Source organism: Rhyacophila brunnea, unplaced genomic scaffold (assembly GCF_057557595.1).
Source record: "Rhyacophila brunnea isolate RB1 unplaced genomic scaffold, BYU_Rbru_1.0 scaffold_5, whole genome shotgun sequence".
In the NCBI taxonomy this organism is placed as follows: domain Eukaryota; kingdom Metazoa; phylum Arthropoda; class Insecta; order Trichoptera; family Rhyacophilidae; genus Rhyacophila; species Rhyacophila brunnea.
Genome location: NW_028233170.1, coordinates 3,175,400 through 3,247,488, shown reverse-complemented (window position 1 = coordinate 3,247,488; position 72,089 = coordinate 3,175,400). Strand labels below are relative to the sequence as shown.

The 72,089-nt window shown below is 34.9% G+C and overlaps 2 protein-coding genes across 2 annotated transcripts; one reads left to right on the top strand and one right to left on the bottom strand.

Moving 5' to 3' along the window:
* Nucleotides 1–32,376: 32,376 nt before the first annotated feature.
* On the bottom strand, nt 32,377–41,374 carry l(2)37Cd (general transcription factor IIIC subunit l(2)37Cd). Its single transcript, XM_085956116.1, has 8 exons — nt 41,006–41,374; nt 40,187–40,397; nt 38,695–38,818; nt 36,902–37,154; nt 35,963–36,173; nt 34,760–34,956; nt 33,337–33,525; nt 32,377–32,577 (listed from the first exon to the last, which is right to left on the bottom strand). Exons 1-8 carry the CDS (start codon nt 41,120–41,122, stop codon nt 32,446–32,448), a joined length of 1,434 nt encoding a protein of 477 aa, XP_085812242.1. The 5' UTR covers nt 41,123–41,374; the 3' UTR covers nt 32,377–32,445.
* Nucleotides 41,375–41,999: 625 nt separating this feature from the next.
* TM9SF2 (transmembrane 9 superfamily protein member 2) lies at nt 42,000–67,650 on the top strand. Its single transcript, XM_085956115.1, has 8 exons — nt 42,000–42,337; nt 49,765–50,157; nt 50,923–51,075; nt 55,441–55,779; nt 59,063–59,361; nt 61,836–61,995; nt 62,138–62,299; nt 66,551–67,650. The coding sequence occupies exons 1-8, from the start codon at nt 42,194–42,196 to the stop codon at nt 66,890–66,892; spliced, it is 1,992 nt and encodes a 663-aa protein (XP_085812241.1). The 5' UTR covers nt 42,000–42,193; the 3' UTR covers nt 66,893–67,650.
* The last annotated feature ends 4,439 nt before the right edge of the window (nt 67,651–72,089 follow it).

The following is a 72,089-nucleotide window of genomic DNA, read 5'->3' as shown; positions in this document are numbered from 1 at the left end:
GGGTTAACTGTCAAGCTGAGCTGTGATACTGTGCTAACCATTTGACATTTATGATCAGTATAGTCTGGCAAATCATAATGCATAGATTCACGCTTGAACAACGCTAACGAATTGTCAAAATTAACTTTGAAATTCAGTCGTCCATTCTTGCAACTTATAGTAGACGTTGTTTTAACGCAAAATTGCGTTCAATGACGAGACTCATTTTTGGCTTAACCTTAACAAAATTGCCGCATATGTAGTGAAACCAATCCATAATAGACGTATCACGAAGCACTACGTTTGATGTGAAGTATCAGCAGTTTTTTTTTTACGTTTGGTAATGTATCAGGAGCAGATACCCAAGACTGAGGTCACCACGCACCACAGTATGCTTTGACTGAGTTGACAGATTGGTACCTAATAAAAAATGCCCATGTGAGAGTGGAGCACGGTGGGCTAACAACAATAAATGATTATAATTAATAATCTACAAAATATAACTACAAAAAACAAAGATAAATACAGACCTACAAAACTATGTGAAGAGATCTTCACACCGTAATGAGACAGCGCATTTTTTTTTAAACGCAACAAAATTATTGGCCTTTGTGGCGACATGGGCAGCTGGTTGGACCGACTTCAGCATCTCTTCTCCTTCGGAGCACGTTCTCGGATATTTCTAGATGATGTGGTTTACATCCTGCACTTCTCCACTACATGGATGTGTTGGTCGGGTGACAAGTCCAAGCTCAAAGAGCTTGGCAGTGAATCCTCCGTGGCCATTCAAAAGATGAGTGATGTAGTGGTTAGGAGCCAAACCGGTTAACTCCAATCGCCATTAAACATTTGAAAAAAAAACAAATATGTGCACCTGCTCTTGGTGGAGACCCTACAAACTCTAATATATCCACAAAAATACACTGTTTGGTGTGGTTTTTACGATGGTGGCATCATCGGACCTTATTTCTTTGGAAATGAGGCCAGAGCTCGAGTCATCTACAATAGAGATCGTTCGCGGACAATGCAGTTTTTTTTTTAATATTGATGACATTGATCCGGGCGAGATATGGTTTCAACAGGATGGCGATATGTGCCATACGGCGACAAGTAAATAAGCTTACTTGGGACAGCCTTAATTCTGCCCTCAGAGATGCAGAAGACCATGGCCCCTACAAAGGGGGGCGACAGGGCTCTAGCCTGGGGGGCCGGCGTGTCGAGTCGATCAGATCCACTATTTTCAAGCGCTATTTTCTTTCAATAATGTTATTATTTTAAATAATGTGGTTGTATGATATAATTTTTAATTGTGTATCGATACTCGATACTCCATAATTCAAATGGATATAAATATACCAAAAAATACACTGAACATACACAAATTAATTTTACCGTGTATCATTTTACCATCTGGAAAATGCTACTGCAGATCGTCACACTGCCTTTATCTTAAGCGATAGGTAGGGAGGGCGCCAAAGATCCAAGCCCAAGGACATGGAGGCCATGCAGAAGACCTTGAGGGGTGGAGAGTTTTGGTCGCTCAGATCCTTTCAGCCATGAGAGAAGAACATATTATTATATGTACCTACTTTGTAAGATCTTTTAGTATCTTCTCAGACCTTTAAATATAAATGTTTACAAACTATTTACATGCTGCGATAGTAAAAACGTGACATTCGTTCTCCAAAGAGCACGCACAGAGAAGTATGTATTTTTCCTATACATAGTATTGTTTTTATTAAATAAATAAAATAATTACAAGATAAAAAGAACTTTTTATATACCACGTTTTTAAATTCTCTGTTGAATCATATAAACCTGACAATTCTATGTATTAATAAATACTTTTTTTTGTACTTGATAGAAATACTGAATAAAATATAGAATACTGAAATGTCATTTTTACATTTCATATTGATTTCCATAGTAACGCACGTATATATTAATAATTTAGTTAGGACCCCCTTATCAACCAATAATCGTGTTTTACTTTTTACGATTTTTTTCCGAAATAACTTTCCATACAAAACAGAATTAACTAAAAATGAATTCAATTCTGCTTACAGATGGCTAAAAGTATTAAAATAATGCATTGTCGTCGTGTTCTGGTATATTCTAAAAGTTTCAAATGTCTAGCTAGTCGGGAAGTTAGCTAAAAATCTTCAATCGTCTAATACAAATCTTGGACAAACAAGAAAAAAATTGTTCTGGACAAACAAGAATACGAGCTAATAAAAACGTGGTAAAATACAAATGTATGCGTGGCATTGGTTTTTATTTTGCATTCACAACATACCGACATAAAATGCATTTTTTTAGTCGATGGCACAACCGGATAATCTTCAATAAATCAATAATTGAGTAAATAATCACCTTACAAAAAGTATAATTTCTATAATACTTTAATTGGTATTAAAAAACATTACTTGTAAAAACGTTCTAATTAAATTTATTGTTTCCATCAGTTTTCAGATGTCACAATCACTACCGTATAATAATATTACCTATAAAAGACAAGGTATCAGCAAGTTCAACAACTCGGTGTTCATGGTCTTATTTCGCTGACCTTACAAGGGTCTCAATGATTTTAGTGTTATTACTTATTAGTATGCCACAACAGAACTTTTGAAAAAGAATACACCTATAATAATTATTTATCTATCATGATGTTACGTTGATGCTAAATCAATAACAATGTTTTTAAAAACTGTGATAGCTAATGGATTAGAAGATTTTTAAAATATGATTGTAATCTTGTTTAATTATTAATGATATGTAAAAAATACTAATCACTTACACCCATCTGATTCGGTAATCGATAATAATTATATTGTATTAATTATACATTATAATTAAATAATTAAGAAATATGAAATGGACCAAAAATCGCCTGGTCCGAGACTCTATTCTCCATCTTTGTTTTTAGTGTCCATCAAATGGCTATAGTTACCTATACATAAAATGGTCTAGGACGATTTGCCGCCGGGACAACTGGACGCCACGCAATTCGAAAATAAATAGATGTTAGGTACTTATAGGTAGGTACTTAAAAAATATTATTATTATTTATATTAAAATTATTATATTATGATTTAATAGTTGGTGAGAATTTAAATATTAACACGTAAATAATGATTTAATCGTGCATGTGTTTAAGTTCCAACGAAAAAAGATTTTTTTATTGTTATATAAAGCCTTAGGCATGGTCATTCTCAATTCGTAATAAAAAAACATTATGTAAAGAGTAAAATGAATTAAAACTTCTAAGTAGTAGTTAGAAACTGATTAAAATTCCTCGTCTACGTTCTGTATACGTGTCTACGATAGTGCGGCATCCAATTGTCCTGGCGTCCAGTTGTCCCATTCCCACATAAAATGGCCAGAAAACAAGCGAATACCTGATCTGTTCACTACAAGGTGTATAAAACTGGAGGGAAGTAGCTTTGGACAGATCTGGATGGAGGTGGATGCTAGATAAGGCAAACCCACATAGGGTTGTAGCAGTGGCGAAGGGTGGAGGTAGGCTGTTACTATCCGACATAAATAGTGCACATTAAACGTTGTCAGTTATTCGTATTTTTTTTTATTGAACTAAGACTATAATTTACAGATGATGTTGGTTAGTTTTTAAAAATCAATGAAACCTTGCCTAAACCAAACCATAATAATTTTGGTATGTTATGGGCGATTCGACAAAATAGTGCACACTTTTTCATTCATATTTATTTGCTTTCGTTGAATTAAGAATACATAATATTAATCGTCATGATGATTTTTTAAAGTTCATTAATTCGTGCCTAAACCAAACCATAGTAGATAAATATATTATTCTATCAAATATCCAAAATGATGCATGGTATTATAATGGTATAAATTAAGATATTTTATAGACAGACAAATATTTTTTGACTATTGTTTATTTTGGCTTGGCTTTGGCAGTATTTAATTGAAATTTTAAAAACTAACCAACACCGTCTGTAAATAATTGTAGACTTAGTTCAATGAAAACAAATATAATATTTATGACTGACAAAGTTTATTGTAGACTATTTATGTCGGATCTTAACAGCCTACCTCCACCCTTCATCACTGGGTTGTGTTATATATTTTACTGGTTCGTTTGTATACGTATACAGTGAAAAACATTACCGAAAAAATATACTTTTATGTCAACGCTGCTTTCGATTGAATGATGCTTCAAATTATAAGGCGATATCTGTAACTTCCACAACCGATATCCCGTGATTGGCTTCACACCCTAACATTAAAAGGTTGTGCAATTTCCGGTAAATTCTGAATTAAATACAAATGCTACATTCTCACAGCGGCGGTTTAAGTACGTGATGCCCGATGATCTGACAGGTTTGGAGGCCTCCTTACCAAAATGTTTCCAATGCGATAAACCATAATTGAGTATTAAAAAATAGCAACATTAGTTGTGTTGCCGAGATTTTTTTTTATGCTTAGATGATTTTTTAGGAAAATAATAGTAATATGCAACACTGAAGAACTGCATTTACCAAATTTCTTTCACATGAATCTTTATCTGAAATATTGTCTCAGTAGACCGTAAGGCCCGTTTCAGACGGGACACCGGTGTCGCGCCCGTATTAATAAAAGAGGCTTTTGTATTCGAAAAAGGGGCATGTGTGTTATGTTTATGAACGCCCCAAAGCTAATGAGTCACCGCGTGCCCGGTACACTTTTCCGTCGGCCGCTACATTCTCAAACCGTCGATACACTTGTTTTTTTACCGAAGCCAGTTTTATGTTCCAATTTGTAACGCGATATTATGCGTTGACTCGTTAGCTCTGAGGCGTTCATAAACATAAAAAGGGCCCTTTATTCGAATACAAAGGCCTCCTATATTGGGTCTGGGATAATTTGGCGGCGGGACAACTGGACGCCAAAATTAAATAGACGTTAGGTAATTATAGGTACTTTTAACAAAAATATTTAATAACATTACTTATATTTAAATTATTATAATATGATTAAATAGTTGGTGAGAATTTAAATATGCACACGTAAATAATGATTTAATCGTACATATGTTTAAATTCCAACGAAAAAAGAGTTTTTTTATTTTATATAAAGCCTGAGGCATGGTAATTCTCAATCCGCAATAATTAATAAGTTAATAATAATTAATTATGTTAAGAGTAAAATGAATTAAAATTACTAAGTAGTAGATAGAAACTGATTAAAATTCTTCGTCTACGTTCTGTATACGTGTCTACGACAGTGCGGCGTCCAGTTGTCCCATTCCCTCCTATATTATATCGAGCGCGACAGCGGTGTCCCGTCTGAAACGGGCCTTAGTAGAAGGATTTATTTTCCTGTGCAATTCTTAAAAATCATTTTAATATAAAATCATGCGCAAAACACCTAAATCATTTAAAATTAGAATGTTACAACTTTATCCCACCTAGGTACCTATATCGTAAAATAAACCTTTGTAGAATATTATAAACATCAATAAATGCTGTTATTAAAATTATAATAAGTACTATGCACATATAACTATTTATATCTTCATATCGCATATTAAACCATTTTGAATTTAGAACGAATATATTACTGTATGTAAATATTTCAAAATGGATGCCGATATTTGCAATCAAATACCTCGATTTATCTCAATACAATGTCCGCAATAATCACCTGAAATGACCGGTGTAATGTTTCACCTACCACATCAACGCGAATTGTCACGTTCTGATATTCCGATCAAAGTTGGTTCACACCGTGGGGTGCTGTAGGTAAACAAATCTAATTTGATCCCAACGTGTTTTATTTAGGTACCTTCCTATTTATGAGGACGAAAACAAATAGCTACAGTCGAACTTGGTTATTACGAGGAAGATGGGGCCGACTGAATTTGCTCATTATAAGCGTTACTCGTGATATCAGAGATCAGGTATTATTAAATGAGCGGTCAAATAACACAAAAAGTCTCAATTCAAACAAAAATACACAATTAGAATTTTTCCCCGAAACAAGCATGGCATTCATAAACTACAAAAGAAATTGTATATTGTAATTAACGCTGGTAGGTACACAAACCTTGAATTTTTTTTCAACTATATGCGTGGATACTTTTTTCAATCTTGTCGGCGAAAACACCAATTAGGTAGGTACTTAGACACACATAGATGTTTCTAAACGATCGATACATTAACAGTATATTAGCTCGGTATATCCGATAAGTTGCTCGTTATAACGGTGAATAAATGTATGGAGAAAATCATAAAACTAAAATATCAACGAATGTTTCCTCGTTACATCCGAGATGTCGCTATATCCGTGATCGTAATAGCCGAGCTCGACTGTAAATGTTTTTATAAGCTTATTAAAATTGTATTTTTTTGTATTATAATTAATGCACTAAAATGTGAAATTACATTATTGATATGCTTGTGTTGTATAGTTCATGTAGGTATCTTTCCCACCACATGAAATACTCGACACATTTGACGCTGACGACTGTGGATGGATCATGGCCCTCACATTTTAAAGTGGGTCCCCAGGCCAGGATATATGGCGGGCCCCCCTACCTATCGTTAAGATAAGGGCATTGTAATTTTTGACAGTAGTGTTCCTCAAATGGTTCTAAAATATTCTTTGTATTTTTAGCGATTTTTAAATAAATCCAGTTGATTTATTGACTTGTCGGCACTCATCGTCATATTATGAAGCACTGGGGCCCGATTTCCTAACTATCGTCTCGTGTGGCACCAGGCGATAGTTAGGAAATCGGGCCCCTGATCGTAACCTTCTCTTGTGGTACTAGCCAAATATCATGCAACTCTTCGCCGTATTAGATAAATAGCCATTTTGTAAGTCAAGAAATACACTTAAAATAATTGTAAAATAAAATTTTACATGTGTAATATCAGTTTATTCCTATATGAATCATAATATCACATCAAATTGCATCGCACAACCACATAATATTTTAAAATTTTAATAGTCTTTAAGGGCGGATGTGCTCAGCGTGGGTCAAAATGGAGCTTTTTTCTATTTTCAAAACATGATCCTGGACATACCTTAAACGTCGTAGATAATCTATTTATATAATTTTGAAGCCTTATTATCCTTTATATTTATTTTAAACATTTGATGACTGCATAAAGTATTTTTATTAAATAAAATAGTATTCTTTTAAACCTCTCGCTGGTCAAAGACATAGCTTATAATGAGTATCTTTAGAATTATTTTCAAATGTGTTAATCTTGCCCATTTTTTGAATAATAAAATGCCTAATTCTTGTCATATTTGGGATCACAGAGATTATTAATATAATTTTTTATCGTAAATATTTCACTATAATAATGTCGATATAAATTATACTGATGGTTTTATAAATGCGTTTAAAAATTAATAAATGTAAAAAATCTTAACACCACTGCACATTTATGTACTGAAATATGACTATATTCTAAAACATTAGAGCGAGAGGTTTAAAAGAATACTATTTTATGTAATAAAAATACTTTATGCAATCATCAAATGTTTAAAATAAATATAAAAGATAATAAGGCTTCAAAATTATGTAAATAGATTATCTACAACGTTTAAGATATGTCCAGGATCATGCTTTTAAAATAGAAAAAAGCTCGTTTTTGACCTACGCTGAGCATGTCCTCCCTTAAGGGAAACTTGTTTACCATTAAATGTGTGGTGTGTGTTGTTCTCAGTTAACTAGTCGAACCATCCAGGCCCCCTGAATCGAGCCCTGTCAGCCCCCATAGATCCATATCTTCTTCACCGGAGAGTGCGAAAGCCTAAAAATGGTGCGTTCTTTTCACAATCTGTGAGTAAAAAAACAAACAAAACGTAAATACTAGGTAAATGTAATTTTATACTATACACTTCCTGTAAAGTTGGTTTATCCAGTGACGTTCCTAGACAAGATACCGCCCTACTGCCGCCCCAATTTTTTAATCATCTTTTCATGACTACGGTATCTAAAAAATGTATGTATCGATACATTATCATCAATTTAATATAATATAATACTCTCTCAGTAATTCGCCACTCCAAAAACCAGACAAGTGTCCAATTTGTGAAAGCGGCGGATTATAGTGCATACATACAAAATATGGTAAAAATTAAAACAGGTATTTCGTAAAATAGTTTTTTTGAGATATTTGTACTAACAAATTACGCTTTTATTTACAATCAAAATCAAGAAAGTACCTATTTACTAAATTATACATATTTATAAACTAAGTTTACAAACCAAATATTAAACACTAAATCACTTGACATAACCAGTTATTCAGTGAGGCAGATATTCTTGAATGGCTTAGGTTTCCTGGCTTTCCCTATGACCAAAAGCTTCAGTTTGTGTTTCCCGGTTGAATTGAAGCACAGTATAATTGTGATGCGGTCCTTGGGCACTTCTCCCTGGTGCATTACTTTCTTCGCGATGAACGTACGTTTTACGAAGGAGAAGTTTCCTAAATAAACCCGTCTCTTCTGCGTTGTATACTTGTACGCGGCGAATTACTGAATTCGACTATCGAATACCGGCGAATTGTAGAGCTTGATTTTGTGCTTTGAACTAGTAAAAATAGTGGCGGATTATAGTAGTTGTCGGATAATCGAGCGGCGGATTACTGAGAGTGTAGGTACTGTCCCTCTAAAACATAACAAAATTAAATTTATAAATATTTTTTCCCAAAAGCGGGATTTTTTTTGAGATTGGTAATAGTTACAGTGGCTTCTTACATGTAAACTATGTAACTATATAAACATGTAACTTCTTACATTTGCGATACTTTAATTTTCTCTGTCTTGAGGAATTAAGGGCGGTCCGTGGTGATTTTCTTCTTCACAAAACGTATCAACATTTGTAGTCATATTTTTAGCCTGATATACTAAAGTTTTCGATATTATTAAATCGATAATTGATATACTTAATGACGGCGCGACTATTCGATACAGCCTAAAATCAGTAGCGGTAGGTGGGACGCTCTGTACCTAAGAGGGGGGTGAATCAGATGCAGATTCTGTAGTTTAGTCGGCAACTTCCGTGCGCACTGGTTAATCCAACTATTCGCAAATCTGCACGTGTCGTTTCTAGTCACCAAGGACGTTAAAAGGCAACGGAAGTAAACTAGACATCGCGAACCCGACAAAAAATACAAACCTGTCAAATCTTTTGTGCTAATTAATACATTCTGTTTCCAACCAGTGAGGTGAATTTTTAATTAAAGATATTTTCGTTATTATGTACTACGTTTAGGTAGCTATGTATATATACCAAATGAATCTCTTCATTTGCCGCCCTTCGACCTCCACGGGACGTCACTGGGTTTATCTAATAGGAAAATTTCTCGCATGAGGGTGAGAAACCGTTCAAAGCGTAGGTCTTCACGAACTTAAAACCACCGCTGGATATGCACTGACTCTCATGTTTTTCTTGATAAGGCCAAGCATTCAGATCAGTGCCTATAACGAGAGCGATGGGTAGGGGGGGCGCCAAGGATCCTGGCCTGGGGGCCCGCTTCAAGATGTGGGGACCATGTCTGTGATCCTATGAATTCGTCAACCTTCCCAAGTTAGTATGACTAAAGAAGCCTCATCAATAGGCATATAAATTTTGTCTTGACTTGAATCTCATTTCCTGTGCAGATCTTTCAGATAAATATTCCCTCATAAAAACTATATTTTACCCCATTAAGCTTATATTACTTACAGTTGTATACAGCCAGCCATAATTTAAAACGGATTATACAACATAATCGTATCTCACAAAAGATGGGAAAGAATTCTGCTAAAATACCAACTGATTTCAGTAGCTACCGTTTTTTTGCACGGTATGCAAATCGGTTGTTTATAAATTTTCTTTATCTATCGATACGTCGTTAGGTACTTATTGTTTGGATTTACGGTATAATAGCTAATGCGTGTTTTTTTCTTTGTTTTTCCCAGATAATTTTGACATGTTGACGTGGGTATCGCAATTCAATACTATGGCACCACGAGGCTAGTGAATTGCGAACATTATCAACAAAGATAATCTGTTATCTCTCCGATCGTAATAATTGCTAATATTATCAATATATTTAGATATAATTCTATAGTAAGTAGTGAATAGGATATTCTGAATTATTTCAACGTGATTACTATACAGGAAAGCCTAGTACCTAAGAGTTTTATAAGGGTTTATAATTACAATAGTTGAAGGTAATTCCTCATAATATGAACATATATAATTTTGAAAAACACTTTCTGGGAGAGTATATTATAACCAATAGAAAAAATCTTTTTTGAAAAAAAGTAAGTCATCCCGACGGGGAATCGAACCCTGTATCTCCCGAGTTAACGCCTCATCCGTCGCATTTATCCATTATGCTACGGCGTGACATACTAATAGCGACAAATTTAACTATTGGTCAATTTTAATACCTACTTATCAGCGTTCTTCCAAATCAAGCTACTTTGGCAATCGATTTTTGTTTCTTAAATCAAAGTAGGTATATTACTATTACTTTGATTACTAACCGACGTCGTGGAATTTCTCCAATATTTTTTAGATGTAACTACTTGCACTTGCTAATAATTTATAATTAACTATTTCTTTTATTCAACGAATAATTCACAAGATTTAAGAATATATCATTCTGATTATTGAACATATATAATTTTGAAAAACACTTTCTGAGAGAGTATATATTTTTATAACCAATAGAAAAAATCTTTTTTGAAAAAAAGTAAGTCACCCCGACGGGGAATCGAACCCTGTATCTCCCGAATGCTTTAGTATAGATCAGGCATGTCCAAGTAAGCTGTGATTAGGGCTATCAAAAATGTATCGATATTTTTCTTTTAATGTGACGTCCCTAGCTGTGATCAACTAACCATTATCAAAATTGGCAATGGCCTCCCACACTCTTCCATTGGCATTCTTCAACTTACTAGAATAAACGTATTATATTTGGCTGACGAGACTGAGGCATTAAAAATTAATCTATATTTCACCATCACAAAGAACTACTCATTCGTGGTGAAAATTATAGGTTTTTGACATCTTTTAGGCACTCATTGCACTCATCAACAAACTATTATCACACTGAGCGAAGAGCCTACTGCGCGACGGTAAGGGAAAACGATTCCCCAGTCTTACCCATTGAAGACAAAGTAGATTTTTCAGGATCACTTAAAAAGGCACATTGATTACTAAAATTGATATAACTCATTTAATATTCATTTAATTCAAATAAATCCTTTAAATATTTCTATTGAATTCTTATATTATTTATTTATATTTTAAGTTATTTTTTTTTTATCGTTGGAATCAAAAAACCGTGTCAAATAGTTTTTTGTGTTTTTTTGCCCTTTTTTATACAAAATGAAAAAGGTAAAAAAATGATGATAGGAATAAACAATAAAATAAATATATACCTACTAAAACTATATGCCGGTCTATAGTGTCGAGGTTCGAATCCTGGGTCTGGCAAGTACACATATTGTTTTTATATTTGTGTATGAGTCAGAGTATGTACCTAATAGGTTGAGCAAGTGGCTGACATCCATTTCTCGTAAAAATAAAATCTGTTGATACAAACCTCCACTCTGTGGGGGCCCATATGATCCTATTAGGATCGGACATGGTCGAAAGAAAGAAAACTATAGCTAAAATATAATAAAATACTCTTTTAATTTAAATAAAAATATATTTTATAAATCAAATAATTCTTAAAAAATATATCGGACTCTATATAACTAACACCATAAAAAGGTAGCTACATATTATATTATTAAGTAATTTCAACTTTCAAAAAAATCTAAATATGATTTTAAATGTTTGATTTGTACCGCATCTGGCATCCTGTAATTAGCGCTGATTTTCTTTTCTTTCTCTCTCACTCCCGCGGAGAGCCGTGAGTGGTGCAGTACGAATCAAGTGATATGATGAAATCACGTGGGCTTCCTCGTAATTAATTTATGCAAGGATGATATAAACAAAAAAAAAACTATTAAGTATATATAATCTTAAAACTATTAACACGGTTTGTATGAAAATGAACAGACTGATCCTTCTTTATGCAGTTTCACTATTACATATTTAGATTCCATCTATATAGAAGAAGATTTTGTTCAAAACCTTTTCATATTGGTATCTATTTTATATTTGCAAAGTCATCATAACATTTTACTTAGAATGTTATAAATAGCATTAGCATAGTTGACCAAAAAAAGTAAAATAAACATAGTTATCACCTCCAAAGGTTACAAACTATCTATCTTCATAATAATAATTAAGCAACCATACATGTACTTACCAGATTTTTAAAATACCTATTATTTTCTTTCAACAACTATCTCACCTTTAACACATAGTTTTTTTAAATATTTTTTAGAACTGTTTTTATGAATGAGGCTTTTTTTTTTAAAATGTTATTTAAATAATCGTTCTATTATCACGCGAACAATGCTAAACTTCCAGGTAGGTACTTCTCCAGTTGTGACGCTTTTCAGGATAATTTATTATACAGTCCTGCCTGGAATTTTTCATCCGCTCGTCGAGAAATAGGATGATCCCTGACAAGCGGTGAATATTTTTTTCACCGTCCAATTGGATACAGGAGTCCAATACCCACGCCGGATCGGTTCCATGACAAAACAGAACAACGATAAATATAACTATGATCTTTCAGGAAAAATATAAATTTAATATTGAAATTGTCCTATCTTTATTATGTTGATAGATTTTTAATAGCACAGATTTTCAATACACCATAATAAATCAAATTATATACTTACCTAATTTCTGCATTCCTAATCGCTAGAAAGCTTCAAATAAACGGGACTTAAGTCGGTGTTGCTGGCAAGCTTAGGATATCTCATCTTAATAAATATAATATCTTCAAAATGATTGGGTGACAAGGTACAACGAAATAATGACCTAACCCAACCTAACCTAAACAGATTCCACAAAAATTAATGTTTCATTTTATCCCCTGGCTTTTTTGTTTTGTCATGTTCTAGTTTGTTGTTCGGTTACCCACCGGATCATATACAAAATTAATACAATATTTAACGTACTTAAATGTTTATTGTGAATAGAACATAATCTGGAAAATATGGGCTATACTTTTTAAAACGAGGATGTCTCTTTGAAATTTCAAGAGACAAAAATTGTCTACTGCCCTAGCCGCCTTCGTCCTAAGCCTAGTTATCGACCATCTTTTCTTCTTTGTTTTGGAGTCCCAGATGTTTTTACTAACCTAAAAACAATCTTGAATAAAAATAATCAAATTCAAAAATATTAGTAAGATATTTATGGATGTTAAAGTATTGGAACTGGAAATTGGACAAGATTTCCGAGGAGCCAAAGTCAGTGGATTGCATTTTTATAGAGGATGCCAAATTCTGCTCTGGGATGTAGCACCGTGAAAGAAGAATGATACATTAATCTTCTTTATTTAATAGCCTACCAAGCAATGCCTATTTAATTTATAAGACTATTGACTTATTAATGCAGAGACTGTGCTGGATCGCCCACGTGAATGCTGGAGGAGTTACCACCAAGGCGAGCTATGTACGCATACCCTAAGGGCAAAAGAAGACCTGTGGGTCTATTCTATACTTATCGAACGCTAAAGTGATAAATAGTATCAAACTTAGGGTAGGTTTGTATCAAAGTATTTGCACTTATTGTAACAATTACAATAAAAATCAACTTATTGTAATTGTTACAATAAGTGCTAATATTTTGATACAAACCTACCCTAAGTTTGATAATATTAATCACTTTATCACTTTAGAGGTCGATAAAATATAGAAAAGAGTGAATAGACCCACTGTGGAGCTTAAACTGAGATGTTTGGACTGCGCCAGATGAGATTTAAGAATGCTCGGGAATAATTAGTATTGGCGCTGCATCGTCTAGAATAGAGAAAGTTTTTGAACGAAGTCAAGTCCCGCCAAGTGTTGTAATACAATTAATGATAATTGACTAATTAAAATAACTAATTTATTTTGATCAAGACATATATTAAATTAATAATTTTAAAAGTATTTAACCACTTGAACTATATCGTAATTCATAATCATAATTATCAACTTTTTAAATGATTGAAGACTTATAGGAGAAAGTACGTACCACATATAATTTTGAACAATATAATTAATACTAATATGAGGCTGCTCTCATGGTGCAGTGCGTAAGACGTTTATCTTCCACCCGAGAGTTCCTGGGTTCGATTCCCGGTCAGCACACACAATATTTATGTGTTTTTCTCAAAGCCTGGGTGTTTGTGATTGTTCAAAATTACTAACAACCACCTTGTACGAAAAAGCAAGGATATGGTTATTAATAATTCTAAAAAAAATTACTAACATGAACCTGCAAAAATGACTAACACACTTATAGAGGCTTTATTGAATAAAAGATTATTTAGAATAGAAATGAAACTACACCAAATTCTAATACAAAAAAAAACTCAACGTAGACCTCCACTTGGGGTGCCAAATATTATTTCCCCATGGCGCCAAAGAGCGCGATGCATAACCATACTTATAGGCGTAAGCCACTAAGAGACGCGCCTATCTTTAAGAGGCCAATATCGGCAACTTAGATTGCGTTGCCTACGGTATCCATACATAATAATCCGACCATGTCCAATCCTAATAGGATCATATGGGCCTCCACAGAGTAGAGGTTTGTATTAACAGATTTTGTTTTTTACGAGAAATGGATGTCAGCCACTTGATCAACCTATTAGGTCCATACCCTGTCTCTCACACAAATTGAAAAACAATATGTGTACTTGCCAGACCCAGGATTCGAACCTGGGACCCACGGCGTGATAGTCCAACGCTTAAGCCACGCGGCCACCGTGGGTGTCAATAATACGTCATAATATAGCAGGCATGGCCGCCACATTTTGAAGCGGGCCCCCCTCCCTACCCATAGCAAGGGTTAAAGGCAGTAGGACGCTCTACACAGAATCGTTTTCTAAATGTTTGAGGTAAAATTAAGGGTATTCGGTGTATTTTTAGCGATTTTTCTGTAATGAATAAATCCACTGGAATTATAGAGTTGTCGAATATCGATACACATTAATCAAAAAGTGGATCACACAACTAGATAATATATAAAAAAATATTTACTTTTTCTCATTAGGGCAATTTTGTTATGTGTGTTTATCTCACTTATTCAATTTCAATTTTCAATTCAATTTCAATTTATTTTACTTATTGTGGACATTACAAATTATAAGTTTAAGACGATCACAACATGACATTTAGAAACAAAGAAATATTATTAAAACAGTATTATGTAATACTGTAATTATGTAATATTAAGTTATTCTACAGTATAAATGTGTAAATACAAAAAATATTAAATATATAGGTACAAGGAAGTACACCGGATGAGTTAAGCAGACCCTATTTTAAGAATTTATAAAATAACGTCCAACTATACTCATCCTCACGTAGATGGAATATATCAACATCCGAAGCGATTTGGTTGAACAGAGTTATTGCCCTCCCAATTGGCATCACCAATGGCAGGTTAGTTCTGCTCCTCGGGTCTTATGTCACCTTATCAGGTCGACTCACCACGCCGGCCCCAACAGAGCCCGGGCCTCCAGGACAGAGCTCTTTCAGCCCCCTCCCCCTTGTGGGGGCTATGATAGAGGTAATAAATCTATGTAAAAAGCAGTGGCCCAGAACGAAACCATTTAAAATACAGTCAAGACTCGCCTAAGTCGAGCTAATGAGAAACTTTACTCTAGCTGATGGTGTTCATTGCCAAGTTAGAACAGATGATTCCAAGACTCAAGGACTCTACTAGAACACAGACCGTACCATATGACGTTACCATACTAAATATTCAGTGACGTCCCTAGACAAAATGCCGCTCCTAGGCAGAATCAAAATGCCTCCACATTTTTTTATTTAGTACTTTTTATCATCCTTTCGTGACTTCAATATCTAAGAATTAATGTGTTGTATGGATACATTACAAACAATATATATTTTATACGGTTTCAGATAGGTATGGTTAAAAATACACCTGACAACTTCCAAAACTCGCGAGTGACTGGCAAACATAATATTTGGACTATCACGCCTTGGGTCTCAGGTTCGAATCCTGGGTCTGGCAAGTACACATATTGTTTTTCAATTTGTGTGTGAGTCAGGGTATGGACCTAATAGGTTGAGCAAGTGGCTGACATCCATTTCTCGTAAAAAAACAAAATCTGTTAATACAAACCTCTACTCTGTGGAGGCCCATATGATCCTATTAGGATCGGACATGGTCGAAAAAAAAAAAAAAAAAATTAGGTATGCATGTGTCATTGCTTTTCACCAAGAACGTGATGTCCAAAGACAACGGAAGTAAACTAGACATCTCAAACCCGACAAAAAAAAGTTCAGTTAAAACTTTTATAGTACCTTCCTAATAAATACATTTTGTTTCCAACCAGTGAGCTGATTTTTTTAATGGAAAGATATTTCCGTTATTACTAAGATTAGGTAGGTAGCTATTGCTATATATACCTAATGATTCTCTTCGACTTGCCACCCTTTGGGTAACTACCGCCCCCCAAGCGACGCTCAATCTGCCTAACCCCACGGGACGTCACTGTAAATCTTAATAGATTGAGCCAAGAATCATTTTGAATACTTTATGAATATACCTACCGACATCAAAATTATACAATATGCCTAATGTTATGTCAATAATATCGTTATCATGCCTAGTAAAGTTGTTCTGTCGAAAATAGCTGATAATGTAACTGACTAAATACAATATCACAATAAGTTATTATTACTGTACCTAATAAGTAGAAATTAGAAGTGATAAAAGAGTTAGTTGTTGACATAAATTATAAAGTCGATAATAGTAAATGATAAACCAATATGTCAATGTTGTAAGGTCAACATCTTTAGGGTTGATTAAGTCTAAACTAATAACTACAAAATTCTTAGATAACAAATTGTACAGTTTATCATTCAATAACCTACATTTTGAACTAATATAACTAATATTATCATATTATGTAGATATAGGCGTAGGTAGCTATTTTAATTTAATACCTACTTAATGAATCGGTTTTGTTCAAGGGGCACAGGGCATTTTAAATGATAACTACTTTGTGTCCGGAAATTTGTACGTATGCATTTCGCCGTATCACACTTCACTGTGAAATATTGTATCAGAGATGTGAGAAAGAAGTGAGGTAACTACCTATTATAAAATTAGTCTCAATATTTTCAGACAGGTTTGCAAACAACCTTTTATAAGACTGTTTTTTATGTAGTTTATAACTAGCGGTTATAAACTATGCATTTGCAAACTGCAAACCTGTGGCTAAATTAATTCTGTGAAACTTTTCGCGCCTCCCTTTGCAATCCTCCACGCCTCCCAGTTTGGAAATCGCTGCTTTACAGAAAGCCAGCAGCAAAAAAAAATGAAAATAGCTGATATATTGGATTATTTGTTAGGTTAGGTTAGGTTTTCATTCTTGAATTCATGAATTTTGCCGAAATCAGCTATGAAAATTGAATTAATGTTCATATTGAATCTAATAAAATTGGAGACCGTATAGTATACGGTCATCTCTTTCCGATAAGAAAGCTCACGGCGAACTGTGCCACGGTGGAATGTTTTACCTACAATTTACAATATGTAACTAACCTACCTAATATATTAGGTTGTAACCTAACTAAATCAACCTAATCTGTGTTCGTCTGTTATTGGGAGCATGACATAATTCTATTATCTGAAGTCCTTATGAAGTTTCCTATAAGCTAATTTTGGAGAGCTTCCAGAAGAAATTACTAGAAAGAAGAAACTATTTTCCTTTCAATAATTCGTCACACGATTATTTTCCGACTGCCTTTCTACAAGGCATGCTCACTTGTCACTCTCTTGAATCTCGTAGGTCACTTCTGCTCTTTTGCCTGCTATCGCGAGAGATGGTTTCCAATCCTGGCGTCCTAAAGAATTTGAATTTATATGCGCCTACCAATTACCTACGTGGTTTACGTGGCCGTGATCGACGTGGCGATGATCTAATTCAGTGGCGAAGGCTCCATACTAAGCGATTATTTAAAGCTTACCTTCTATTTTCAAGTATTTAATTTATATAAATAAATATCTATATTGTAGGACATTGTAGGTTATAATAAAAATATTGATTGCCATCTATCGTCGTTATTTATAAGTAGAGCTTTTAATTTAGTCATGTTTCGAATCAAAAATAAATGACGGAACGTCCAACGTGAGTGCTATTTTTAGAATTATTTCAACGATAATCCAAGCCGAATTTTCTACCGAAATTCAGTTGCCAACTTCATGCATGTCTGGGTTTTTGTTCGAGACTCAGAAGCGTTAACAGACAAGCTTATTCGAAATTTTGATTTGTTTATTGTCTTTGCTTATCTTTAAAAGCAAATAATAAATAATAAGGATGATTAAAAAAAATAATAACTATTGTGTTCGATCACATATAATTTATAAATTGTTATTAAAAATAAATATTGTATTAATTCGCGATTATTATTTAGGTTACTTCAGTCATAGACAAACATAACATGCTATTCACAGTTTATGTCATTTTGACATTTCAAAGCAGTGGTAAAGGTTTATTTTATAATACAAAATTCATTGTGTTACTGTGAATGTGGATAAATTATCTCATATTGTACCGAAATCATTCGCCAGTGCTTTAAATATATAAGTATTTATTAAATTGTGTAGTGTCCCGGTAGAAAATGTGCGAACGATTGCATTTAAAAATTATCAAAGCTTGACCTTCCAAGGGTTCATTTAGATTTGAATACAGCAAAAAAACTTATATTAGACATTTTCACAACAATTTATAAATGATAAATATTTGTTTTTAACTGGCAGTTATACATTAAACAAACTTTTTTGTTGGCGATGCGTATTGTTTGGTAAAGAAAGTATGCGTGGAATTCTACTGCCATAAGTGATTTAAATAATTTGACAAATTCAGCGGTGAAACCTATGACCAGTGTGTCGTTGTCATTAGTGTGCACCTATTCATCAGTAGTAATATCGTAAGTATTATCTTCTTATTTCCCGTAAGTTACCTGACAAGTGTGCTCTTTTTCTCTGATCTCCACAGCTTACCTCGTTCCAAAAGTCACCCTTCGCCACTGTGATCTATTCTGGGTCGGAGCCGTTCCTCGTGTCAAGCCTATCAGGCACCATTAGCGAGGGGTGCAAGACTAGTCAATGCGCTCCCCAGAGCATAGACATTTTCAGTGATATGTTGTGTATTTTGTTTTTGAAACTTTATTTTACTGTTTAAAATTGTTTGTTTTTTATTTTTTCTTCTTGCTTGTGAGGGTAATATTTTTTGTTATATTATATTAGACAAGTAGTGTATATGTATTTATAACTTGTTTGATGAGAACCAGGTTGTTTTTTTTCAATGTTTGTTATGTCCGTATTGTTTCGTTTCTTTTAATAAATAAATATATATTTTTTATCCTATATTTATCACCATTGCACACTTACATTTATAAATAATTAAAAAATACTTGATCACTAATAGTGAAGTAGAGGCATAATATTGTCTTCCTCCAAAGCATTTATTCCAATGTGTTAGCTATATGGAAACTGGAGACTCATATGCTCCACTTTGTATCAAAATGATAATTTTACCGTTTTTAATACAAATTAAATATAAATACAATTTTGGCAGTTTAGATCAGAAATCTAAAAACTCACTCTGAAAAAATACTGATTTGGTATTTACATAATTAAAATTAATAAAAAGATTCAAGACGCAACGCGTTCAATTCGTGATTGTACCTTCTTCGCATACAGTGACGTGCCTAGACAAAATGCCGCCCCTAGGCAGTATTAAAATGCTGCCACATTTTTTTTTTTTTTTTTTTGATTTTACCGAGGCTTTGACTGCGACTCGCTGTCATATCGCCTCTTCTCTTCTAGAAGGGGATCCGTCGATCAGGTCCTCACTCCTATTCTGTTAAATAACTTTACAATTTTGCCTAGCTCTTCCGTCTTACCCACCGCCAGGACACCCTTCAATTCGTCGACATTCTCATAGATATCTGCAATTCGCAGCTGTACTCTGTGAATTTCATATTTGGGGCATTGCAGTGCTATATGTACAATGTCCTCTAAAACATGACATTCATCGCAGAGCTGCGATTCGCTTCTTCCCATGAGGACATCAAATCTTTTGCCCATGGTGTGCCCTGTTCTTAGCCTCAGAATTAACTTAAGCTCATTCCTCGTCAAAGAAGACTCTACAAACCAGGGCACCTCTCGTGGTGATGGTAGAATTGACTTACTCCATTTCCCCTTTTCTAATGATGCCCTATGGTGAAAATCTATCCACATACTATGGCACATTTTTTTTATAGCCTCATTCCAGTCCAGGTTTTCTGGTATCCACTGATGTGGTACCCCTGAATGGCCGGCTTCCTTTGCCAGATCATCTGCCCTTTCATTTCCCTCAATGCCCATGTGCGATGGGATCCATTGAAGGCATAGATCTCCTCCTCTATTTTTCTTGGCGTCGATCTGGTCAAGGATGTGGTATGCTATGGTTTTACTGTTATGTGAGCGAGTTGCTGCGGCAAGATGTTGTAAAGCGCTTTTGGAGTCTGTTAAAATGACAGCGGATTGCGCCGAGAAATCATCGCTTAAAGTATATTTAATTGCTTCGTTTATCGCGATGAGTTCCGCCGTCATTATTGGTATCGCTGGGTTTAGCTTCCAGCTCTTGTTTATACCTACTTCTGGTATCACAAGAGCTGCTCCTGCTCTATTCTGATCTTTGGATCCATCTGTATAAAGGTGGCTCCATCCTGCGTACCTCTCTGTCAGCATTTTTTCGACACGCTCTCTTGCTTTATCGGATACTATGCTCCGTTTTGGTTTGTCTATTCCTTTGACCTCTAGTTGGATAACAGAGCTGAGGTCGTAGGTACCAACTGGCCTCCTCAGCGAATACATACCTAGGCATTTTGTATTTAATACCTCCCAACTTTCTGTGGCTTTAAGGATTCCTACCAGTAGTGGGAGCTTTCTTTTCTCATAGTATGTATTGCTTTCAACGAGCTCGTATAGGAGTTTCACCTTTGCCAATATGGGGTTATCTATTATAGATTTCCACTTCATCCATGTCTTGGTAGCCAGTGCCCATCTCCTGACATTCAGTGGAGGTACGCTGAGTTCCGCTTGTAGCACGTGAATGGGCGTTGTCCTGATAAATCCTCCACATATTCTTAATGCTTTGGACTGGATGCGATCTAGCCTCACCGAATTAGTTTCTGCAGCGGAGTGGTAAAACATGCTCCCGTAATCTAATCGGCTTCTAATGAGTGCCGTGTATAACCTTCTCATATGAATGGGGTGTACGCCCCACCCACCTCCCGCCAGTACTTTGAGTATGTTCAGAGGTTGTGTCAGGCTATTCGCGCAATGACTAATATGATGCTTCCACGTTAGTCTATAGTCCAGGTTCATACCTAAAAATTTATAAGTGTCTACTCTTTCTATTATAGTGCCGTCGATTTTTAAGTTAAGCTGGTTTTGTCTCTTGCCTCTGGCAAAAAGTACCACCTTAGTTTTGCTGGGAGCTACTTTGAGGCCTCGCGTTTCCAATAATAATTTTATTTCGTCAAGACTCTTCTGCATTAACCTTTGACATTCATCTACTCTTTTTCCCGAACAAAAAAGTGCAAAATCATCTGCATATTGTACAATGTTGACCCTTGTTATTAACTTTAATATGTCAGTTGTAAGAATGTTGAATAGTAATGGGGATAGGGGGTCTCCTTGCGGAAGGCCTCTAGAGCATACCGTACTCTTCTTTTCATTATTAATGCACATGGTGATTTTTCTTTCATTTAAATACTGCTTAAGATATTTAGTGATCTTCCCACCGATTCCCCATTCATTCAACACCCTTGACACTTCTTTCACATGCACATTATTATACGCATCCTGGATGTCCAGGAATGTTGTCAGAGTTACTTCGTTTTTGACCTGTGCTGCATTGATGTCTAGTACTAGGTTGCCTATGTTCTCCAGAGTCGACTTTTGCCTTCTGAATCCCGTAGTATTGTGATGAAATAGTTGTTTTTTCTCTGCAAACCATTCGAGTCTTCTTGCAATCATCTGGTTGAACGTTTTGCACATGCATGATATGAGTGCAATTGGTCTGACTGACGACACTAGGGTAGGGTCTCGCCCTGGTTTTAAGATTGGGATAATCATCGTTTCCTTCCATTGCCTAGGGACTTTTCCGGTTTCCATGATTAAGTTGAATATCTCCACTAGTTTATTTTTTCCGGTCTCTGGCAGCTGAGCGATCATGGAATATGAAACTTCGTCCATGCCGGGGGCAGTGTCTTTATTTTTGGTTACTGATCTTAGTTCCGCCACTGTAAGAATTTCATTCATTGTATCATTAGGATTATATGTTTCCTGTTCTGCAATTTCTTCCTTCGTTTCGTCACTTTTACTTGCTAGTTGTTCAAGGGGGAGTGACGCCATGCTTTCATCCAGTTGATTTTTGAATTTGTTTCCCGATTTGCCCTTCATCCAACTCATTTTTCTCCACATTTCTGAGTAGGAAGTCTCCGAGTTGACGGAGTCACAAAATGCTTTCCAACTTTCTCTTTTGGCTTTTAGGATTACTTTTCGAGTTGTGGCTTGCTTTTTCTTTAGTTCTAGGTAGTTTTCTGTTGAACTGATTTTTTTGAAGCGAGTATAGGCAAGCCTTCTCTCAGCGATTGCCTTTGATACTTCGGAGTTCCACCATGGTTTTGGTCTAAAGTTTGGGTGACTGCATACTTTGAGTCTCGGAATGCTTGAATTTGCCCCATTATTCAATATTGCCTCCAATTTATCATACTCTACTTGTACATCTCTGGTAGGTTCTGTAAGTCTGTCTATGTCATTTGAGATGATTTCTCGATATTGTTCCCAGTTTGCTTTAGGGTAATTTCTTCTTGGGATCATTTCTGTTTGGCATTGATTTTCCACAAACTCGATGATAATGGGTAAATGGTCACTGCCCATAGTATCGGAGTCTATTTTCCAATCGGTTTCCAGTACCAGCTCATTGGAGATAAATGTTATATCCGGTGCCGCTCCTCTCTGATTTGGAGGGGCGACCCTGGTACTTTGTCCATTGTTAATCGCTACTAAGTCAGAGTCAAGACATACGTCAGCGACATCCTCTCCTCTTGCGTCTCGAAGTATATGATCCCACATTGGGTGGTGTGCATTGAAATCCCCACCCATAATTGATCCCTCTCCCATTTGATCGAAGAGCCTGCTCCATGCGTTTTTCCGAATGGTAACATTGGGTTTACAATATATTGCTGTCACTGATTTTAGTTTTTGTGTCCCTCTGATTTCGACTTGACATGCCTCCAGTTCAGTTGGAAGGCCTTGTAGGGTCTTTTCTTTAGACGCCAGTGTTTTATGCACCAGTATCGCTATTCCTCCGTAACCATCCCCTCTGTCTTTTCTATACATCGTGTAATCATTGAATTTCAGATAGTCTAATTCAGACCTCAGCCAAGTCTCTGAGATTAATGCTATTGAAATTTTTTGTCTTATTAAGTAGAGCTCTATATCATCCTTCTTTTGCTTCATACTTCTGGCATTCCATTGTAAAATCCTAATTTGTTTTTTACTATCCATTTTGCTGCAGAACCTCCCCTAGAATTTCCCCTAAGTTTCCTTCTTTGAAGTGTTTGCATACCCAGTCCACTGCTTTAATTATTAGTTGTTTAATGATCTGCTGCCAATCTCCCCCTTTCAGCAAGACTTTCATAATTTCTCCCATCGCGTTAACCTCTGTCTTCCCTTTTGAATTTTTCTTATTTTTTGTAGGCTTTACGCTACTACCTGTAGCTATTATTGTTGAGCCTGAAGCTTCTACCACCGCTTCTTCTTTCTTTTTGATTTCCTTAGTTTTTTGAATTGTTTCGCTTTCATCTCTTCCTACGATTTTTTTTTGTTTTAATATGTCAGCATAGCTATTATTTAACATATTTTTTTTTGCTTCCTTGAAAGGTATGTTCATTTTTTTCATTGCTTCTTTGCAATTCTTTTCCTCTTGCCACTTTGGGCATTTTTGGCTATTTGCCGCGTGGTTGCCTTTGCAATTGATGCACGTAATTTCCTCATTTTTTTCGCAGGTTTTGTGGTTTTCACCACACTTAGGGCACGTTTCTACTGTACGTCCGCAATTGTTCGCGATATGCCCATATCGCCAGCATTTGTAGCATTGCATAACCCTGAATACATACGGTTCTACAGCAAAAGAGACTCCATATATGTAAATTGTTCTCGGCAATATTTTCTCCCCAAATTTAATACTGACTGACGAGGTCTTTGTCAGCTCTCCTGTATCACCTTTTCTTGTCAACCTCTTAAGGTTGATTACTTTTGCATCACTTTTGATTTCCATTTGCAGTTCTTGGAGGTCCATATCAATATCGACTTTTTTTATTACTCCATAAGAGCAGGAGTCATTCTCTTTGGTCACAAAACCGAGATCTTTGAGTTCTCCAGCTTGTTTCACTTTATCTGCTTCTTTTTCGTCTTCTACTTGGATGTACGTCTTTAAATTTTTATTGTAAATTTTCTGTACTTTTACTCCTGCCTTATGCAGCATCTGCGCTATTTTCAGCTTTAATGGAATTTTACTTCCCGTCGCTATCATGACGATGTTTTGGTTTCCCTTTGGAGTGACCCCAGAGTCTCTTCTGGGTTTTTTTCCAGAGGTCACCGTCTGCCATTCTTCTTCTTTTTCTCCAACCACTTCCTCTTCATCATCGTTTCTTTTCTTCTTCGTTTTTTTTCGTTTCATTCACTTCCATTGTGGTGTTTTCCATTTTATTGTTTTTGCCGTTCACGCGGTCTTGGAATTCGCGCAACAGTGTGAACAAAAAACAGTGTGGACAACCCCTCGCTTCACAGCGTTTGACGCACTCCCCGCACAAAGTGCACTATCCGTGCAACAATAAATATTTTTCACTTTTTCTCAAGCACTGGCACTGATTGTCAAAATCACATGGGACCACACATGTTGAGTTTATTGTCAAATTCATTTACAAACAATATTATTTTTGTTGTATCACGTATTTATAAACGTTCGCGAGTAACCAGGCGAATGCGACACGAATACGCAAGCGAAGTTGTACAACCTCACTCCACCGCTGTTGGCTTCCGACTGGCCACATTTTTTATAAAGTACTTTTTATCATCCTTTCACGACTCCAATATCTAAGAAATGTGTTGTATGGATACATTACCAACAAGATATATACCACTAAATCTAATTTAAATGCCATCTCTGCTTCAATAGACAATATTGCGAGTCTACGGTTTCTGATAGGTACATTAAAAAATATACCTGACAACTTCCAAGACTCGCGAGTGACTGGCAAACATATTTGGATAAATTTTAAATTAGGTAAGTATATACCTATAATTCAAATATAATTCGCAAATCTCCACGTGTCATTGCTGCTCACCAAGAACGTGACGTCCAAGAACAACGTTTAACAAGTTTAGGTAGCTATTTCTATATATTATACAAGTACCTAATGTTTCTTCTCAATTTGCCGCACTTTGGGTAACTGCAGCCCCCAAGCGACGCTCAATCTGCCTACCCCCACGGGACGTCACTGCTTGTAGGTGAGCACACATAGTTATAGCTGCAGGCCAGGTGTTAATCTCTTGACGAAAGTGGTGATACCATTTTATTAACCACGCCCCCTCTCTCCACCTTGAAACTATTATAATTGTATTGTGGATAATTTTTCGAAAAGGACCTCCCCATCCATTTTTTCGTTCAGTTTCCTCTCATCTCTTTTTGATAGGGCCCAACATTCTGACCCGTAGGTCAATTTAATTTTCCTGGAGAGAACTCTTCATTATGTGTGCTGTCTCTGTCATGACCCCCACATCCTGAATCGGGCTCACAGGACAGGATGGATGGCGGGTCCCGCTATATATCTCTAAGATAAGGTCATTGTGATTTTTAACAGTAGTGTTTCTCAAATAGTTTCCGCGGAACCCCAGAGTTAAAGTCATTCCGTGTATTCTTGGCGATTTTTAAATAAATCCAGTTTATTTATTGAGTTGTCGGCCCTTGTCATATACTATGAAGCACTGATCGCGACCTCATTTTGTGGTAGCCAAGTATCATTATAATATAACCCTTCGCCATATTAGATAAATAGCCATTTTTTAAATCAGGAAACACTATAATTTTAAAATAAAATTCTACACATGAATTAATTATCATTTAATTATAACAATTATCATACCACGTCAAATTTCATCGCATAGCCACATACTAATGAAAATATAATATTTAAATAATAACTTTTTTTACTAATAGAGAAAATTTGTGGTGTGACGTTCGAGCTGCCGCGCCGGTCCTCCCTAAGCTAGAGCCCTGTCACCCCCCCCCCCCCCCCTTGTGAGCGCCATGGTCTGTAAACCGTAATGGGATTTGTTTGTCATACTAATTAATATTCTTCTATTAATTTCTCGGCTGAATGATGTCGTTCCAGATTTATTATGAATCTACTAATTATTACTAATTGACTACGACATTATTAGATATTATTTTCTATCATACAACATTTTACAATGCACCTACAGAGATTTTTTGCACACACATCAACATACCATAATTAGAGGGCAACTTTACACAGCTCATTTTTGTTTCTTTTTTTTTTTTATTAATTCACAGAATTTCATAGAATATGATTCAATCGAAAATATCGATAATAGAAATACTTGTGACCTTTGCTACGTCAATCATAATGCCTAATCATTGTAAATTATGTTGTTATAATAGTCATTAGTAATAATAATAATTAATAGATATTTATAAATATAATTTAATATGGGACACGTTCAAAAAGAATGTTTTACCTACATATTATTATTTTTTATTTCGTCACATTCTAAAGGTTGGATTAAAAAAAAAAACATTGAGAGCTGATCAGCTGATAAAGGGGTATGTTTCACAAAATTATCTACAAAAATTCGTTATCTATGATTCAAGATGTCATATGGCTTTTTAATACATAGTTGATAAATTATTATATCATCGTAGAAAGGTTCTAATATAATATTATTATTTTTAACTATACATTTTTTCTTTTGTAATTTTACCCCCACGATGGCCGCCCGGCTTAAGCGTCGGACTATAGCGTCGTGGATCCCAGCTTCGAATCCTGGGTCAGGCAAGCACACAATAAATATTGTTTTTCATTTTGTGTATGAGAGTATGGACCTAATAGGTTGAGCAAATGGCTGACATCCATTTCTCGTAAAAACAAAATCTGTTAATACAAACATCCACGCTGTGGAGGCCCATATGATTTTATTAGGATCGGACATGGTCGAAAAAAAATATTTAACCAAGAACCAATCATCGTCAGCTATGGACACACGGGTATGGTTACAATAATATTATTATGGAATTGAACATTATTTCTATTATTATTTTTTTAACAATATAACCCAGGGCAGGTCCTAGCTGCTTCCAAGAGCTTCCTCCATCTCCTCCTGTCCTGGGCCAGTGTCATCCAGGTGTCGGGTCTGGTATCCAGGATTTTTCTCAGCCGTTGAGCACTGTCCATTCTTGCTACATGGTCCGCCCACTGGAGTCTACTAAGTTTATCAAATGCGAAGATACACTATTCTTGTAAGACATTTAGTTTATAGTTATACACGATAATTTTATATTCAGTCAATTGTATATTTTCCATAGATGAATCTAGATTGTATCTGAAGATACCAAACAGCAAACGTTTGAAATGGAATTGTATGTACAAAACGTAGATCAATTAAAAATAATTAATTCTTAATATATTTGACAAGAATAAGCCTCAATTACATTGAGCTTCTTTACGAGCTGTTTATTGGCGAATTTACAATCTGCCGATAAAGTCGCCCAGTGTAATCATCGAATAAGCTAATAAGCAGGTTGTAAACACTCTACCGAGAAAAGTTGAAAGCCGGCCAACTTTACACGCTACACGCCGGCGTGTGGCCTACTGCGTCTGCGCAGTAGAGCGCAGTACCAACCTCCCGGTAAAAAAACGAACTACGTTCCTTCAAAATCGTCGCTGGCTTGTGGCTTCTCAGCGAATGGAAAGTTTTGTGTGTAATCATAAAATCGCAGTAGCTGAATCGCCCGCTTTTAAATTCGCCAATAAACAGCTCGTAAAGAAGCTCAATGTAATTGAGGCTTTACTTACCTTTTGTTAAATTCTAACTGTCCACTTGAAGAATGTTGGTTCATAGAGTTTTTACAGGATAGTGGTGTCAATCGGTACATATTAGGGATTGTGATCCCGGGCAGAATTTTCAGACTCGGGATTAGTATTTTTGGTCCTGATGCCGGCATTTTTAGCTTTTGCCCAATGTGTAGGAAGGTAATATTATAAACATCGTTTATAAAAATATCAAATTTGAAGACATTTGTATGATTGAATTGGTGTGGAAGAGGTTTTATTGTTTTGTAGAAAAATTGGGATACCGTAATCCCGTGAAAATACAATACCTACAAATGCTTAATTCAATACGTTTTTTAGATTTAAAAAAAAATCTTTAATTTTTAATTCCTATTATGTATGTACTTACCTATATTATATTTATTACAAAAGCTAAAAAACGTTGGTTAAATAGAACTGACTCAAATAATATCAAAAGTTTGATTAAAACCAACATAATTTTGTCAAAAAAAAAATATGACGTAGGTATTTACCTATTAAATTACCAGAATTTCTATAAAGTTTAGTATTTTTCGTTTTGTACCTACTCTTACTTAAGTTATAATATTAATATGTAATAATATGTATCTTTGGTTCACAAATATGAACCATTTTTGACAAACTAATCCCGAAATCCTGGTATCCAGTACCTTGAATAATCATTGTGGTAGATAGCATAGTTGTAGGACTTATACGTCTATGGTTTATCAAATTATCAATTTACTATTTTTTTTTTAAATCTACTTATGCCACGTTATACACCTACCTATTATTATTATTGATTCATAAAGATGGTAGGTATATTTATATTAAATCATATTAGATGATTAACTCATTAATTTCAGCATCAATTTAATAAAATGTCTAAAGTAATAGACTATAATCACAATCATAATAGGCATGATCAAAAGTCAATTATTAGTTGTGAAGATTATTTTGTGACATGTGAATCGCACGCAGACTATCCCAGTGAGCAGTGGATACTTAGTCATATTTATTATTAAATTTAATACCTATCTTCGTATCTTTGTTACTATTATAATAATCAATCAACAAAATGTGCACTGCTTGCAATGTTGCGATAGCCATCGATATTTTGACAGAATGCGTCATAATAAAGATGTTGAATAAAACCTTCTTTGCTCAGGAATTAACTTCATTATAAAAAAACGAGTGTGTGGCGCGCACACCCGACAGAAGTGAAACTTTTTGTTTTGCTCTCCATTCTCGGACACGTCTACTTCTAGGAACTTTCTTATTCTGAGGAGGTGCTATTGCATAATTTCTTTTGTGGTACTCTTTTAATCGTTGTGCGGCAGATTTTGCCTTAATTAAGTAGGCGAAATTCGATAGCCAACACAAGAATGTAGCTGTTTTACTTGCGTATGAGAGCGTCAAGATTTCCGACAGTATTCGGGAGTTGTGAATTGAGAGGACTCATTCATTTTCGTGACGGTTTTTTTGTTACAGTATAATTACGGAGAGACATACTAAACTACTTTACTTGTATCTACACTACCAGTGGGCGCATTTACCCTTGAAAGGATCCTGGGCTAATAATTATATTTTGCTAACCATTGTTGTTTTATCCATATCCGTTTGAACAGTTTGACTCTATTGAGATTTCTGATAAATTCTCGAGATTCAAAAATTTTTATGTTCTCGAGAATTCGATATTGACTTATTGATTCTCAAAAAAATTTAATTCAAAGGTAAGAGCCTTTTTTAGGTCGTCCAACGATTTTTTTTTACCGATAATAAAAGTCAAGAACTTTACTGAGTATTTATAATATGCCTCAATTTTTAAAAATTCCAATATTGTGGTACCTAGGCAACTTTCTTTTCCCGTTTAACTCTTCCCTTTCTTTTTGCCTGGTATCAATTTCTCAAATTGTCGAGAATCTCATTAATGATTTTTCAGGAAAGGAGAATTATTCACGAAATTTCGGAAAATTATATCACGAGATTCGATATTGGCTTTTTTTGATTATTTCTTGAGAATTCTCGAGATGTGATTTCTCGATCACAATCTCTAATTTTGACCAATGGTGTTGAGCCTACCATACTATATATATTTTCATTTTTTTTGAACATAGGTACTAATGACTACTAATGACACCTTTCAGTGATAAGATGAAGCATTAAATGTTATGTTAGATTTCAGAAAAAAATCTTTAATTTTGTAATTACAGTAAACATTCAAATATTCCTGTCTTAATCTTATGTTTGCTACGGTTTAAAGTTTATATTACAACTATAATATATAAACAGAGGGATGTACAAAATATACCTACTTGTCAACCACCATCTTGTCTAGAGTAGTGATAGGTGAGGAACCAATGCCTCTATCAGTGCTAATTTAGTTATGTAAGAACTAAATAATATGAACCTAATAACCAGGATTAACTTTTCTCAATGGCTTCTTCAGATCACGTCATATAAAAGAAAGATCTGGAATAGTTAGATTATGTCTGATGAAGCTCATTTTAAAACAAATAAAAAATTCACCACTGATCTAGTGAAAATTTTAAAAATTTCCATCAATGTCCTCGTTATATATTGCAAAGGTGACTGGTGCGTAGTAGTGCCCTTTGGACTAATTGACACATTTTTTTAGGATTATACAGGTAGGTACAGCTGCTATGGGGACATCATATTCTGACATGAAATGGTACATAATTTTCTATCAGGTCGGTTGTCAAATGGCATGGTCAAAGGTTTTATAGGTTCAGTTTTTATTATTAAATGTTCTAATGATGCTAGCATAATACGAGCCCATGTGACTTGATAACAACCGGCGTCAGATTTACACTTGAAGGCACCCTGGGCTAATACTTATTAGACCCCCCAAAAACACAATTTATTGAACCAAAATTAATTTTTTGTTGTATTATATTTTTGCTTACGGAAAACTATTGTATAATTGATTAAGTGTAATTTATTTTATATGCATATTCAAATTGTAAAAAGAAGAACTGAAATGCTATACGAGAATTCCTCAATATATTATAATATTTTTTGATTCCCCCACAAATTGTAGGTGTTTGACGATGTCATTACGGCAGTGGTTCCTAGCGTTATTTTCATGAGGAGCACATAATTTATAACCAAATGCAATTTGACAAATGAAAATATTAATTCTATTGTTTTTAAAAAATCCTAATCAAGAACTCTTTTATCCGATACACTGCGAAGCATTTAATTACTTTTTAATTACCACATTTAAATAACATGCTAATTATATCTAATCCCCTAATCATGACACAACAGCTGTGGCGTTCGCGCTGTAACACATAAATAATTGGAAATAGGTATGTAATTATGTTTTCTATTAATAAAAATACTTTAACATACTACAAAACAATATATAACAAAAAAGAATGACAATTTAATTAATGGGTTCTTTGCCATTGGATCTCTTGAATCAATTTTTCATAGTTAGGAATGTATGTGGATATTCCTATTGCAGTCCATCGCAATGTGTATTTGACAAATGAATCCATAAGCGCCAATGACATTATTAATGGAGAACGCACTCAGTACAGTAGCTAGTAAGTAAATTCGCGCATAGCGACATTCGCACATGTATAGGTAGACGTCACGTGATAAAATTTCGCAATTTCCATTATGCGATATCACGCAAATTTTTAGCAAAAAGCGGAAATTTATAGCAATATCACCTTTATTGTAATGGCGTTAGAACAGTGTTTCTAGTGTCAATGTTCATTTGAGCGAACAATATTGATATTAAAATATGAATTATGTCATTCGGCAGACCCAACAAAAAAAGTGTAATTTTTTTTTCCAGATGCTTCGTCCATATTAATGTCGTTGATAAGCGCACATAAAAGTGCTGGAAGGGTTCACAGGATATATTAACAGCATTATTTCAATCTTCTGTTTAGGCCCCTATTAATTCGGTGACCTAAGGTAAATCCGATCGTGATAACGTGTTTCTGCCTTTCGTGATATCATTCTTCGTATAATAGTTTATTGTCTTTCAAATATATTTTTTTTAGTTTACAGTGTCATAATATTTATAAAATTGTCACATCTCTCTGGCTCACCTTTATAATGTTAACTTGAAATAAAATAACATATTTATGATAAAATACTTTTATTCAAATAATGTTTGATGGGTACTTTTTATTAATACAACGTATCAAATCATTATTCCGCAATATCATCATATTCATCGTCGTCCGAGAAGACTTCATCGGCAAGATCTTCGTTAGCATCTTCCGCTTCAATTTCTTGATCTATCAAATCCTCGTTGAAGTCAGCTTCTCCTGAGGTAGACGCCTGAGGATGAAGAGAAATCAAATTTTAAAATGCCTGTTGTCTATATTATAACTCAATGAAGTGAAGATAACTTGCAAAATTCTGTATCAGGTTTGAAGTATATCGGCACCTCTATTTTAATATAGTTTGAACCATAGAATTTGGGCTCTAGATAGAAGGAGTCTTAAGCAATCTTATTAGGAATTTTAAAGGCAGTTTGGTTTTCTAATTGAACGATTGTATATAATATTGTTGTATCTATTATTGTAATTCTTCTTCTATTGCCAGCCCCAAAAACAAAATGGCGGCTCACATTCTGGTTTGAATAACCTATGTATGTATCTTAAAAATATTGTTCAATGTATATTGTATTGCTTTTGGCTGCCTACATAAAATTGGCGAGGAGTATCTTACCAAAGTTATTTATATCTAAATTTTATATTCTAATGTCTGCTTTGATACGGCAATATGTGGGATGCGTGAAATGTCAAATTAATGTTGAATTTATGTATTCAAGGCATATTTTGGAAATATCTGCATATCAAATCATATAGGTATGTAATTGTAATTAACTAATTGGGTTAATCTGAAATTATAGTGAAATGTCATAGTAGTGCGAAGTTCTCATCAAATGAATCTGCAATGCAAAATCACTTGTAGCTAACTTAATCGGTAGACCAGAGTTCTTTTTTTGTTTAAATTTCATACATTTAGGCTCCATCTTTATAGAAAAAAGGCTTTTGTTCAACATCATTGTACATAACACAGTTTGATTTATACCTGATTAATGGATTCTTCGGCGATCATCTGCCGCATTCTCTCAGCGACATAGTTATTCAAAATATCACGACACTGGTCATCGAAACCTGCCGGAAGCCATCCTCTACGTTCATGACACAAGGATCCCGGCAAGACATCACCGAGCCTCGCTAGCATTTCTTCGATTTCTGGTACTTTCAAATTGCAATACTGGAAAGAACAATTATTACAAATTGAGTTATAAATGTATGTATTTATTAGAGTAGTATTTTTTAGTCCTGAGGCATGAAACATCCCCTCAAATGGAAAAATATGCTCGTGGAAAGCATTGCAAAAAAAGTAATAAAAGAGGAATAAAGACATAAAAACTAATAATTATTAATGGCGCCCAGTGTGGGTCCCAACGGCCTCCAACATTGCTCCACCATCTTCTCTTCCATGCCCTGACAATCGGTGGAGCACAGGGTGCTTGTCTTGCTGTATGCTGAAGATCAATACATTTAGGAATTGAACCGACTAATCACTTATTTTTACATCAGTTTAGTTCTCGATTGTTTCCAAGTTAAAAATAACAGTGATATAATTTTTTTTATTCATGTGATGCAAAACTACATATTGCGTGTAACATAATTTTGATGAAATCTATCTGGAGAAGTGTCAGGCCTCTACATAAGTGCTTCCCAAACTTTTTCACACTACGGCCCCCAAGAAATTATTTTAGTTATCAAAAGCTTTATATGGCATTAATTATTACTATATTGATATTTCACAAACAAAATAAAATAAGAAATAAATACTATACGAGAAGCCTACAATAATTAAACAATTATTTAATGACAGGGATGCATGTTTTTACATAACAAATCAATGTCGGGTTCTATTTTAGAAATGGTAATTCGCATGGAATCTTCCAAAGTCTCCGATGAAAGGCATGATAATTAAACAATTATTTAATGACAGGGATGCATGTTTTTACATAACAAATCAATGTCGGGTTCTATGTTAGAAATGGTAATTCGCATGGAATCTTCCAAAGTCTCCAATGAAAGGCATGATAATTAAACAATTATTTAATGACAGGGATGCATGTTTTTACATAACAAATCAATGTCGGGTTCTATGTTAGAAATGGTAATTCGCATGGAATCTTCCAAAGTCTCCGATGAAAGGCATGACCTGTGCATATTTTTTATTGAGTAATGATGAAAATCTGGATCCAGATTTCCCTCTGATTAGTGACGGACAAAACATCGAGAGCGTCGACAGCTTCAAGTACCTACCTGGGGGTACACATCACGGGAGATCGCATTTTGCAGAAAGAGCTCGCTATCCGAATGGGAATGGCTGGAGCAACATTCAACTCGATACTCATTTTACTGCTCACTTTATTTTCGACATTTACCAACGAGCCTTGGCACACAAATTTGTTCACATAGAAACTTACCTGATAAAATATCTGCCGTCGAGGCGGTAAGATATCAGGCTTAAAGATGAAGCAATTTTCAGAAACTTCTTCTTTGTTGTATTCAACCGTTTGGCCAAAGTAGTCACCATGTTGTTTCTTCACCTTTGGTTGCATTTTTAAATGTGTGGCACGCTCTATTATATTTATCCTTGACTTTATAAATCCTTTAATGCCACCTAACGGAAAACCAGAGTGTTAACACTGTCTAATAAATATACAATCGAACTTGGTTATTACGAGGAAGATGGGACCGACTGAATTTGCTCTTTATATGAGCTTTTTATATGAGCGGTCACATTACACAAAAAGTTGAAAATAAAAAATCTGAAAACCATCATAAAAATCCCCGAAACAAGCATGACATTCATAAACTACAAAAGTAGTTGTTTATTGTATTCTTAGATTTTTCAAACATATGCGTGGATACTTTTTTATTATTGTCGTGAAACACCAATTAGATAGGTACTTAGACACTTAACTAGTATCATAAACGTGATCCGACCCCGGCGGCATCCTGTCCGATCGGATTTTATTGCTTAGGGTCAAAATGTTTTAAAGCAATCGACACATTAACAGTATTTTAGCTCGGTATATCCGATAAGTTGCTCGTTATAACAGTGAATAAATGTATGGCGAAAATCATAAACCAAAATGTCAACAAATGTTTCCTCATTACATCCGAGATCTCGCTATGTCCGAGATCGTAATAACAGAGTTCGACTGTATTATCCAAAAAATAAATACAAAAGGTACGCACTACAATATAAAATAACATTAGGATAAAATTCATAATATTATTACAGTATTTATCTAATTGACCTGCATTTGGTGCTGTTACGAATTGTAGACAGGTATGGAAGGTAACCATTTTAACCAAAAGTGGACAAAAACAGGTGTTCATTGCATTTACTCTCGAGACAAGAAGAATCGATACAGAGAAATGAGAGGATCCCAGACACAGTTGGATATCAGCAAGGGTCATCAGAAGTGTGGTGCAAGCGGTATGAAATCCACGTCGAGTCGTCCACCTCACCGCACATGCTCTGTATATATTTTTCTTGTTGGATTGACTTGTACTTGAGCCCTGCCAATTAATTACCCTACGATGTCTCGTTGTATAATATAAAAACAATTAAATACGAAATAAGTCAGTGCAGGATTGCAATAATTATTAATATTTACCCATGTTCCTCATTCTATAATCCATAGTTTGATAAATTCTTGATTGTGGAACTTTCCGAGGGTCGAATCCAAATCTTGACCACAGTGCCCGCCACGGTCCGGTTAGGAAATAGTACGCTACGCACGGTAAAATCAACTTCAACTGCATGAATGTCAAATTCGTTGCAAAAACTAGGCCATTCTTCGACCATATAGGTTGCTCTTCAAACAGCTGAAAATTCAAATACAATATACACAGTTAATATTTTTTATTTAAGACATTTTAGAGAAAATTGAATTTGAAATATTCCAATCGATTAAAAATCATGGGTGAAATGGACATACTACATAACGTATTAGAGCTAAAACACATGGCACTGCAGTTTGAGTGCATCGATGCAGGTTGATTGATTCAAAATGCATCTGATTTAATCTCCAATTGGATCCAAAAGGAGCTATTTCACGGGTAGAATTTTATTTTATAATTATTTTTAGTGTGTTTCCTGATTATTAAAAATTTCTATTTATCCGATATGGCGAAAGTCGCATGTTACTTAGCTATGACAAAAAGAGGTAGCGATCAGTGCTTCATAATATTATACCGAGTGCCGACAATTCAAGTGGATTTATTTAAAAATGCCAAAATTCTTGAAAAATACAAGAAACCCTGAAGTTCCTGTTGTAGAACATTACACTGCCCATAACCTTAGCGATAGGTTAGAGGGTGCGCTTCAGGATGTGGGAGCCATGGTCTTAACCCTTAGAAAGGGACAATATATTCTCAAATCTCCGATTTGAACGCACAGATTCGAACGTGCTCACGTAGATGCTTTTTAATTGTCCACAATGTCTAACCGATGTACATCTCTGGACATTCACGACAATTTATCACATAAATTATATTTGTCAAATATTCTACTTAGGTGCCAATCTAAAAATACATCAAAACACAAAACATACTTTTTTGACAATTTGAATAATATCTTCAGGCAAAGTCAATGCAGTCAGAGCTTGTGGGAGCGGTTCAGTAGGCATAGGTCCAACGTTACTATAGCACACAAGCACGGCGTTCCCAAGTCTCTTCTTACGGGGTTTCCCCATGACTTTATTTGACAACTCTTCGGTGATCATGATACTGGTGCGGTAATTATATGTTTGGGGACCCTCCACTCGCGAAAATATAGCCGGGGTTAGGATATATGAACACGGCTCACTGAAAATAAATTTTAAAAACACTGAAAAAAGAAAAATTATAAAACGGCACTTCGTGTATGTGTGTTACTTTACACATACTATTTATAGGGTTTCCTCAAGATTGTACAAAACTTTCAAGGGCCAGAAAAAGAAGTTTGGCAATAGATAATGAGAACCTAAACAATGAATACAGGCGGACCTCGACTTAGGAACGTTCGACTTTCGCACAATTCGCTATTTCGCACATTTCAAAAAAAATCGTTTTCTTAAAACGTCACGCTGGCCGTGGGGTTAAGATATCCCCTTCTCGCTCGCTCACAAGCAAGTGCATTTCTTGCTTCACTTGCATCCTGCTCGCACCCGTCACTTTGCTTGTGAGCTAGCTAGGATAGATTTAGTGTTGCGCAGGAGCGCGTGCGGGCGTGTCATGTTGTGCGTTTTGCTAATTTTCTTCATTTGAAATATTTCACCCTAAAAATTTATAAACATGAGTGAGAAACGGAAAAAACTGCAGTGTTGATACGAACAAAAAGAAATCAAGGACTTATAAACTTCACATGACGTTCTGATTGCGGTGAATCTTTTGCTTCAATCGGATGTTCGTATGATACAAACAGGTCTACTACGATATGTTCAATTTTGAAAAATAAAAATAAACTTAAGGAATACGTTCAAAATTGTGGAAATTTATTATCTTTAAAGGTTGTTTCCAAAAGACACGGCATAGTTATGGATGAAATGGAAAAATATTTGTCATCATGGATCGACGACCAACATCAAAAAGATATCCCTCTGAATATTTCAATTATTCAAGCGAAGGCCCTTAGTTTGTACAAAGATTGGAAGGCTAGAAAAAGAAGATTCTAACACGATTTTTCAAGCAAGTAACGGTTGGTTTATATTAAATTCACTGGAGAATCGGCTGATGCGGATAAAGATGCTGCAAAAGAATTTATTTCCTCATTATCCAAAATTATTGAAGATAGAGAATATTCCTCTAGCCAAATATGTAATGTAGATGACACAGGTTTATTTTGGAAAAAATGCCTAGTCGTAATTCTTATCTAAGGAAGAATCAGTTGCCCCTGGGCATAAACCTTCTAAAAACCGATTGACATTGCTTCTTGGTGGAAACTTGGCTGGTGATTTAAAATTGATGCCAATGTTAATTTATCAACCAGAAAATCCCAGAGTATTGAAAGGGAAGGATAAAGAATTGCTTCCAGTAATCAAATAAAAAAGCCTTGGTTTACTGCGTTAATATTAAAAGATTGGTTCACTTTACATTTCGTGCCAGCAGTTAAGCAATATTGTAAAGTTAATGATTTACCATTTAAAATATTTTATTTAAAATAAGAAGAAGAAGAAGAAACACCCGCATACCCCACTTAAACATGTCTCTTAAACATCTTATATTTATTTGATAAATAAATATTTCACACAATTTAATTTTTTTTTTACTTCCCTCTACTTTCGAACATTCAACATTCGCACACCTTTTCAGGAACCAATTATGTGCGAAAGTCGAGGTCCTCCTGTATTGGTAAAATAATACATACTTGAGCCACTCGACGTCAGGAATTCCGGTTGGTACAGCATCATCGTGGATACATTTTAGTCCGGAAGTTTCAGGAGATTCTTCATCTTTTGGTGCCAATGGTAGATATTGGAAGTCAGAAAATACTGTAAATAATATATACACACTAATAAACTGGTAAAATATTTAGAGGTTTAAACCATAAGTATTTAAGACTTAGTAGTATTAACTATTATTGACATGGTTATTCGGTACATGTCAATTGGCCATCACTACGTTTTCCAATCCCCGAATCCCCAATAATTTTACGATGCTGAAATTGGGGGAAATCGATACTTTTACTTTATCATTAAGTAATATGTAACGGGTATGAAAATATTTTTATAGAATTATAGAAAATAAATACAACTTATTTTTGAAAATGCGGATTTTATATAATGTGTTTTGGGTTGATTTTAAGTGATGGAACCTATTTCTTACTTTTAATGTCCTTTATACATTTTTTACACAGTAATCTCAGAAACATATCCACCGTGTAAAAAGAGAATCAGGTGTACTCATGGTCTTTCAGAGAAAACATGAGGCCCGGGGCAACTAGCTTTTTTGAAGCCACGACTTCAAAATTCAACACTATAAGGAAGAAAATATAAAATGCTAGTTTTGGTTCTTGGCAGTTAATATTATTTATTTAGATACAAAATTATTTAACAAAAGCTTTTCACAATTTTGTAACGGCAGATTTAGTAGTGATTATTTCGAAATAATCGAAAGTATGTGCAATCTCATCACTCATCAGTGGTGAAGGGTGGAGGTAGGCTATTAATATCCGACATAAATTAATAGTCCGCACTAAACCTTGTCAGTCATATGTATTTATTATGTATATGCCTTAGTCAAATTTTTTAATTAAAATAAACCCTGCATAATAGATAGTAATCAAAAAATATCAGTCTATATTTAAAATATCTAAAATTATGCCATTAAAGCATACATAACTTTAGAAGAATATTTTTTATCGGTTATGGTTTGGTTTGGCAGGGCTTAATGAATTAAAAAAAAAATAGCTAACACCATCTGTAATATTCTTAATTCAATGAAAACAAATAAGTATGACTGAAAAAGTGTACACTTCTTTTGTTGGATCGCCCATAGCATACCTAAACTATAATGGTTTGATTAGGCAGGGTTTAATTAAATTTTAAAAACTAACCAGCACTATTTGCAAATTGTAATCTTAGTTCAATAAAAACGAAATAAGTATGACTCACAAAGTTTAGTGTGCATTATTTATGTTGAATCTTAACAGCCTACCTCTACCCCCTCTGCCACTGGTGTACTTATTCCTAGATTATTTTATGGCATGTTTTTGGTTACAAATCATCACATGGCACAATGCCAAAGCGGGTTGTGGTAAATGGTTCCGGCCAAATTGACAAGTACCGGTTATTCTAATTTGGATAAAACAACTGTGTAATGTGCTTTTTTGTAATTTGAGTGAGTGGTTTTATACTAACTATCGAATTTATATGAAGTATCCACAATCCCCACTATTTCTGTACCAACAATCACAGGTTTATCAGAAGGATTTGTGTTCTTCTTCTTCTTTTTTACTCTGATTTTCAGTACTAAGCCGAAATTGGAAATTTGGGTGCTGTAGGCAGGTTTACAATAAAAATCTTTTGGTCGAAATCGAAGTTCTAATCGACGGTTTGCAGTAGAGTAGACCTGTTCAAAAAAAATGTAAATCAAATTTTTCACCATGAGGATATGTACACATTATTATTGGCTGATTCAGATAGGTAACTTTTTGCGACTACACAGTTTTACCTAATATGTAGAAATGCACAACTGAACTTTTTTAAAACCATGTTTGGATCCTAAGAAGATCATTATGGGCCTCCGCAGTATGGAGGTTGTATTAACAGATTTTTGTTTTTACGAGAAATGGATGTAAGCCACTTGCCTAACCTATTAGACCCGTACTCTGTGTCCAAACAGACATTAAAAATTGAATTTTTTGCCAGATCACATAGAGCAGTACTTCTTAAAGAGGGGGGCGAGTGATAATGATGTATCAAAATTAATGAAAACTTTAAATTTTAAATTAACAATAATTATTGGATCGAAAAGCCTATCCGCTGACAGAAAAAGGTATTTATTATAATTGTCTACGTGGAATAAACTGTTTTCGTAAAAAAAATCATAAAAGCTCATGACGGCATCTGCGGCACAATTACTCAGATAAATAATATACATTGTTAGTATCATATTCAGTTAATTATGAATATAAAAAAGAGCGGACCACTACCGGTAGGTCCTGGTTATCTAGTTACCTGTGAGAGTGTTTTTATTCCTCCTAAAGTTTCGATTGCTTTTTCAACATTATTGACTACACCTGGATATTGGATGCGAATTAAATTTTGAAGTTCATGATTATTTTGTCGTGACATTTTTTGTGTGAAAACAAAAATAACCCTACTTTTGAATGACAATCGAATACTTGCAATGCATTCATTCAGATGGAATAACTGTTAATTATAATAAATAGTGCATAAAAGAATATGACTTTTTAATATTTTATCAAATTACATAATATAATATAACTATATTTTTGGCAAAACACCACGTAAAAAGTGTAAATAAACGAGAAATTGACAACTATTTTCAAGTTTTCTTCTTCTTTATTTTCATTGATCTGTAATAATAGACTAATATTATACTTTCTTGTAATACTTGTACATAATACTTTTTTTTAATATTATGATAATTATCACTTTAAATTAATTTTATTTAGCCCTTGTTTGGCTTAAAAAACTAATAACAATAAAATAAGTAAAATACGTCTGAAGCAAAGACATTCATTAAAAAAAATGTTCAGTGACAATATGACAACTTCTATTTTGCGTAGATATTACCTATAATATATTGTATTTTTATAAAATTTACCAAAATAAAGATTTCACAAAATATTAGAATTTGTATAAGATACATAGGTAGGTATGTGATTATTATTATTTTATTCCAAGATACCTACCTACCTACATAATAATAATATTCACAGTCCAATATAATTATTACAGCCTACAAACTTATCTGGAGAATGAGATGAGAGAGCCACTGTCGAAAACTACCCAATCACAACTCGTTCCTGGCAAAATTTTAATGACGTTTTTCAATATGGCGTCCTATGGTAGTTTGTAGTTCTATTTTTGACCATTCTCCAGATAAGTTTGTAGGCCTGTATTAGCTGCCTTTCGTTTTGTTGACACAAGATCGCTGTATTGCCATCTGTAAAAGAAAAGAATAATGAACGTCGTGTTTGTCTATGATGTCGTGTTGAGTGTTGAGCGCCTGCGCCCTTCGTTTTGTCCACTGTGATTCGTTTTTTGTCAAAAAGTGTCTCTGTGAACTTAGATGACGTTTGTGAATATTTCCAGCTTTCTGCAACGCGAAAATTGTAAAAGACCGTCGCCGTGAAATGTTCTGACCTCAGTTTGGATTGACTTTATAAGTTTCTGTGCATGGACACGTATAAAATGACGTCTGTCATCGGTATATTGGGTTTTGCCCTTATAAGTGCAATTCAGCCCGCATATAGTTTTTATTTGCCGGGTTTAGCTCCGGTTAACTACTGCAAACGAGCTGATAGTTCGTCAACATGCATGGTAATCAGTGTTTATCTTTTATTCTGCATATTAATATATGACATCCATGTTTCGTCATTGGTAACACATTAGGTACCTATATTCAATAGGTAAGTAAGTATTAACAGTTGCAATGTCACAAGACGAGGAAGATTCAAAATAATAAGAAATCAACACATTATCTAACAAACTCTTTCATTTGTTTTGTATTATCGATATGTTAATCACTTTAAATCTTACAATACCTATTGATCATCAGCTCATACTCCTTGCCTATATAATTTTGTCTACTATAATAAATTATTGTGTTAATATTATCTTAATATTTCCTCTACATATTGTATAGGTAAATCAGTGCAACATTGATGATTTCCGGATAGGTATATTGACAAAATATACTACTTACTACAACCGCAAGCCGTTTTTACCTTACCCATGGAGCCACTTAAAATTATTCACCTATATAATCATCTATTATTACGAAGGCTCTCAACCTTTTTCATTCAGTATGACATTACCCGTTTTAACTTTAACACCCATATACTTGATAATTAAGTGAATTGTTTTTTTAAACCTTATGTATTATTATTCATTATCATAATTAGTGGCACAACAGCCCAGGGCGGGCCCTGACCTTTACGTACCCTCCAAATCCTTCACAATTCTTTTCCAATGTAGAATTCCAATCACCGTGCATCCTTAACCATTCATCTAACCACAGCAATTTCGGTTGCCCATAACTCCTTCGCCCAAATGGCTTTGCATCAAAAAATTTTCAGACTGGTTGGCCCAGGTCCATTCATAGAATATGACTAGTCCATTTTAGTATTGATACATATTATTGACTTAATAGATAGAGAGTGCAGAGATGTGAACTGCATTTTTTAAATTATAAAACAGCTTTGCTTAATTGGATGGTACTTCGCAAGTACCTAGATAAGTATATTTGGCGAAACAGAAGTAACAGTGAGGCAGCTTGGAATAATACTTCATTGTTAGGTTTGTTTTATGAAAAATAAATACTTAGAACCTTGTGGTATTAGGCTAGCGACTTATTAAAATATTAATTACTTAAGTACCTAATTAAATTTTTCATCAGGAGCCCGACAACCAGAGAAATCTAGTTTTGAATCAAGCAGTATCAAAGTTGCTTAAAAGTAAACATGATACTTCGATTGGTGTCCGAAAATGCAATGGAAATATTGTGCGTACATTTATGATCCTGTAAGAGTTTGCATTTTATTTTAGTCTATGGACTCCATTACAGGAAGTTAGACATTAAAAGGAAAAAAACAATAAATAGCAGGGCCTTCGTCGTTAAATTATGACATTCAATCTGTTTTCGATTTGTCAAATTTAAAATAAATGAACACCAGCGACATCTATAGGGGAAGCGTTTAAAACTTAAAAGCCTCCACGACTCGGATGCGGTTGTATAACTCGAAGCAGACTGCTTGAATAGCTTTGATACTGCTTAATTCTAAAATCACCCTCCAGAGAAGGTCCTAGCTTCCTCCAACAACCACCTCCACCTGTCCCTCTACATCACATGTACACAGCAGTCATCGGTAGCTCCATTGCAGCCCATACAAGGCGAGTTTGAGCTGCAGGTCATGGCGTAGTGGCATACGTTAAGACGTCTTGTGTAGATAATTCTGCTAAACTCATAGACTAACAATATTGAACTACAGTTGACCGCCAGGCTCAGACCGACAGAGACCTCCCGCTCCCGTATTTTTGTAAAACTGTTGGATTTTCAACATGTTGAAAGATTTCGGGCGACATTAGATGTGGGTATCGTTTGCACAGTAAAACATCTGTGTTGTATGTATATAAAGTAAAAACTAATATTTGTATTATACAAATTCAATTATTATTCATATATGTAATAGGTATGCGGAGATTGCAAACATATTTTATTTATAATTACGAGGGTCAGACAAAGTTACATTATTATAATATTATATCTTCAAAATTGGGGAGGCCTAATTATAGTAATGAAACAATCACAAATACCCAGGCTTTGAGAAAATTACTGAGATGTATTAATTATTGTGACCTCACCGAAAATTGAACCTTGACGCGCTAGATACTGAGCCATTGCCTTACGTATCGAACTATGAGGCACTATGGTATTATTACAAGAGTTCACGAGAGAACCGAGTTAAATGAAACTGTCAACTGTATCAAACCTTAATTATGAATAAAATTGATATGAATGGTATACAGTAGAACCACAATTATCCGGATTGTACACAAATTATTTAATGGTAAATTAGATAAAATCAATGCCTTGACAAGAGGTGATTCAGTCTATTAAATATAGCGACAGTAGATCAATGATCTTGAAAATGCAGTTTATTATTCACAATAGCGGCTCAGTGTGTAAAGTTATGAAAAAATCACGAAATGAAGAAGTCAAAGAGTGTACCTATTTTTACATGATTCATTCCCATTAAATCTTTAGCGTCAAGACGGGAAAACATTGCAGCGGGGTCCGAAACCAGATCGGCCGACAAAAACTGACCCCCGCTATTTATTATTGGGAATTTAAATGTTTTAAAAATATAAGAAGTATTCCAGTGACATACTTAATATGATCCAGCAAGTTTTATTCACCAAATGTCACGTCTATAATACAACCAATAGATAAGGGGATAATAATAACATTAAAGTGCTTAAAGCGTCAATTACATTGAGCTTCTTTACGAGCTGTTTATTGGCGAATTTATAATCTGCCTGTAAAGTCGCCCAGTGTAATCATCGAACATGTTAGCTTGTTCGATGATTACACTGGGCGACTTTACAGGCAGATTATAAATTCGCCAACAAACAGCTTGTAAAGAAGCTCAATGTAATTGACGCATAAGGCTATACCTCAGTTGACGCATGGTCTAAAAAGATCGTGGCTAGGCGATGTGCGGATTGCGGGTCGCGGGTGCAAATGGCGCATGCCGAACGAAATATAATAAATAAATGTCATGTTGTGAACGTCTCAAACTTATAATTTGTAATGTCGACAATATGTTAAAAAAATACATAAATTATTGAAATTAAATTGAAATTAAATTTAATAATTTATCATATAAATCCAACATGCGTCCATTTAATGTTCTGTTTATTGTTCTATTAGTAACAATAATAATATATTCATTGACATGTTTTCTTTTTCAAGTAAATGGGTAACGTTTTTAGTCATCTTTACACAATTTAAGAATTAATACCCCCGTCGCCATCACGAAACAAATTGACGTATTCACACCTTGACGTTCGTTCTCCGAATGAGTCCAAAATTTCGTCGCGCCTATAGTTGAAAATTATTTGCCGTTTCGCTGATGTATCGTCTTAAATAGAAAAACAGATCCTTCAATGAATAATCAGTTTTCAGAAGAAAATTGCTACATGGTGGCAGAGAGTCAGAATTCTTCAAGACCATTAGTAAATTCCAGATTCCAGATCTCTTCGATTATACAGAATTTTTGTTATTCAGATCGTCATAATCCCCGTTTGGTCAGAATAATCAAGGTTCTACTTGCAGAACAGATAATAAATAGAATTCCGATAGGCAATATTCAATACGCTACAGTTTTGAATGTGTGAGTGTCCTACGAAAATGAAACACGCATTATGCACGTGCAATAGTGTGTGTAATACACCAATATTAAATGAGCTTCAATACATAAACTGAGAGCAGTTGTCAGTATTCGACGTATGACGTATTCTTGTCACGTGGTTAAGTTTATCCCGGATTATTCCTTACTCGATATCGGTTACTTGCTACTCCTTACCTCTCTGGTATTTCAGTTCTCATTATTTTTGAGTTCCCTGGTTCTACTGTAGCATAATATTAGGTACTTATATCGACTGTAGAGAGGAAAACGGACATAATCTACACAAATCAAATTTTACAGGAGGCACAAAAACGTTTTTGTCATGGTTTTCGGTCAAACTCAAAATACAAAATAGACATCCTTGAATGGCACGATAATTAATTATTTATTTTTTATATTCCTAATCTGATATTAATTAAGTTAATTAAAGAAAAACCAACAAGTAATTTTTCCTACTTTTTCTAATTTTCCAGCTATATTCAGATTATAAATCGGCATTTTTTCGCAGCTTACAAATCCTTTGGACACAATATGTATTTAGTTGTATTCAATATTATTATCCAAGAAAACCTATTTTGAAAAAACTGAGGGTTACATCCTTTTTCATTTCTACTGTTGATGTATTAGTTCAATTATTATTCATTGAATTCATCTACTTGACAGTAAGTGTACGTCCTGAGTGGCAGCGTTGAGCGTTTTGTACAACTCAAACGTATAACCGTGTGTGAAAATGTTCGTAGACAATGTCTTTTTTTGGTAATACATTTATACGTTTGAGTTGTGCAAAACGCTCAACGCTGTGCCGAACGCTGGCACTGAGGCCTCACACTAAGGTGTTCACATTATGTGGTCATTTATAAAACTAGTCTGCATAATCATTCAACTGATAAAAAAATACTATGAAATATCACGATGATAACAAAAATAACAATCCCACTTTGTCACTTAACTAAACATTTTGACGAAGAATTGATAAGACAAATTGATAATATTATTAGGCTAGGCAGCTGCAGCAATTTTGTCACTAAACTAAAAATATAAATAAGTATTACAATCAACCATTAATACACAGAAAAAATATATTTGTGAAAGTCTATACCAATGATATTCAACCTTTTTTTTCTTCGGGCCAAATACATATATTTGTAAAGTAACGCGGGCCGCATCACTACTGGTGTGACAAAAAAAATCATGAAACCTCCCCTTTTTTACAAAACATTTTTGAGATTTTAAAAATTATGCGTGTTTTTTTAATTAATCGTGTGCAATAGCAACACTCTTATACCAGATCTGATGTGGACCATAGTGACAATCCTCACTATCTGTGCGTCAAAGTCGAAACGAATCTCAAGATATACGAAACTCCTGATAATAAATGTATTTCGGGCCGCACATAAAAGCTTAAAGGGCCGCAGGTTGAGTATCGCTGGTCTATACCATAAACCTGGTCGAACCCATAGTCGGCTCGCACATCTGAACTCGTTTCGCCTAAAAACGTGTCGAATACGTCGATTTGACGTCATCGTTATTTAACGAAACAACATAACACGCGTTGCCAAATGGAGCTTCGCAGATTGGTCGAATGCAACTGTTTCGTCTGAAAAAAACATCTGGCTGTTGCATTCGACATGTTGCATCCTTCTCGGGCTCTGAGTCGAAGGATCGAAGTCACAAAGAAACACCTAAGTACGAATTGGTCATTTCTATACCGGCTTGCCGATCACCGCATTGAAATATCAATATGTTTCGAAGGCTACGTGCGACTGTCGCTAGATAGATGTGCGAGGTTGTGTCATGCAACACTGGCCAGCCGGTCTCGGAAGTTTTGATTTATGGCTGTCAGGCATACGAGGCGAGTTGTGATGTGCGAGCCGCCTTACATATTACCACATACTTTTCTCAGGATACTATTCTTACACTCATGACGGTAGGGTGTAGACCAGTAGCTTTCAAACTTTGCAATCTCTGTGTCCTAAGATCAGTGGCGAAGGATTGTAAGCTGTTAGTGCTAGAACACAGTGAGGTGGGGTGGCAGCGGTGTGCACAAATCAAACGTATAACCGTGTGTGTAATGTAGACACTGTCTTTTTTTTGGGAATCTCACATACCGTTATAAAATTCAACAAAACCCTGCCTCATCCAAGGCACAGTAAACAATAGTGAAAAAAAAATCATTTATCTATAAAAGTATGCCATTAAACCATACATTATTTTATAGATGAAAAATATTTTGCATCGATTATGATTTGGTATAGGTACGGCTTAATGAATTTTAAAAAACTAACCAACACCATCTGTAATATATATTCTTAATTCAACGAACAAGGAAATAAGTATTACTGAAAAGTTGTGCATTATTTATGTTGAATCTTAACAGCCTACCTCCACCCCTCACCACTGCCTAAGATTTACATCATTACTGCGCCCTATAAAAATATCAATTAATGCAATGAATGTGAGTGGTGTTGTTCACCATTCATATTTAAATTCTTGGAATTATACTATAGCTCTACCAGTATGTTGTCCGCATGGTGGGCGCCACATGCTAACATTTGACATATTCAATACTTTTTATACCGTAATAAGCTTAGTTCTAAATTTTAATACCTGACGATTTATGATGGTATATCTATAGACACACCTGCCCTGTGATATACCTAGACAAAGTGCCGCCCCATATAATTTTTAGTCTCAAATTTTATGTGACAACATTACCGACTTCTATGACATTTCACTATTTTAAACGGATAAATAGAAAGATTTTTCGTTTACATAGACCTGCGGACGGAAATTTTGTCACTTCCACAGAATATACTCTAAAGTGTTATAATATTCGCATTCTTTCCTTAATTTGCCACCCGCAAGCAATGCATGACTTCCTAACTACACGAGATGTCACTGCGGCTACCCTCATTTCTCTCATATCTGGAAAGGTCACAAACTGGTGAAATAGTGGGATCTTTGAATTTAATTGTGAATCGGCGTATTGTAATATGGTTGTCAGGAATTATTATTATTGTGCTGCACACAGTTTGAATATCCATAAAACGTATCTAATTCGCCGTTGAGCGAAATAGTCGTAAAAAGCCAGCATTTATTATGGTGACCAAACATATTGTCGTATAATACAGGGATTTGTTGAAAAGATTTGAATAAGCGGATTCAAAATACTCGAAGGTAGTTAAAATCTCCCGGTTTCATAAATTAACTTGACAATTACAATCATCCAGTGATACTCAAACAATGCTACCAACGAATGATAGTCTCCTGCTTATACAAATAATCTTAACAACCATAGTAAATTCTTTATTATATTAATACTATCGACCGAAGATACTTGATGGAATTTGAATTTAAATTCTAATGTATTTAAGTTTTGTACTATTCCATTTGAGTCGTTTTTTGCGACCCGGGTTTCGCCTTTCGGCATCTTCAGGCACTGTGTACAATCACCAAAAGGCAAGCACACTTATCATAGATATATCTCATTAGTTAACTCCGTTAATTCCCAATACGTTACCATTGTTCCCAGAATGGACGATTGTACACCTCTTGAGTGTAGTATTTTTATTGTTTATAATAATTACTAATGATCTAATATATACGCTCATCGAGTGTATTATAATTGATAAGGTAGGGGGTTTTTTACAAACACTTCAACTATTCATAATTTGTTTGTTATATTTTTTTTATTGGATCCTTGACTTAATAGGTAGTTGATAAAGTTTTTACCTACTTTATTGTATTGATTTGTTATTTAAGTTAGAGTTAATAGTGTTCGTTTTTTCTTTATTACTGTAAGTACATATAATTAATAATGAAAACTTTTATTTTCAGTACGAAGTGAAGCTGTATGTAAATAGACTAAACACCGAAGAATCGGTGATTCCTTATGAATACCACCATTTTGATTTCTGCTCCGCCGATGAATCAAATTCCCCCGTTGAAAACCTGGGCCAGGTTGTGTTCGGCGAGCGCATCCGGCCGAGTCCGTACAACATCGATTTCATGCAAGACGTGCAATGCAAAGAGCTATGCACCAAGACTTACAAGGGAGGATCGGCCGACTCCGAGAAGAAGCTAGCTCTTTTGAAGAAAGGAATGGGACTTAACTACCAGCACCATTGGATTGTGGACAACATGCCTGTCACTTGGTGCTATCAGTTGGACGACGGCCGACAGTATTGCAGCACTGGATTCCCCATGGGATGTCTTGTTAGGAATTCAGCGGTTAGTAGAGATTTTTATAACTTTTATTTTTTAACAGTTGACAGTGAAATCAAGACTGATAATCTTAACCCTAGTTACCGACGACTATAACTTGAAGTGCAGCGGTTTCGAAAACTAATAGCTCGCAATTCACCGGCAATACTCCTAACGCAATACTAGCACCACTGCTGTGCCTCAAGTTATAGTTGCAGGTATCTATGAAGAAGCTGTCTTCTTAGAAATTTACATTCGCCATTGACTAGTAAGAAAACGCCCATGGTGAGGGAATTTCTCTATGATATAATTTTAAAACTCTTGGTAAATGTGTAAATTTTAATTTGCGTCATATTTCGGTTGCTATCCTGGCCTGCCTGCTCACAAAACTGATAAAATATGTTGTGCATTTGCTGCTACATAGACCACACATCCGAGGAATGGTAAAGGTAATAATAAGGGAAGAGCAGTTTACATTAAGTTCTACCCTGAAGAAACCAGTAACAGTAGAATATGAATCTATTATTATGATAATGCATCATCGCAATTAATTAAAATTGGAGTTGTTCGTTCTTACGGACAGCCTCCAGCACCCTTGGGGGCGCTCTCGGCTCTGGAGCCTTTGCACTATATACTCTAAATGCCACTGAAGTAAACTAGTGTCATTCAGTCTTGCAGATTGAGATCGAGATGCTAAGGATCTAGTGGAATCTTCATCCGTCAGCTACATCGTACTATTTACTACGTATTTTACACCTTGACATTAAATTAATATGTCCCTATTCATTCCAGGCTGATTCTTGCGGCATGAGTCCGACATTTAGCAAGCGCGGTGTTTACTATCCGTACAATCATGTAGACCTGACAATCACATATCACAGTGGAGTCCAAGAAGATAGAGGAAGTCGGTTTGGGGATAGTGGTGGCAGAATCATCTCTGTGAAAGTAAGTGCATATTAATATTATTTGAAATACATTCAACGAGGCTATTCTAACATATCACTTAACATCCAAAAAGAGCGCTACATGTGATAAATATATCACATTCATCACTTTATGTATTCAGGCAGTTACAGTAAAACCTCGTTAACGGCCCACGTGCGCCACGTAGGTCAAAATGGAGAATTTTATGGTATTTTCAGAGCATAATCCTGGACAATCCTTAAACGTTGTAGATAATCTATTTATATAATTTTGAAGCCTTATTATCCTTTATATTTATTTTAAACATTTGATGACTGCATAAAGGATTTTTATTACATAAAATAGTATTCTATTAAACCTCTCGATCTAATGTTTTAGAATATAGTCATATTTCAGTACATCCATGTGCAGTGGTGTTTTTAGGTTTATTAATTTTTAAGCGCATTTATAAAACCATTAGTAAAATTAATGTTAACATTATAGTGAAATATTTACCGTAAAAAAATACATTTTATAATCTCTCTGATCCCAAATTTTACAAGAATTAGGCATTTTATTATTCAAAAAATGGGCACGATTAACACATTTGAAGATAATTCTAAATATACTGATTATAAGCTATGTCTTTGACCGTTCAAATGTGATAAACATCCTACAAATAATGATTGTTTTATAATAATTATTGACCTAAGCATAAGGTAGTATTTTTTTTAAATACGCCATTCTATTGGCATTTCCCAGTGGTTAAGCTACAACACACGGCCGTAACCATAAATTGAAAAATGATAAATGAAGTAGGCAGTAAGGTCATGTTAACGCGCCTGTCTGATTTTTAATGTGTTTTTAACCATGACGGATTTGACTGATGCATACATATATAATTTTTGCTATACCCAGCTTTGATATTTTTTTTTTTTTTTTCGACCATGTCCGATTCTAATAGGATCATATGGGCCTCCACAGGGTGGAGGTTTGTATTAACAGATTTTGTTTTATACGAGAAATGGATGTCAGCCACTTGCTCAACCTATTAGGTCCATACCCTGACTCAAATTGAAAACAATATGTGTACTTGCCAGACCCTGGATTCGAACCTGGGACCCACGGCATTATAGTCCAATGCTTAGCCGCGCGGCCACCGTGGGTGCTTATAATATTTAGGGATATGTTTTAATTTTTAATAGTACACTCACCAGTTTGATAATTTTGAACCCATTTAAGACATATCTTCAATCGATAGTATTCATTTTACAACGTTTTTCTTAGGTCGTATTCTTATTTGTCCGGTGGTTGTTTGTCCGGTACAAATCTTGCAATTGATTTTTAACTAACTTTCCGACTAGCTAGACATTTGAAACTTTTAGAATATATCAGAACACGATGCCAATGCATTTTTCAATACTTTTAGCCATCTTTAAGTAGAATTGAATTCATTTTCAGTTAATTCTGTTTTGTATGAAAAGTTATTTCGATACCATTATTGGTTGCTAGGGGTCCTAGCAACTAAATTATTAAATAATATATACGTGCGTCACTATAGAAATCAATGTGAAATGACGTTTCATTATTCAGTATTTCTATCAAGTACAAATTTTTTGATCGTTTAAGCTAGCCAAGTTAAGTTTATATGATTTAACAGAAAATTTAAAAACGTTGCATATAAAAAGTTCTTTTTATCGTGCAATTTTTTTAATATCATTTTTTCACATTGTCCTCCTGTAAAGTTGCAAATTGTAGAGACACCTTTTCACTTTGGGCCAACAATTGCCGTTACCAAGATCTCGTTAACAAAAATTCTCATGTCATCCTCCATTTTGACAAATGCATAGATCTTTATTGTAGGGAGGCCAACATAACGGATCAAAAATAAGTGACTTAATGTTGCTAGATCAAAAAAATAAATATGCCAAAGAGGCAATGTAATGTAGATCATTGTTGCATATTTAGTTCAAAACTTCATTTTATGTTTCTTACCCTCAAATAGCTCATATAACTACTGAACCATTCACCAATTCGATCATAATATAAATAGGAATTGATTTTACTAACCAAATGTTTATCGAAAAATATTTATTGAACAGTTTTTTTAATTAAAGTTTTTTTAATAAATACAAAATCAATTTTGACTGTTTTTCGATTGTCTCTAATGGATTAAATTACTATTTAGCTTTAATTAGGCCAATTCTTATCATATTTACTAAAAGGACATTGTAAATTGTTATTACATTCAGTTCCATCATACAAGCGATTCCGGAAATTACATTTTATTCATTGATAAAATTTTGTTAACAATGTTACGTCTTCTGTGAATATTCCCATACATTTTACCTATCTTATCAGTAAATCCATAAAACGAATCCAACGTTGACAATACAAAATTTCACTAACCGATGCACTCTCACATATTATTCATACTTCATTTTACAATACCTTTTATCTTCACGTAACCGTAAACAACCGAAACAAATAAAACATAAAAACGCTTCCATGTATTGAATGGTTACATGTATATTGTACGTAAAGCATTTCACCGTAGCACAGTTCGCCGTGAGCTTTCTATCGGAAAGAAATGACCGTATACTATATGGCAGGGGTAGTCAACCTGGTACCTACCGCCCACTAGTGGGCGTTCCAGCTTTCATGGTGGGCGGTAGGGGTTTTAAAAACATTTCCATTATGTTTTCATAGTCTGACATAAAGTATTTCGTAAGTAATTATTATTATATGCTTTAACTTTTATAAATTTTATACTTCCCTACTTTATAAATTACCATTACTGTGGAACCGGTGGGCGGTTAGAAAATTTTACTAACAGAAATACAAACGTGGGCGGTAGGTATAAAAAGGTTGACTACCCCTGCTATGCGGTCACCAATTTTATTAGATTCAATAGGATATATTCAAGTTTCATAGTCGATTTTGGCAAAATTCATGAATTCAAGAATGAAAACATAACTATTTTTATTCTGTAGTTTCCATTTTCCAACGTGGGTCCAAAGATTTTTCGGAGTATTTTGCGCTCGAAGACAGCTAATTTATTTTCCTCGTTTTGAGTTAAGTGACCACTGGCCTTATAATTGTTTTATATATTAGAAGTTTATTTCTTCGGCCTAGAATTTTCGACCCCACCAGTCGCTTGCAGGCATGCCAGCATTTATTCCCGGAGATAAGGCGGATTTTTATGTCTTATTTTGGGTATTTGGCTGGATCCGAGATACGTGAACTTGTCCACCCCTTCATATGCATGCTGTCCTATGTTCTGCAGCGGTACCTGATCGCGTGTGCTGACCATATACTTAGTTTTTGACTGGTTTATTTGCAGCCCAGCGTTTTCTGCTTTTATTTTCATAGTTCCACCATGGTCGATCATCCTCTGTTTGGATCTGCTTGTAATTACTATGTCGTCAGCATAAGCGCACATCTGCGTTGTACTATTATCTGCCCATCCTCTTATGTTGGTTTCATGAGCTATGTCCCCTTGTCTCACACCTGATTCGATTTTGAAGCTTTCAGTTTGCTCATTTTGCACACTGACAACTGCTTGAGTATCCGTCAGTGTGGTCTTTATTAGCCTTACTAGTTTTAAGGGAAGTCCCAGTATTTTTAGGCTTTGCAGCATCTTATCCCTATTCACGCTGTCGAAAGCTTGTTTAAAATCAATAAACAGGTGGTTGAGTGTCAGGTTGTATTCGTGCGCTATCTCCATAGTTTGTCTCATGAGATGGATGTGATCTATGGTGGATCTATTTGGTCGGAAGCCGCATTGGTATTCTCCCAGGATTTCCTCACCATATATCATTAACCTGCTATACAGTACAGATGAGAAAACTTTATAAGCTGCGTTTAGAATTGTGATCCCTCTGTAGTACTAGGTACGAGTACTTTTATTGTGATACGATTTTTTTGCATTGCTTAAATCTATTATGTTATAAATTATGTTTTGAGATATGTGTTAGTGGAATATGTGCGTATTGAAATTCTGAATTCATTACATCATACAACTAAAAATTGACAAAAATTTGGATACCTATGTGTTTGTAGAAAATTAGCGATGATATGGCCTCCAAAGGGTGGAGGTTCTATTAACAGATTTTTGTGTTTACGAGAAATGAATGTTGGCAACTTGCTTAATCTATTAGGTCCATCTCCTGTGTTCAAACACACATTGAAAAACAACATGTGATTTTTTTTGCCAGACCCGGGACCCACGACATTACAGACTGACACGTTACCCCCTCAGCCATTGTGGGTGACCACAAATTTGTTAAAAGTATAATTTTTTTTAGTTGAAGGTCACACAATTATCAACACTAAAAACTGCTCATTTTCACCATCTCCATACCTCACTATTAATTCTCATGCATATATATTGTTTATTTTTTATAGGTTATTCCGTCGAGCATTAATCACCAGAATCCAAAGCACCTGGACTGCTCGATTCGCGAACCTCTGGAAATCCCCCCAGACCCAATCCCCAATGGCCAGACGCTCAACATCACGTACAGCTACTCCCTGCGCTTCGTAGAGAACAACACCATCAAGTGGTCATCGCGGTGGGACTACATCCTAGACTCGCTCCCTCACACCAACATCCAGTGGTTTTCGATCTTGAACTCGCTGGTCATTGTGCTCTTCCTCAGCGGAATGGTCGCCATGATTCTCCTGAGGACTCTTCATAAAGACATTGCCCGATACAATCAAATGGAATGCGGAGAAGATGCTCAGGTTACTATATCATATTTCTTAACTTAATTATATGTCATATAATTATTAATTAACCCTTTCGACGCGAGCCATTTTCGCGGGAAGTTATTTTCAGTCAACTGATCTGTTAAAACGGTCACTACAGCTAAACAGATTGATTTGAAAATTAAAAAATTTATTACTGGATGAACTATATATCAGTTATTCCAAATGCACCAAGAAATAAACTATATTCGTGACATTCTCACTAAAATAAATCGAAGAAAATGAAGACGCTAAAAAATATCCAAGCTTTTACCGCGCGGTCAATATGGCGGCCATCCAGTCTTCACATACACGGTTTCAACACATACTACCGAGCAATTCGCCGCGTTTGTATTTGTAATACACAGGGCTGAGTACATGCTGCCGGATTTAGTTACGGTCTATGACAGTATATTACTAAAAAATCACACTTGTTCAATCATCAGTAGGTTATCGCACTCGGTAAGTCGTAAACTCAAATTTATTATCCCTTCAAATCATGAAGCTATATTTATTTTCGTAGCCATAAAATAATGTTCGTCATCATGACACATTAGGATGTTTTGGAGAATAAATCAATGAAAATAATTACCCAAGGCTAAAATACTATTATACTTTATGAGGCGCCGTCGGCTTTACAAAGGGCCTGTCGAAAGATCGCCAGACAAAAAACGACCATGTAAAAAGAGCTAACACAGTTCGTGGCACATAAAAAATATAAATTATTACACATTATAATAATGTAAATATAAAAAAATGGAACAATGAACAAAGATAAAGACATACCAATTTAATGGAGAGCTGTCCGTCGATAAAATATTTTTCCTTGAGAAGCAACAGTTTTTAAAATAAATAACACATCAGGTGTATGATAAGCTCCAAAACATGGAACTACGCACAATGTCACGTTACATTCGGAGCACATGTATCGCGACATACGCCTTTTCTTTGGGGTTTTCGTCGAATGACAGCACACATAGCATATTCTGCAAATGTTTGACTTTATGTGTGTTCCTTTCAATAAAGTCGGCATATGTTTTGCAATGTCTTTTGATGTGGTGCGCGTGGATGGTTGGGCGTGAGTTTGTGAATTCACTTCCTTGGACAGTTTGTATTTACATAGTGACTGTTTAATAATATTTAATTGAAAGTCCGCCAAACTAATCTTTCTTTTTGTAACACTTTTGAACATTGTATGGGAATTTAATAAATATAAATAAAAAATATGAAAAGCAACTTTTCTGTACCACTTTTTCTGAGGCAGTTCAGGCTTGCTAACATCATGTCTGTTTTGTCCACGGCTCCCATATTCTTATTATAATCAATCACACACTTGGGTTTATTAACAGGTTCACCTGTCTTTCTATTGGTTTTACCCGTTGGCACAAAAGCATCATCATGTATAGTTGTGAGCATGTGAATGTCATGTTTATCATGCCACTTCAACGCCAATAAAGGTCTGCGATGTTGTGATTCCGATTGCCCTTTCTTTAATTTTTTGAACTGTGGCATATTTTTTCTCATTTTACGAACAGTTCCACATGCATTTGTTCGTGTGTTGTGCAAGTGTTCGAACAAAGCTGGGCTAGTATACCAATTATCTACCCAAAGGTTATGGCCTTTGCCTACGTAATCTTTGAGCAATGTGGTTACAACCGCCCCCGAAATTCCAAGACCATATTCGTCAGTCAAGTCTGTCTGTTCTCCACAGTATATTATAAAATCTAATACGTAACCAGTCAATACGTCAACTAAAACGAACATTTTTATACCAAACCTATGTCGTTTCATGGGAAGATATTGTTTAAACATGAGACGCCCTTTGAAAACAATAATACTTTCGTCAATGCACACATTTCAAAAGGCTTCATTGTCTGTTTGAAAATATTTCGCGTATGGTCTACCAAGAGTTTGATTTTGTGTAACTTAACACCGGGAATCTGAGTTTCAGTATCAGAAAAATGCAGCATGCTGAGTAAAATTTGATATCGGTCTCGAGTCATTGTTTTTCCGAAAATGGAACTAAAGTTCCGGGTCTGTTGACCAATGTTCTTCTATGGTAAGATGACGATTTCTCGTCATCAACATAGTAACAGTAATAAATAAATACATTTCTTCGATAGATGTATCTACCCATTTATGAAATCGAGATTTTTTAGTTAGATCTCGTTTTTTAACTACAGTATGATAGGATTTATTTGTCTCAAGGACAATTTTACTCATGATATCTTGATTTAAAAAATGTTCAAAAAAATCAAGTTCTGTGCAGTGTTCTGTCAAAGAAGATTGATTACCTGATGAATTGCCATCAAACTCATGTATGACCGGAATAAAGGGTCCGGATGTCCAAGAAGCTAGATTGTCAAAAGATGTATTGGTTGAAGTACTTGGAATTTCATCAGGTTGTATGTGGTCTACGTTTTCAATGACTTCGCCAACGTCGAATTCATCTTCACTTATATCAAAATCAGAGTCTGGATCCAGCATGATTTCTTCGGCAATATGACAAAAAATACTAAAAACAAATCGTAAAAATGTGTCTATCGAGATCACAAATCACTAAGAAAAAATACATAACACTAACGTAATCGTAATAATCAATTAAAAGGTAAATAAAAATAATATTGATGCACGCTTTTCGATGCCATGACCAATATTTTGTTTTGATAACCCTGGTGACGCGTCGAGTACACACGTCTTCGCAATGGCGCGCGATTCAAATGACTGAATAACAAGTGTTCTTTTCAAAAATATATTTCCTTGTGTTTTACTTGACATTTTTATGATCTGTTGCCTGATATGTCTACCTAAAGGTTTGAACTAATTTTTAAAGCATATTATCCACAAGTCGCGAGCCTAATACTACAAGGTTCTAAGTAAGTAAAATTGCCGTTAATTGCTGCATTTCATTCACTCATATGGCAGCAGGGTATGGACGACAGCATAAAGATATTCAAACGAAATCACAGTCGCAAAGACAAAATCACATTATCAAGACAACAGCACTAGAGAGGCACTGATAGAGCCTCGAACCATGCCAGTATGTTTTCATATAATATAATTTCTATTTTCTATAATACCAAAAATTCATAAGGCTCCGTCTTGTTATAATCCAAATACTTTAGTTAGTATCTTAGTGAGTACATAGTCTGTTGCTGTAACTTTGTGATTGTCAATATGGACAAAATTGCCTGCATATAACCGCTGCAAGATTCATGTGGTGTGCCAGAAGGCAAGGGGGCGGTAAATTATCTTACACAAGTATTTCTGTTAATTGCAGGAAGAGTTTGGCTGGAAACTCGTCCATGGAGACGTCTTCCGTCCTCCACGAAAGGGAATGCTGCTGGCGGTTATGCTGGGGTCGGGAGTGCAAGTGTTCGGCATGACGGTGGTGACGCTGGCCTTCGCCTGCCTAGGATTCCTTTCGCCGGCCAACCGCGGAGCTCTCATGACCTGCTCCATGGTCGTGTGGGTTCTGCTCGGTACCCCGGCTGGATTTGTCTCTGCCAGGATATACAAGAGCTTTGGCGGTGAAAAATGGAAGTCGAATATCCTCCTTACGTCCATGCTGTGTCCTGGGTAAGTTTATTTTATCTCAATACTGTAATTACAGTAAAACCTCATTAATACGAATTCCAACTGGCCGAAAATCGAAAAAAAATCCGAAATACGAATACAGTACTCTCTCAGTAATCCCCAAAAACCAGACAAGTGTCCATTAGTGAAAGCGGCGGATTATATTGCATACCTACATACAAAATATAGTAAAAATTAAAACAGGTATTTCGTAAAAATAGTTTTTTTGAGAAATTTGTAAGTATGTACTAGCAAATTGCGGTTTTATTTGTAATCAAAATCAAGTATTTACTAAATTATACACATTTATAAACAAAGCTTATTAACTAAATATTAAACAGTAAATCACTTGACACAACCAGTTGTTTATTTGTTTATTGAGGCAGATATTCTTGAATTGCTTAGTTTTCCTGGCTTTCCTTATGACCAAAAGCTTCAGTTTGTGCATTGGAGCACGGCATAATTGCGATGCGGTGCTTGGGCACTTTCCTTCCTGGTAAGTACATTACTTTCTTCACGATGAATGTACGTTTTAGGAAGGAGAAGTTTCCAAATTAAACCCGTCTCATCTGCGTTGCATATGTGTGCGTGGCGAATTATAAAGCTTGATTTTGTGCTTTCAACTAGTAAAAATAACGGCGGATTATAGTAGTCGGATAATTGAGCAGCGGATTATTGAGAGTGTACTGTAAAAGGAAAGAAAAATTTTGAAAAAAATGAATGAACAATGAAAAAAGAATGTGCCTACCAAATTTCCAAAACAATTCTTTCAAATTACCAATACCATACCGTACGTAATATGTACCAATACACGTTACAGTAGCGATTTCCAAACTGGGAGGCGCGGAGTGTTGCAAAGGGAGGCGGTTTGCAGTTTGCAAATGTATAATTTATAAAACGGCCGCTAGTTATTAACTACACAAAAAAACAGTCCTATGAAAGGTTGTTTGCAAACCTGTCTGCAAATATGGAGACTAATTTTATAAAACTCACTTCTATATTATTGTGAAGCGCGCTGCCGCTGGCTATCTCGTGAAAAAATGAAATAAAAGGGTCAAATTAATCATAATGTTTAAATTTGTTTAAGAACGATAATTTTGTTGTTAAACTTGTCCATTTGGTTGAAATTTAAAAAAAAAATGAGTGAATAAATCAATGCAATGTACGGATAATACATGGAGATTTGTACATAATTATCATAATATATTAAAAGTTTATTAAACGTTACCTAGGAAAAAAAATGTTTGTATACCGTTTTTATACAATGTTATGTAGTTCATGAACGGATATAACTTGATCTGGATAGACCAGGCTTATGAAATACATCTTCACCATTTCAGCAATCATATGATATTATGTTTCTCAATATAATTGCCGACAATTTATTATTTATCACATGACACTGTGAAATAAATACCCATCTGTTTTGTTAAGTCATCATTTTTTTACACTTATATAAACACTGCCATGTGGTCAAAAGGTCTGGTGGCACTTGTATCGCACATGTGAAATTAGCTGACTATGAGGTTTTGACTTGTCATGCAATGTGATAATTCTTCACGATTAATACATAATATGAAACTGTATATTCATAATGTTGCAAGGGATACAAACTGCGTGTTTAGAGTTTTTCCCTACAGATGTATGCAAAGTTTGAAAGTACTCACTTAACTTAACTTAACGAATAATTCACAACATTTGAAAATATAACATTTTTATTGATATAATAAATGTATACCTACCTACTAGAACAAATCTTGTAAAAAAATACGCCGCCCAACGGGACATGAACTTGCATCCATTGGATTCGTGCCAATGTGCTTTACCAATAATTGTGCCATGTGCATCCTATCTAATTACAGCGGAATTAACTACCAGTTTTTCTTTGTGTCATATTGAAATAGGTACCTAACCTACACCCACGGTGGCCGCGCGGCTTAAGCGTTGGACTATAACGCCGTGGGTCTCAGGTTCGAATCCTGGGTCTGGCAAGTACACATATTGTTTTTCAATTTGTGTGTGAGTCAGGGTATGGACCTAATAGGTTGAGCAAGTGGCTGACATCCATTTCTCGTAAAAACAAAATCTGTTAATACAAACCTCCACCCTGTGGAGGCCCATATGATCCTATTAGGATCGGACATGGTCGAAAAAAAAAAATCTAACTTAACCTAACCTAAACTAACCCAACCTAACAAATAATCCAGTATATTGGCTATTTTCAAAATGTGTTTGCCGCTGTATTCCCCATAACCGACTAGTATCAAATAATATTAGTAGGTAGGTATATATTATTGATAAGTAGGTATAAAGCATGGGTGCTCAACCTACGGATTACGACCACAATAGGGGAAATAGTATGCCTGGTTCGCACACCATGTGGGTATAATTTAAAAGTTGTCCTATAATGTTTCATGTTCTTTGGCTTGTGTGCAGGGTAAGAATTGTTAGTAGATACCTAATCTTCTAATCTTCAGGTTCGTGTTTGGACTGTTCTTCGTGATGAATCTGGTGCTGTGGGGCAAAGGCAGCTCCGCTTCCGTCCCCTTCTCAACTCTTGTGGCGCTGTTGGCTTTGTGGTTTGGAGTTTCTGTTCCTCTCACTTTCATCGGAGCATACTTTGGCTTCAGGAAACGGGTAGGTGTTACCCTATATATATGAATTTTTATGATAGATATCATTTAATAAACCTTGAATTACAGTCAGTGATAATGTTTAGAAAGTCTCGGATTCAATCAGGTGTGTTAGGCTATGCTAAATATTGTGGTGTGTTTTGCAGTGTCTGGAGCATCCAGTGCGCACCAATCAGATCCCTCGGCAGATTCCCGACCAATCCGTCTACACACAGCCCATTCCCGGCATCATCATGGGAGGAGTCTTGCCGTTTGGATGCATCTTCATTCAGCTGTTCTTCATTTTGAACTCACTTTGGTCTAGTCAGGTAAATCAAAGTTATAGGATTGTATTTTCAGTCATATTTTATAGTCATGGAGTTTCCAGTGTTCCTAAGTACTTTTCTCTTTCTTTTCATAATAGTCAGGTTTTCTCTATTTTTTAAATACTACCGGATGAGGTATGATGTACTATGCCCTTCAAGTGATTCGAAATTGTGATGGATATATATCTGCCACCTTTTTTTCTTGCGAAAGTTGTAGTGCTATATTGACAATTCGAAACAATAAAAAACACATATTAACGTATTGAGATCAAATTCATGTCTAAATCATGGGTGGCCAACCCGCGGCCCACTGGGTGTCAACTTGTGGCACGTGGAGCAGTGAGAAAATAAAAATAATATCAAATGCTGCCGCTAGTTGTGCTAATTTCGCAAATTGAGATTCGATATTGGCTCAAGATTTTAAAAAGCACCGTGTGCTTTTTGCTGCATTTGCAACACCGTTCTCCGTAGACGTGAATTTATTACCGGGAAATTTACAAATGGAATATTGTGAAATATGTTGCGATGAACAGTCAAAGGAGAAATTCCATCAGGTTGGTTTGGAAGAGTTTTACAAAACATATTTGGGCAAGGAGAAATATCCTGCATTTTACAAACATGCTCTAATGATGACTTCGCTATTTGGAAACACTTACACGTGTGAACAGCTTTTTAGTCGGATGAAGCATATCAAATCCCGAGTGAGGACACGGATCACTGATGTGCATTTGGAAAACTGTTTGTGTGTAAGAACAACCTCACTCGATATCGATATTAATGCACTTAGTTTTGCCACAAAAAATCAAACTTCTCACTAAAATTTATTATTTTTATATTATTTTGTTTATTTTTTATTATTTAAAAAAAGTCTAATCTAATAAATATGTTTGATTCTCATTTTTGTTTTATTTTATTAATACGAGGGTGGGTCAATAAGTCCTTAGAAAAGCCGACAGGTGGCGCGACTAGTACTGTAAGCGGTTTGTTTTCATGCAGCGGCACTACCGATTCAGTATGCTGCGAAGTTTCAATCAGATTGGTCGGGTTGTTCTGTGTTTCTCGTACATTTAAAAAAAAATTTGCTTGTTTACAAAAATGGAGAAAATTGAGTTTAGAGCTGTTATTAAACATTTTAATATAAAAGGGTTAACAGCAAAGGAAATAAAAAATGAGTTGGATTTAGTTCACGGCATATCTGCTCCTTCACTTGCAACTATTTATAACTGGTTAAATGAATTTAAACGTGGTCGTACATCAACAAAGGATGAACCACGCTCAGGACGTCCTGTAGAGGTGACTACACCAGAAATGATCAATAAAATCCATGATATGGTGTTAAGTGACCGAAGATTAAAGTTGAGTGAGATAATTGAGGTTACAGGGATCTCAAAAGGTAGCGTCATTTCTATTTTACATGACAAATTGGGCATGAAAAAAATTTCTGCAAGATGGGTGCCGCGTTTGCTCACAGTCGACAATAAACGCAATAGGGTGGTGGCCTCTAAAGCCCTGTTGTCGCTCATGCAACGCAATCCGGATGAATTTTTTTGTCGCTTTGTGACTGTAGATGAAACATGGATACACCACTATACTCCCGAGACGAAAAAACAGTCAAAGCAGTGGATTGCGAAAGGCGAACCATGTCCAAAGAAGGGGAAAACCGTAAAATCAGCTGGTAAGGTTATGGCTACTGTATTTTGGGATGCACGTGGAATTATTTTCGTTGACTATTTGGAAAAAGGAAAAACAATAACAGGGGATTATTATGCATCTTTATTGGACCAGCTAAAAAACAAAATTGAAGAAAAACGGCCTCATTTAAACAGGAAAAAAATCCTCTTTCATCAGGACAATGCCCGTGTTCACACATGTTTACGATCAATGGCTAAAATTGAAGAATTGAAGTTCGAATTGGTCGACCACCCACCGTATTCGCCAGATTTCCCCAGTGACTTTTTCCTTTTCCCAAACTTAAAAAAATGGCTAAGTGGACAACGTTTTTTTTCAAATGAAGAAGTCATCGATCGGACAAATGCTTATTTTGAGGACCTTCCGAAAACTTATTTTTCTGACGGTTTAAAAAAAATTGAGAAACGTCTAACCAAGTGTATTGAGCTCCAAGGAGATTATGTTGAGAAATAAAAAAAAATACAAAAATAAAACTGTTTTAATGCTTTTTTCTAAGGAATTATTGACCCACCCTCGTATATATACCTACTTAATATATATTTCTTTTTTGTTTTGTATAATAAAAAAAATCATTTGTGCGGCCCGGTAGGAAATCTCATTTTTAGAATCTGGCCCGGCTGCTGAAAGGGTTGGCCACCCAACCTTATACCCTACCAACCTTAACAAAACACTTATGTAACTGAATCCACCAGAATACAAAGGAAAGATAGAATAAAATAGATTGGTATCAAAATTAGAAATACAATCATATCGTATATATTTAAATTCAAAATGATTCAAAAGTAGGTTAGCATGTAGGGCAGGGGAGGGCAAACTGTTTGGATGGAGGGCCAAATTCAAGAATTCAAAATGAGCGGCGGGCCGCAAGTATAATACCATTTTTAGATATACACTATTTATTATCACGAAAAATAAACATTACAAAAAAATTAATGAGAAGAATGAAAGTGTTGTACATTTTTTCAAATTCAGGTGTTAATTTTGTGGTTGATATTTTCAAAACTGCTTGTAAATGGGCATCGGAGATATTTGGTCGTAAAGAATTTTTATTGAGGTTCATGATCGAAAATGTTTGTTCACATATATAGGTTGATCCAAAAACAACGAACATTTTTCTTGCATAATCTTTAAGTTGTTCGAATTTGTCTGAATTAAGGGCATTGTAAAATTTGGATATATCTTCACGACGATGCAATTCTCTTAAATCAGTGTCACACTGCAGACCAATAATCTCAAGTTGTAGCTCTGTCAGTACACTATCAATATCTATTGAAAATGGATCGCGTACTGTTGCTAAGCTTGTCTCAATTTTTCGGAAGTCACCAAATCTTTGTAAAAAATCGTCATTCAGAGCTTTAATAATTTTACCATATTCTTCAAATTTATATTCTGGTATATTCAGCAACTTCAAAGTTGGAAAGTGGTCCACGTTCTTATTCGATATTTGTCGAAGGAACAACTTGAGTTTTAATTGAAATCCATTCAAACTCTTCACCATATCGTGGGCATATATTTTTTTTCCTTGCAACGCAGAGTTAAAAGTATTTAAATGTGTCACGATATTCAACATAGAAAATAGTGGTTACATAGTTTCATAGAGACACAAGGAAGACGTACTGAGATAATACATTAACGAAACAACAAATTCTTCAAATTTTAATCTATTGTCAATATTTTTTAAAAAAATATAAAAAAAGTTATTCGTAATCAGAAGTACAATTAATGATGGCGGGCCGCAAAAAAATACCCGGCGGGCCACATGCGGCCCGCGGGCCGCAGTTTGCCCACCCCTGATGTAGGGTCTTGATAAGTATTAGGTTCTACCTATTAAATATCTGATAATAATGACAGCGTTATTATCAGATATTTCGCACCGTGAGTGTAAAACCAAGACATGTGCAAATTTTTCAATTTCGAGATTAAATGCGAAACAACTGCAAAAGTCGTGAACTTGATAATGTAAAAGTGAAGTAACTGAAATAACATGCAATATAATGTAGATATAAACCAAATATAATGGGTTTTTTTTAGAAACTCTATTTGTCCTAACAAAACGAAGACTTCATACCCTAATATCTCCAAAATATGTCTTTTGCACATGTCTTGGTTTTACACTCATGCTGCGATTTGATACAATGTAATATTAAATTAATGTTCTTATTGGATCAAAAAAATAATAACTATCTGCAATACTCCACGAACAATGCATATTTTTTTATCACAATGTTATACAGCCATCTCTCTTTCCAGTATGACAGTTCATGGTGAACTATGATACGTGAAATATAATTCGTACAATTTACATGTAACCCTATCTGAAGTCGCTTTTAGTAATATGTAATGGGATTTTATTTCGATATCGCTACTGGAGACACCCTTACGCGCCAAAATTGTTCACTGACACTGACAACTGTCAGTTTGTTCATTCATAGAGTTAGCTGCACAATATAGGGAAATTAAAGCTCATTGGTTGCACAATATCTCATTTCAAAATCAATTTGTAAAACCTATACAAAATTAGCTAAAAGTTAACTTGATAATAATGGTCACTAAATTTTGTTCCAGATGTATTACATGTTCGGCTTCCTGTTTCTGGTGTTTATAATCCTGGTGATTACCTGCTCGGAGACAACCGTGCTGCTGTGCTACTTCCACCTATGCGCCGAGGACTACCACTGGTGGTGGAGGGCCTTCCTCAGCTCGGCCAGCACCTCGGGATACCTCTTCATCTACTGCTGCCACTACTTCGTCACCAAGCTATCCATTGAAGACGCCGCCTCCACTTTCCTGTACTTCGGTTACACGATCATTATGGTGTTCCTCTTTTTCCTGCTGACCGGCACAATCGGATTCTTCGCCTGCTTTTGGTTCGTCCGTAAGATCTACAGTGTCGTCAAAGTCGATTAGATTTTTCACACTCTGTTTAAACTGATCATTATTAGTTTCCTTCTGTTACTACTCGCAGTGTGTTTGAAACACATAGCTGTAAGTAAGTTTTTTTTCAAATTGTTTTTCTTGTATGGTCTTATTGAAATTTTTGGAGCATTTATATAACTAAAGGTCTTAGGTAGATGGTCTGAGTACATTGAAATAGGTACCTAATTATCAAAACGGTTTTTACCGTCATGGTTTTTTTTTGTATATTTGTTTTAGTATTATGTTAGTTGTAAAACAATTACGAATATATGAGTCTTTCAAAAACATAGTTTTATCTGTACCTACGTATAAACTTAAAAACAAAAATATTTGATAAATAAAAAAGTAGTCAATAAAATCAATACGTTTGTAAATTTTTAAAAATGTAGGCCCTAGATGCATAAAATAATATCAGATTACGTTAAATCGAAATATTTTCAATATTACATGCATAGACTAAAATGCAATGACAGTTGCTAAACTCTTAATTAGTGACATCACTTTGCGTTCCGCGTTCGCGTCATCAAATTGTCGAGAATAGGAAAAGTATACAAACAGTACAACATAAAATGAATAACTATGAATTATCAATCGTTGATATAAATTTTAAATGTTTTAATGTTTCCTTTATCAGTGCTTAACTGATTTTATTAACGCATTGCGGATCTAGTATACCTAGTAAGATAGAGTTATACTAGATCGTATTTTTTTTTTGTTAATACATCTGGCAATAAAAATTTTACGTTTTCAAAATGGCCCCTTCTGTTTATTTTTTAAATGTCACAGTGAAAATAATATACATAATATAAGACGTATTTAATACTACTAGCGTCGATACATAACGTCGGAAACAAGTCAACGACATACAAAACCAAATAATTTCTCATTAAAAAATTACCGGAGTCAGATTTTTCAGGTTATCATGCGGATGCAAACGTCACTAGTCTAATCCGCAAATATTTTTTTTATATTTCCTCCATTCGGTTAACACAGCTGAATAGCTAATAACGATTTGTGACATTCCATGCATCAAGTTTTAGGAAACAATACATCGATGGCTCATTTCCATAGTGGTACAACTAGGAATTAGTCGTTTTGAGTAATGGCTGATCAAAGTTTTGACTCACCTAAACTGACTTGTAGAATAGTGACAAAAACATCGGCCCTACGAAGACAACTAGTAATTTTTTCGAGTTGTAATTGGAACTAGAAAGGAGTGATATACGAATATAATTGCTAACATAACTCAAAAATTGAAATTTTTGACTTATCGTACTATGAAACTGAGCCATCGATATATGAGGAATAATTCAAGTATTTGGCTCGTACGGTGGTGTAGTGGCTGATGGAAAAATTACATGTTGTTTTTCAATGTGTGTTTAATTGAAACTAGCACCGGAGGGGTTGGGCGAATGACTAACAAAATCCTTCATAATAGTCTGTGTCTATTCTGTCAAGGTCCGTATCGGATTGCGCTTAAAAGTAAAAATGGTTAGTTATATAATACATACATCATAAATAAAAGAGTGTTAAATAATGTTGACTATAATATGAATAGATATATATGCAGTAAAACTCTCGATTATCTGAGTGAGGGTTGCCAGTTTGTCGTTTATTAATATATGGTTTCATACTGATATCACTAAGGCATTCTCAAAAACAAACAGAAATCAGATTTTAAATATGTAATGCCTATTAAACAAGTAAAATAATAGTCTGCATTAGAACATTTTAAATCTAAACAAAAATTAGTATTTCGGATTATTCATCCATTTTGTTTATCCGTGCCCTTCCCTATCATTAACCTTGTCCTAGATCAGGGTTTCCCAAACTATGTTCCGCGGAACACCAGTGTTCTGCCGAACCTGAACGGGTGTTCCACAACCATTTGGAAAGGTTTTATACACCGCAACGCATTTAAAGATCTTCTACTGAGTAGAAGTAAAATAAGTAAAACTAAAATAATTAAAGAATCTACTTCATATTGAAAGGCGAGTGATGATCAATCTCCACTGATGTTTATGACGTCAAGTATCTAAATAGGTGGCTCCCACAAGGGGGGGCTGACAGGCCTCTACCCTGGGGGCCTGGGCTTACGGGGGGCCCGGCGTGAGAGATCGACCAGTGAAGTGAGATAAACACACATCACAAACATGCACTAATAGTTAAAAAATGGCGCTGTTTCGCTTCAAGCATACTAACATTTAATAATATGTGGTTTTGCCATACTCACAATTTTTGATTGTTGTCAATATGTGACATGTCCATAATTGTGCATATCAACATAAAAGTGGTTGTATTAGAAATACAAAAAATCGCTAAAAATACCTTTAATTTTACCTCGAACACCATTTGGAATATGCAACTGTAGATCGTCACATTGCCTTTAACCTTAGCGATAAGTAGGGGGCCCGCCAAAGATCCTAGCCTGGGGGCCCGCTTCGGGATGTGGGGACCATGATCTAGCTAGATACAGACGGAGGACCATCTTTTCTCACACCGTGCGCATGAAAAAGATGGAGTATATTGTTTTTAACTGACCGGCTGACAAGTCTTGTCAGTTTAACGACAGTTGCCAAAATTGGAAGAAAGGTTAACTGCGCTTATAAATAACCTACAAAATAAATTAAGTGTTTTGTTAAAATTTCCGGGTTTGCGAAGTGTTCCATTGCAGAAAAAGTTTGGGAAACCCTGTCCTAGATAATCAGGAGTATTGTACTGTATGTTATATTTTAATTTTTGCAAATAATTAAGTATTTTAATCTTAATTCACTTCAGAATGTCATAATTTACATTGAATTGTTACTTCAAAACGTCTCATCATGTTAATTATTGTTTTTAAGTCTACTTTTGGTAATGCCGCGTGGAATAAGCGCTGGTCTTATCGTGTCGAGGGTCCCAGGTACGAATCCTAGTTCTGGCAAGTACACACATTGTTTTTCATTTTGTGTGTGAGTCAGAGTATGGACCTAATAGATTGAGCAAGTGGCTGACATCCATTTCTCGTAAAAATAAAATCTGTTAATATAAACCTCCACTCTATGAAGACCCATATCATCATATTAGGATCGGACATGGTCGAAAGAAAAAGAAGAATGTATTAATTTTTATATGTATTGATATCATTGCAATTATATGACATTAGTATCAATTGATCGGTCAAGCCACTATCCAACAAATGCGTATATTGTGAAGGCAGGAATAATTTGATTGTCTATGTGTACAGATTCGACTGTGTATTTGAATGGCTCGAATTTAAAACTTATATTTCTCAATCGCTTAAATTTTATTCATAAACAAAAGTGGAATCCGTGCAAAAAAAAATACCAACGATTACCGTCTGTGAAGTCAGCCCTTTTTTATATATTTTTTTGGGCTTATGTGATGAGTGTACATTCAAATATAATATTATGGTAAATGATTTTCATTGTATAATTAATTATGTATAACTATAATGATTAGAACGTATCGTCCGTATTAATGCAGACTATCTCAACCGCCATTTTTAATTTGAATACATTCAAAGAAAAACACAATATTTAAATTTGAATGTTGCCATATAATTTATTACACAAAGGATTAATCACTCTTCGACACTTTCTTCTTACTAAAATGCCGTCAGCTATTAAAATTTGTTGAACAAATTTCTCAGGTTGTATAGCCAAAGACGCATTTTAGTTTATGACATGATCGGAATAATACCCCGTTTACACATGCATGGATTTACTGCTGACAGTCCGTATTATCGCAGCCATAACAATAAAATGCACGTGTAAACATATATTATCTTGCAAGTTGCAAGATTACATGCATGAATCAAAAATGTTCGGAAGCTTCTGAATTTTTACGCGACAGTTGGGATTTGTTCGATATCTGCGGGCCTGCGCAGTAGAATGATAGTGGCGAACCTGCCGGAAAAAAAACGATCTACACCGAGACTCACTTTGAGGATAACCGATTTTCACGACTGTCAAATAGAACAATAAAATGACTACATCGCGTCTCACTTACTCTTGAAGAAGGAGATTGGCGAGACAGTCGGCACTTTTACGTGTAAACAGTTATTATCGCGATAATTTAAAATGCAAGTAACATTTAGAATTTTTGGAAGAGCCTACATCAGGAAGCCTCCAGTTTGTTCCTGGTGTTACTTCTAAGCATCCAGGCATTGGCTACAGTTAATAGTACTGATATAATGTATCCAGTCTGGTGTTGAAGAGACATTTCATTTTTTATTTTCAATATTGACTCATGAGGACAAATCTCGTGGGCTAAACAGGAAAAGCTTTACAAAAAAATTATAAATGATGTCTGCGGTAGCGGTAGTCTGTTTGTATGGTGACGATATTTATTATGGACGATGACGCTGTTGTCTTTGAAATATTTTTTTTATAAATATGCACAACCGATGTATTAAAATTAAAAAAAAAAAACTAAGTTAAGAAACATTATTGTGACTGTATAGGATAGTGTCATTTTGAAATGAATCAATCACAGTCATAAGAGTATGGCAGGTATATATTTTTTCCTCGGCACTAAGATGTGAATATATGAATATATTGTCTCGCATTGGACTGTGGAGAATCTGTGAACTAATTAGAATGGATAAAGATATTATATTAAACATTAGCATAATCATTTATATGTCGTAAAAAAAATAATTATTGCATTGTTTTTCTTTCCAAAATGCAACGTGCTTAAATTTAATAAATATTTTGTTTTTTTTGTGATTTTATCATTAGTAGTTAGGATATCGAAGAGATGTCAATTGATTTAAATTCAGTGAGCTTGTGAATAATACATATTATGTAAATTATTTCTTTACTTTCGGATTTTGTGTCTCTTACAAGGAGGAAAAGCTTCCAGTGTATTATGATTGTATCAAAATATAAAACATTGTAAGAAATCATAGCTTTTCTTAATATTACTTACTCTAAAATATATATATTATACAAGATATATAATATTATATTATGATGTTTGAATGAATAAATCTGTGTGAATTGAAAAGTTTGTTTTTTTATTACCCCACCATTTGAATAATATCGAGGGCAAAGACCGGATGACTTTGATTGGTAGACAGCAATTGAAGAGTCTATTGTAACAACGTATTTTTCATAGAAGTTCATGAAAATATCAGCTATTCTCAAATTTGCACTCTCAATATGTGTTATTTGTAAACAAACAT

Excerpts from the sequence above, each read along its gene's own strand:
- TM9SF2 (XM_085956115.1), top strand. The coding sequence starts at position 42,194 with ATGGACACGTATAAAATGACGTCTGTCATCGGTATATTGGGTTTTGCC. Across the intron at positions 55,780-59,062 it reads AATGCGGAGAAGATGCTCAG|GAAGAGTTTGGCTGGAAACT; the intron begins GTTACTATATCA and ends TGTTAATTGCAG. Across the intron at positions 59,362-61,835 it reads ACGTCCATGCTGTGTCCTGG|GTTCGTGTTTGGACTGTTCT; the intron begins GTAAGTTTATTT and ends TCTAATCTTCAG.